The sequence below is a fragment of the Lactuca sativa genome, chromosome 5, assembly GCF_002870075.4.
Source record: "Lactuca sativa cultivar Salinas chromosome 5, Lsat_Salinas_v11, whole genome shotgun sequence".
In the NCBI taxonomy this organism is placed as follows: Eukaryota; Viridiplantae; Streptophyta; class Magnoliopsida; order Asterales; family Asteraceae; genus Lactuca; species Lactuca sativa.
The window spans coordinates 355,224,499-355,296,587 of NC_056627.2; the positions used below are offsets into that span (position 1 = coordinate 355,224,499).

Here is a 72,089-nt window from a genome sequence, read left to right on the forward strand (position 1 = left end):
TTACTACATGTTCACCATGAACATGATTAATTTTTGGGCTATAAATGGATAGTGTTATATGTTTAGTTATGAACGTTTATGAATCTTTATATATTTTCTAATGTTCAATTATGAATGGTAGTTGGCAATGTTTATCTATGAAATAGTAATCAACAAAGTTCACGAATGAACATGATTAATTTCTGGGTTATAAATGGATATCGTTAATACATGTTCAGTTATGAAAATTTATGAATGTTTATATATTTTCCAATGTTCAATTATCAATAGTAGTCGACAATGTTCATCTATGAAATAGTAATCGACAATATTAACTTATGAACAATAATCGTAATAAATTTTTTTGATGTTCAATGCTTGATGTTTTGTTGGTTCATGGAGTTTGATTTTTCTTTTTAATATATAATTGATGCTTGATTTTTTCATAACTATTTTATTGGGATTGATTTTAAATAAATGTTATAATTTAGGACATCATTAATGGTCAACAAATGGTTCTATGGATCTATGAATAAAAATGGTTCTATGTTGAACTCACCTCTCTCTCTCTCTCTCTCTCTATATATATATATATATATATATATATATATATATATATATATATATATATCTTGTTATGGGAATATGTGAATACTATTCTAATAAATATTGAAAATAACCCTAACATCCGAGACAGAATAAAAAAATGGCTCACTTGATATAATTAAACATCCATAAAATATGAATAATCAAATAGATGAACATGTTATTGACTTCAAACTTCAATAAGCAAGTCAATGACCATAGAAAGTCCTAGATGTAACGATTATGTATACTAGACAATGAACTTTGGCTGAATTGCACCTTATGGTTTGATGAATTGAGAAAATTACGAATTTAAGATAGAGAAGGTATGATTGTCACAATTTCTTGGTATCTGATACTATTGGTGTGAGTCTTCAAATTTAGGGGAGGATTGTTGTGTTGGAGCATATAAACGTACACATCAACCGTTGGGATGGATTGATATACATCACGCAAAGAAAACGATTTACCCCTTTATTTTCATGAAAATGGTATAAATAACATAACTTTATTTGATTTATACCCTTGTAATGAACATAAACTAGTTTAGGAACCTTTTAAAATATATTTTTTTGGCCAAACATCATTGGGCTAATACATAACCCTTAAAAAACCAATATACCATTTAATCTTCATGAATTGTGGTAAAGCTTGAATTAGTGGACGAATCTCGTACACTCTCAACCATTGAGCATGTGACTCATAACAATAGTCTACAAAAAATCACTGAGCTTGAAAAATTAGTTGCACTAGACTTAAAACAAAAGGCACGGATAAAGTAGACCGTTAATGGAGCTAAGAACTCCATGTTTTTTTTTCATGACTTCATCAACAGTAAGAAAAGGAAAAATCAAATCAATGGGCTAATGATCAGCGATAGATGGACTACGGATGTCAAGGAGATTAAATTTGAAGCGTTTAATTTCTTTCAATCCAAATTCAAAGAGCAGTAGGTTTCTAGGCTAGAGTTACTCAATCCTCACATCCATTCCATATCCATGATGGAGGCTATCAGAACTGAAGCACCATTCACACTAGACGAGGTCAAGGCTGTTGTTTGGGCTTGTGGTGGAAAAAAGGCATTGAGGCCTGACGGATTCACGTTCAAGTTTATTAAAAATTATTCGGATATAATATGTGATGATGTTATGAGATTCACGAGGCACTTTGAGGATTTTGGCACACTTGGTTGCTTATATAAAATAATCACCAAGATTCTTGCCACAAGAATCAAACTCGTTATCATTGGTAGTGTTATTGATAAGGTACAATCTGCATATATTGAGGGTGGAAACATACTTGACGGACCGTCAGTCATCAATGAGATTAATGCATGGCTAAGAGAATCAAAAAGAAGATATTGCTATTCAAAGTCGACTTTGATAAGGCTTTCGACTCAATAAATTGAGAATATTTGGACTTAATTCTATATCAGATGGGTTTTGGGAACAAATGGAGGTCTTGGATTAAAGGGTGCTTATATTCCTCTTGAACTTCCATTATCGTAATCGGTTCCCCAATAGAAGAATTTGATATAACAAAAGGTGTAAGACAAGGTGACCCACTTTTTCCATTCTTGTTCATAATAGCAATGAAATGACTCAATGTGGCGATGAAACTGACTAACAAAAAAGGTATATTCAAAGGTGTTGAAATTTCAGGTAATGGTCCATCGATTCCTCATCTCTTTTACGCAGATGACGTGTTAGTTTTTGGGGAATGGTCTCAGAATAATCTAAAAAATCTTGCTCGAATTCTTAAGTGCTTCTACGTCTCCTCTGGCTTAAAAGTAATCTTTCATAGGTCCAAAGTCTACGCGATTGGAGCTTCTAGCCTCAAAACAGCTCAATGGGCCAACATTCTTGGGTGTGGGGCGAGATCCCTTCCTTTTACCTACTTAGGTGTCCCGGTTGGTGTTAATATGAACCTCATCTAAAATTAGAGAAGATAAGAGAAAGTTCAATTGGGATGGACATGAAGACAGAAACAAAATCCATAAGGTCTCGTGGGAAAAAGGTCATTGTTTCCAAGGAAAATGGAGGTCTAAGAGTTGGATATATTAGAGCTTTGAATATTGCTCTCACTGTCAAATGGTGGTGGAGATTGAAATCGGAACCATCCTCTTTATGGGGTCGAGTAATCATAGGTATCCATAATTTACACAAGAAAACTTTAGATTACCTTTCTAAAAAGAGTAGTATTGGTGTTCGGAATAATATAGTGGGGGATAAGAAAAAATATTGAGGCATTAGGTCTATGTTTAAATGATATCTTCAAGATTATCGTTAAATCGGGTGATTTGGCATGATACATGGCTTGATTTTATTTATGGGAAACTTAAAAGGAAGTACCGTTCGTTGTATGATCTTGAAAAATAAAAAAAAAATGCACGGTGAGTGCACATTTCAATAAACAGTGACTTCTTGGGTTCTTGGAAATCTTGTTCAACTGCTGTTGGACTTTCCAGTGAGGTGAACCGATTAAATTAAGACATCACCCCTTTCCGTCTCCACCAAGGCCCAAATCAGTTATGCTGCAAAATTGCATCTGATGGTAGATACATGGTTGAAGTACCAAGGAAGAAAATTGATCAGAGTCAATTTTATACCTCTTCCCAACTACAGATAACATGGAATAAACTGATCTCGATCAAGGTAATCACTTTTGTTTGGAGAGTAACCCTCAATCGCATTCCTTCTGCCATTGCTCTATCTCATAGCGTGTTCATATCAACTCATGTTACTATGGTTCATGTATTGACGGGATGGAAAATGTTGACCATATTCTTGCATGTTGTCCTTACTCGAGTTTTGTGAGGGAGAAGATCTTCAATTGGTATGGTATTGATCAAGTTTCGGTGCATAACATGGAGAGCTAATTGGTTTTGTAGCCTCATGGGGACAATGCCCAAAGAAAAAAAAGAGGTTCATTGTAATCTGTTATTGGATGCTTCGGTCTTTATGAAAGTGCAGAAATAATCGTTTGTTTCAAAGGATTTTCACTAATCCTTCTAAAGCGGCCGACAACATCAAGTCATTGGTGTATCTATGGATTAAATGTAGGTGTAAAGAGGTAATTTGTAACCGGAAATAATGGACTTCCTTCCCCCATTTCATCTATTATACTTTAACCACTTAAAACTGCATTGTTCATTGCCTTGTTCTAACTGCTAAACCTTTGACTTCTTCAAAGTTAAAAGTACACATCAACCAAAGAAAACTGTTTACCCCTTTATTTTCATGAAAATGATATAAATAACATAACTTTATTTGGTTTATACCCTTATAATGAACATAAACTAGTTTAGGAACCTTTATATATATATATATATATATATATATATATATATATATATATATATATATATATATATATATATATATATATATATATATTGGCTAAACTTCATTGGTTAATATATAACCCTAAAAAAGCCAATGTACCATTTTATCTTCATGAAATTGTAATTAGTGAAACGAATATTTTAAAAATAATAATAATACTAATAATAAGTATTCTTTATTCTTGAAAATACAATTAAAAAATCTCACTCCAGTACACTGCATATTTTTGGGGTCTGTTATGAATTATTTTAAAAAAATATTTAGTTACCCGTTAAAGAAAAAAGAGAAAGTAAAAAAAAGAAAAGGGAAAAGGGGTCGTCAGGCCTGAACCTGGTCTCCCATGGTTACCCATTCAGATCATGCTAATAAATAGCCCCCAAAATCCGAAGCCCACACACTACAAAAAAACACACACTCAGAAAAAGAGGGGTGTATGGTGCGTGGAATCGGCGGTTTTGCACATATCTCGACACCACTTCTGTTCGTCTTCTTCGCATTTCCAATTTATATGTTTTGTACCTTTCCTTCTGTATCAATCCATCCCAACGGCTAGTTCCGACTGTAAACTTTGTACCCGAGGATCGTGAAGTAGTTTAGTGATTTGTTTTGCATCTGATTTCGGTTGCCAATTCTGTAGTAGTGATTTTGTTTTGCGTTTGATTTCGTCTGCGTTCAATGGAGCACCAAAAGAATCACAAGTACGTGCTAGTCCTCCTTTTTTGCTGATTTATTTGAGTTTGTTTTAGGAAAATGTAGGTGGATTGATCCAATTTTTTGTGGTGTTTTGGGGAATTTTTAGGACATACTGTTTGCTTGATTTGTTGCATTTTCTGAATTTTACATCGCATCCTATTAGTTTCCGCGTGTTGATATGGTTCAATTTTTGCTGGATTTATACAAGTTTTGTAGTTGTTTCAAAATCGTTGAGATGCAATTGAGGTGAATAAAATGTTTATAGATATAGATCGTGTTTTCTAATTAAAGTCGGCGTTAATGATGATATTTTGGTCAACTTCAAATCGGCTGGAGTAATTTCAATAATCTAATTCATGATCCGCCGAGTCTTCTACAGAATTTGTTTGCTAATCAAGTGACTAAAATGTGTTTAGTGATAGATAGATCATGATTCTGGGCAGTTTTTAATGAATGATATTTGTGCTTTAAATTCAGATTTATGTGCCTTTATGATAGATCCAGCACTAAATGTGTGCATATGCTATGTATACATCAAGTTATTAATTGCTATTTGAAGTCTTCAATTTTCTACCAACAGTTCATGATATGCTACCTTGTAAATTGTCTTCAATCTTAATTTTTCCTTCTCCTATTCTTCAAATAAAAAGCTCACACAGTTTAATATTTTATATGAATTTTAGTGATGAAATGTGGGACTGGAAATGCGAAGAATACGGTTTGCAACTAGGTAAGAGCAAGACTTGTGATTTTTTATCCTATTTTCTTAACATTATAGATCAAATTTGTTGGCCACACAATTGATATTTATTTGGTTAAAATGGATTTGAAGCAGATGTACCTAATGGACTCTGGAACAATGTAACTGAGAATGATGAAGATCTTTCTTATGTGTTTGATGAAACAACCCCAGTGAAGTCCTGTGGTGATTTACCCTATCAAGTTACTGAAAATGGTAATTATGTATTTGTGTTAAAGGGGATTTATAATTTAACCAAATAGATATGATTCTTGGTATCTGATACACGTATGCTTAAACAGGAACTGTAAACAAGGGAGTGGAGTATTGTAGGGAAGCTTCTTCCCAAGCAAAAAGACGCCGAATGCTGCATTTTGATGATGAAGTTTTGGATTCAGATGTTCTTCCACTTTGTGATGAGGATTTCTCTTCCAACTTTTTAAAGTCCAAGGTGCTTTTTCTTTCTTTTTGACTTAATGAGAACATGACTTAAATTAATCTATTAAACTATATATGAACCTTTTGAATTCTAAGTCTTAAACTTTTTTATAAACATCATTTTCTTATAATGTTTAGGAGAGGGAAGACTCCTTGGATGATGCCTTTTCTGATATGGCACAATGGGTGTCTGGATTTGCAGGTTTGACTCTTATACCAGTTAGGAAAATGAAATAACCCTTTTGCAGAAATAATATAAATTGTTTTTTTTTTTTTTTAATTTTTGGTTTATGTTCTCAGATGATATGTCTGCATCTGCATCTGGTTATGATGGTTTGGAACAATCTTCAGATGGATGGTTGGCTGATTGTCTAGTAACTGACTCTATGTATGTAATTTTTTTTTTAATTTTATGATATAATTTCATGTCTTTATATACAAAAAAAAGATTGGCTTAAATTCAATCCAATGTTTAGGACTTTATCTGGGACATCAAATATCCAGATGAATCTTACAGGTAACATTCACATTCAAATTATCGTTCACTTGATTTGATTCTCTTTCATGTTTTTTCTAAATATTTTCTGTTTAATTTTAATTGTTGTGTTTAGATTCGGATAATTCACAACCCGAGATTGGAAGTAATAACATGGTTCAAGAACGCACTCCTACTCGTCACAATGTCATTTTCAAAGGTTTGTTTTGTAAATAAATTTTTTATATCTTAATGTTAATTAATTAATTAATTAATTGAATGTTATTGTAATAGGGAAAAAGTCATTGATTAAGACACCTACACAGATGAATTCATCGGTTGTTCTTCCATTTGCATTTGTAAAACCATGTGGAGGTGTTGAAGGAGCAGTTACTCTTAAAGACATAAACCAAAAGATCTTGACTCCACCTCCATCAAAATCCAAGAAAATGTTTGAAGAAGATCATGTAATATCATATCCTACTTCCGCTTTCTCAGGGAAACCCATTGTTGGAAAAACTAAAATCCGAACTGAAGGTGGGAAAGGAAGCATTACAATTATGAGAACAAAAGGATGACTTCTATTTTATGTTTGTTTTGTAGAGCTTAAGTTAATTAATTAAAAAAAGAAAGAAAGAAAGATGATTTGTCATCTATTAAGTTGTTTTAGGTGGTGGATTCCTGAATTGAGTGGAATCTATTGGGATCTTTTTGTCTAGAAGATCCTTCTACCCTATATTTTTTTTTTTCTCTTTAGAACAACTTTTGACAATGCTAATTTGGTCGGTTAATCTCGTTTTAAGTTTATGTCATGTTTAATCTTGTTTCCATGTTTTGTGTTTTGTACGAGGTGGAAATTTTGATATATTTACCTAGAAATGAGTATATGTGGGTAATTTTATCTCTAAAAGCTCATATGATTAAACTAAAAGAAGTAAAACGGGTATAAATTCTAAACCTAACGTATTGAATTGTATATAACGTACATTGATTTTATAAAAACCATTATAATTAAAAAATAAATAAAAATTGGTCAGATATAATTTTCTTTCTGATTTCACCATGAAAACACTGATTTTTTTTAAGGACAAAATATATTTAATCTGAAAAGTAATATTTTGTTTGTTTTTTTAAGCTCAGTAGTTAAACTAGAAAAAAATAAAAACAAAACAAACTAATTTATTGGTTAAAAAAAATTCCAAACGGGGCTTGGACTTTTTGTAATTACATTTGTAAATTAATTATTTTAGAAATTTAAATTGACCAAACAGAACAAAAAAGACAAAGTTAGTGTGTCAAGTTGATCTCTTTTGAAGGGTACTAACAAAGTAACAATTGACATGTTTTACTTTTTACCTACATGAGTTTATTTAAAAAAAAAATTAAATATAAAATTTTAACAATTTGAAAACTTTAAATTTATAAGAAAAATAAGAAATTTTTTGAATTATTAAAATTAATGAGACTTTAATGCATTAGATACATTACATATATAAACCATTTTCTAATAAATACCTTACATATATATTACCTTATATATTAAATGTGGATTTTAATTTAATAAAATCAAAAATACAATAAAATGACAAGTGAAAAATAGAAAAATTTAAAATTTCTAGAAAATGTCATGTGTCCAAATGAATAAGAAGAGGACATGTGGCAAAGTCATTTTCATTTATTAGGGTAGATTCACTTCTTTTTCTTTCTCACCTTTCGTCTGAGTCTAGTGTTGATCAGTAACATGTTTTGCGTAGTTTTTTCAAGTAACTTCTCTACTTAATATGATTAAAAAACTATATTATTAACAGTAATAGTTTGTTTTTTTAATAAAAATGATTTAGAGGATGGTTGGGATGGGATTTGGTGTTATATTCTTTTGATTTCCTAAAAGAGAGTGAATAAAGTTATAATAAGGATTCTTGCTTTGATTTAGTTTGGCTGTTGACCAGTGATCAGCTTTAGTTAGGATAAAAAAAGAAAGAAAGTGGAAGAGGCTTGATTTAGTCCATGTGAAATTCCCATGCCTCTCTTTGCTTTTATAGTTTTATATGCCATGTGAAGTTGAGGTTCATATAATATATCTCTCAGTTTAGGCTGACAATTATATGGAGATATGGGCTTTTGATAAAGCCTAAAATCAACCCCTAGCAAAAAGATGTTCCCATTGTTTTACTTTTATATAATTTCAGTTTTCACTGTGATTAATATTTGCCAAAAACCGGACCCGACCTCTGAAAGGTTGAAGTAAAAAGCATGTTTCCACATCAGCAAACTATTCCGGCAAAAGTTGTAAACAAACTGAACGTTTGAAGGATGAGCTCGATGATGAAGAAGCCATGTTGAAGGAAGAGTTGGCTGATAAGGAAATCATGTTGAAGGAGAAGCTGGACAGAGGCACAACTACTATGTAGCACGAGCTACCCTTCAAAATTTTCCGTAAAAAAAAATTCGAAAATCCGTCACGAATCCGTTCACAATCCATCACAAATTCTGATAATTGTGAATTTAGTATAAGTTTATCAGTTTATTGACGATTTTGTGACCGAAACTTCCTTCGAAAATGAGTTTTTTTTTTTTTTTTTTCTCTAGTAGTGAAACCTCTACAAATTTTGTGCAACCTCGGTTTTTCGTTATGGATCCGCTAACACTAGAGTTGGATGATGAAAAAATGGGACATGAAGGTTAAATGTTTGAAAATTGGGTAGCAAAGAGGAGCTCGACATGTATACTTATAATATACTTATAAATAATAAACAAAAAATAACATTAAATGTAAACGCAAAGGTGGTAGGAGAACCTACCAAAATGCCATCTCTTCACTACATTTAAAGCATGAGAAGCCACCTAAATGTCTGCTCTTGAATGCTTCTCTTGAATGTTTCTCGTGAATGTATTTAACTCTCAAACCATCATAAACTAAAAAGCCACCAAAATGTATACTCAATATTTTTGGTATACTCAATATCATGCAAACGACTTCTTTATTTTTAGACAATAATGAGATATTGATCTTCTATTTAATTTATAAAGAATTATGAATAGTAAAGGTATTCATAAGAACCAATCCCATAGAAAAATCAGATTAAAAAACACTCCTCATGCTAGACAATGAGGACTTCATCATTCTCTAATAAATATCAATTTGTTCTTAGAATCAAGCAAGATTTGGGGATGTATAATCAAATAAGAAAATAAGTTTTGAGTACATGAGAAGAAATAAGTTCATTGACCGAACAAAAGAAAGGAATGGTCGGACAACTTGGTGCCTTTCCTTAGTGTGCCAAAATGTGCTTAACACAACTCTACCTAAGTGACTGACAGGAAAATGTGTATAAATCCTATTCGCTTTATTGAAAGTGGTGGAGGTTCTTGAAGCAATGATCGAGAACAAGATGACACTCATTGAGAACCTCAAGGATAGGTGAACATATGTTTGTAGGTTAAGTATATGTTCTTTGTATATGTTTGAACTTTATGAATATGTTTACTTTTCGTTATTTTAGTATATACATGTTATGCATGTTGTGTGTGTGTGTGAGAGTGAGAGAGGAGGAGGAGGGGGGGGGGGGGGGGTGGGGGAGATACATATAATCTTTAGAATAAATTATACGATTCGTTCCTGGTACAGGTGTCAAAATACATGTTTAGTGCTTATTTTCAAAAATTAACTTGAATCGTCATTCGTTTATTTTTAACCTGCACGTTTCATACCTATTGACATGAAATGACTATTTCGCGCTTAATATTTTTTTTTCATTTTATTTATTTGTATATCATTTTTTGATTAAAAAAATAAAATAAATATCCCTACCCTTCCCCCATCCATTTTCTACCTTCGTCTCCTTTTTTCTCACCTACTCCTGACACCGACGCAAACCCATCACCGTTACATTCACTAACTCCGCCATCATCACTATCATCTCCAGCCCTTAAAATCCGCAACAAGATTCGACCATAGCCATCGTATTCTCCACAGGTTACCCACCTTACGGAGGTCCATCGAAACAAAATCAATCTGGACATCCACGATGGTGATCTTTCCAAATTCGTCAAGATCATACCTGTTGCGATCGCTTTCTTTATAGAGCTTCAACAAACGAATATACCCGACTGACCATAACTCTATTTGATTTGTCAAATCACTTGACAAAAAATTGAGTTTTGAGATTTCGATTGTACCGATCCCTAATTCCTTCCTAATATCATGTGATGAGCCATCAAAGTTTTTTAATGAGAGAGGGACGTCCATGATGGTGAGTTTTCAAGATTGGTCAATGTCATACTTGCTTAAAGACTGAACTAATACAACATACTTGCTTAAAGACCGAACTAATACAACTGTGTATTTCAAGAAAAATCCATCGAAGCAAAACCAAACCTAATTAACTTGAAACTCAAAATCAAAATCGATTTAGGAAGGACGAAGAAGAGGGAACGAGGGAAGGGATATAAGTAGCTCAATGAAAAATTTGGGAATGACAGTTGCCGGAGAATAAACCTTCACTTGTTTCCTCTAGTCTTCTCTTTCCCTCTCATTAGAAACATAAATTTGTGACGATGTTTTCTTGGTGATGTTGGAAGGGTGTTCATCGCATGCATTAAGGAGGCGGGAGCTGATATAAACACCTAAAACCTTCCTCCTTTCCATCTACATGAACGTCAAAACATCGTTGATTTGAACATCAACGTCATGGATCCAACAACAACCATCATTAACTTTTGGCAACCCACACAACTCGATCTCATACACATATGGAGTCATTGGAATACTGGAGGGTGAGATATTGATGGCATCGTCGGAATACTGAAGGGCAAGGGTTTGATGAATTCACAGAATACTGGAGGCTAAGGGTTTGATGGGTCGCCAAAATACCATAGTATAAGGGTGATGGGTTGTAACAATCAACTTTTGAGGTATTAAATTAATTTAATTTCTTGCATTTTAGTCGGGCTATGATTGGTAAATTGACATCTTGGATTGGATTGGACCTTCATGATTATTGGGTCGAGATGTAAGCTGCCCATAAGCTGTGTGCGGGGCGTAACCTGTCGTACGCGGGGCGTAGTGCCTTTAGTATGTGCGGGTTGTGAGAGGCGTACGCGCAGCGTACGCGACCAGGTGGCAAAAACCCTAATTTTAGGGTTTGAGACGTATTTAAACCCTATTATAGCCTCCCATCTGGCCTCCTCACATATCATTCACTCCCAGAAAACCCTAGTTCATCCCTCACTCCTTGTTTGTGTGTGGTTGAACTTTTAGACTCATTTTTGTGAAGAAAAGTTTGGAAGAAGAAGAAGAGAAGTGGAAGAAGGAGAACTTGAGTATCTTGAGCTCAAGGATCTGAGATCATTTCTTCATTTGGCATCCAAAAGAGGTATAAAGCACTGAACTTTCTTCCTCATATGCTAGATCTAGAGTTAGTGAAGTTTTGGGCATTTTTAGGTCCAAAGGTTGGACCTTGATCATGAAGATTCGTTTTTGAGCTTGAGATTGCCACCCTTTAGGCTCAAAGAACCTTCTTAGCAATAAAGTTTCGACCTTGGAGGTTTGCATGAGGCCATGCAAGAGATCTAGCCATTTCTATGGAGTTAGGACATTACTTTTTGAAGTTTGAGCCTTTTTGAGTCATCCAAGCCATCAAGTAAGCAACTTTATGGCTTAGGACAGAGAATAAGATGTGGATCTGAATTTGTAGCTTTTGAATCGACGGATTAAGCACTTAATAGGAAGTTGGCTTAACAGGGTTGTACGCTGGGCGTACGAGGAGGTACGCATGGCGTACAAGCCAGCAGCCAGTACGCTCAGCGTACCAAGAGGTACGCCCCGCGTACACTTCAAGTTTGGGTTTCGAGCATTTGGGCCTCGGTGTGGGCTGTGCTTTGGACTTAGAGTCTTTGGGCCTTAGGGGCCATCAGAAGTTGGTGATTATGGGCCAAGTATGGGTATTGGGCCCAGGGTAAGGCCTAATAAAGAGATTTGGGCCCAATGTAGAAAATTGGGCCATTAGTGGGCCATTGGAGGACTAAGAAGGAATTAAGGGTTTGGGCCATGTTTGTAACCTACACCATAGCAGGGGTAAAATGGTCATTTTACCCATAGAAAAATCCCTACTCTGATTAAGTATCTTATATGTCCATGATAGCCGGGAAGCAGCCGGAGCAGCAGTCAGGGATTCCTTATTCAGGCGTTCAACAGTCAGCATTACGAGGTGAGTTTCCTTCCAGTAGGAACGGGTCTACGGCCATAATGTCAGCCTGTTTAGTTAGCAGTAGTTTCGGACCTCGGTCCGAGGCAGTAGTTAGATTGCTTGATGTCTTTGTGATTCAAGCATGTTTTGTGTCATGTGTTCCGGACTTTAGTCCGATGCAGTATGCAGTTTATGTGTTCATGCTAGTTGATATGTCTATGCTATGTTATGATTCAGTCAGTTCCGGACTTCGGTCCGATTCAGTTAGTTCCGAACCGAAGTCCGATGAAGGGGACAAGGTCCCAGTCAGTTCCGGACTTCGGTCTAATGTAGTCAGGTCCGGACTTTGCTCCGATGCAGTTCCCAGACTTCGGTCCGATGCAGAGGGCAAGACCCTGGTTAGTTTCCGGACTGCGGTCTGATGCAGTTTCCGGACTTCGGTCCGATGCAGTGGGTAAGGCCCAGTATGTACTTTATATGTTATTGTATGGTATGTGGTAGTTTAGGGGAGCTCACTAAGTTTTGTGCTTACAGTTTCAGTTTTGGTTTCAGGTACTTCTGCCAGTAAGGGGAAGAGTTCGAGATGATGGCATGGCACACACCACAGTTTCAGTTTAGCCTGGGAATTTACTCTGATATTTTGATATGATTGATACAGTCCTTGTTTTGAATACTGTTACTATGACTTCGGGTTACTCGCTCCATGGTTTTATTATATATAACGTTTGATGTTGTGATTTTTAGTAATATTAAAACAAAAAAATTTGGGTCGTTACATGGGTCGTCGAAATACTGGAGTGTGAGGGTGAGGTTTTGGTTATTCATAATGAGAGAATAAATGAATAAGGAGAGGGACCATTTTTTTCTAAATAAAATTAAAAATAAAATAAATCAAAAATAACTGGAAAATAAATAAATAAGGGCATTATGGTAATTTCAGATCTGACATGGACTAAATTAGCAACAAACCCACATATCATGGAGGACGATTCGTATAATTTACAAAACACACTTTATCATTGTTAACCGGTTTAAGCAAAACACATTTTATACTATATTATAAAGCATATTAGTGATATCTTGAATTTTAAGAAGTATAAGTTACAAAGTTTTTTGTACATATCAATTATGCATAAATAATTCATTAATACTTGCCAAAAGTTTGAAGATTTTAATTAAGGAAAATAATTAATAAATTGAATTTGGAGCAAAATAAAAATATTATATTCATGTATATAAATTAATTTACATTTTTTAAACTAAACACTAATAATAATTAATTTACATCAATAGTATAAATATGCAATGTAAACATAAGGTCTAAACATAATTATTTTATTTAAAAGTGGTAATTTTTTATTACATCATAACTAATAATAAAATCTAATAGTTTCATTATAAGAGACTATTCACCAAAAAATATTATATATCGTCGCCGCTTTGCGCGGACACACATCTAATTAATCATTTACCATTTTATTCTAAAAAATCAAAATACATGAGTTTTAGTATGCTAATAAGACTGATGGGAGTGGCACACGGTTTGGAACCGCACTATAGCCACGTGGACCACAAACACCGCCCCTTGGGTGCGGTTTTGGCCGCACTACGGGTCGAGAGGACCACGACTCGTGATTGGCTGTTGATTCCTTTGACTGTTGAACGGTCCTCTTTGCGCATTAATTTTTTTTTCCTTTTTTTCCTATATATACACATACATTTCATTTTTTTTTCAAACAATACAAACCCTTCTCTCTCAAAAATGTCATCTTCTTCATCTTCTGAAGAATTTCAAGTTATTTTTTATGCCGTTGTTGCGTGTGCTCAAATGGCGGAACAAACATACGATGCTTTATGCAATAACGCAGCTGCAAGTTCTCAACGGAGAACACGAAGATATATTTTCAGAAATCGTGAACAAGCCAACCAACGTTTGGCATAAGACTATTTTCAAGAGAATGCCACTTATCAGGGGTATTATTTTCGTAGGCGCTTCAGAATGTTCAAAGGTTTATATGAACGTATAGTTGAAGATGTAACGAGGGAGTGCAATTTTTTCAACAAGGCTACGATGCTAGAGGTACACCCGGTTTCACTCCCTTACAAAAATGCACGGCCGCACTTCGTCAGTTAGCATTCTGCCTGATGCCTTAGACGAAAGTTTTAGGATGTCTGTTAGGACCGCACAAGACAGTCTCCACTATTTTTGCAAAACTGTGATTCAGTTTTATGGTCCTAAATATTTACGTAAGCCTACACGTAATGACATCTTACAATTGCAAGCTCATCATGCTAATATGCATGGGTTTCCTGGAATGCTAGGAAGCTTAGATTGTCTCCATTGGGCATGAGAAAATTGCCCTACATCATATCATGGGCAATTTACCCAAGGTGATCATGGTCACCCAACGGTCATACTTGAAGCAGTTGCATCACAAGATCTGTGGATTTGCCATGCATTTTCTGGTTCTCCTAGTTCGATTAACGACATCAACGTTCTTAATCGTTCACCTATATTTAACAACATATACGATGGATCTGCACCAGATTCTTATTTTGAAGTGCGTGGAACGTCATATAAGTATGGTTATTATCTGGTCGATGGAAGCTATCCTGAGTATGTTGTGCTTGTTAAATCGTTTACGTGTCCACATGGTTCTAGACAAAAAAAAAAAAAAAATTCAAGAGAGCTCAAGAAAGAGCTAGGAAGGATGTTGAGCGTGCTTTTGGAGCTCTGGAGAAACGGTGGTTCATATTGAAAAAACCAGCAGTTAATTTAGGCGAGGAAAAGCTTCAAGAAATCATGTATACATGTATCATATTGCATAACATGACGATTGAAGACGAAAGAAGAACGATATGTGCGTTTGATGAGGAAGAAACCATACCAGAGACACAACCAATAGAAATTGGTGGCGAAGAGTATATGAACAGGAGAGTAGAGATACGTTGCACTGAAACATTTCACAAGCTTCGCAATGACTTGGTGGAACACATTTACGGGGTTCAAAACATTAACCTTAATTTGGATCCACCGGATGACTCCGAAGACGAGTTCTCGGATAACGACTTTATTTGTTTGCTTTAGTTATTTTATTTGTGTTTTTTTTAAGTTTCTAGGATTATTTTAATGTCATGTGTGTGTGTTTCTTTTTTTTTTTTTTTTTTTTTTTTTTTTTTTTTGCAATGGAATGTAATGTTTTTTGATTTTCAATGTAATGTTTTTTTAATTTTCAAGTGATGAAAAATTATGTTTTTTTATTAAAAAAGAAGTTTTAATTAAAATAGCTAAAAAAAATAAAAAATAAAATAAAAGTGTGGCACCACTCCCTTGGTTGTAGATGTAAAATTGTAAAAGTCGAATATAGTGTTTTGTATAGTTTCGCATTTTATGTTATTTTACTAAGTCATCTTTGTGCGAAGTGAAATGTCTACACTTAGTATATTTTTTGTACACTCATGTTCCCTATAAATAGGGACTGAGGTTAGAAGTAGAGAGAGACTTTTTCGCAACTGATATCTCTTTTCTGCTTATTTTGTAATCAGTTTTTTATCAATATGAGATCTGATTAATATTTACTCTTCGTGTTCTAAATCTTCAATTACTCAAATCAAACTTTGCTTTCTCAAATCTCGATAACAATTCTCATCAATTGGTATCAGAGCAAGATTCAAACTGCTTCAATCTGATTTTCGTGTTAGAATCATTTGCTTTTTGAGTTGCAACTTTACTCAAAATTTTCCGCGCATTTTGGTTTTGAAAATCACATTTGATCTTCAGATTTGAATTGATTCTATCTTTGAATTGTTAAGTCGAGTAATCGATTAATGATTTGTGATCAATTCAATTGATCAAATTCTCTATTTCATCAAGTTTTTCAAGCTTTCTGAAAGTTTATGTGTTCATCAATGGCGAACTTCAACATGAATACAATGACTTCCGTCTCTCACTTGCTTGGTTCCTCAACCAAAATTCCGATGTTAATTCCAGAATACTATGATCAGTGGGCTGATAGAATGGAAGATTACTTAAATGGAATTGATGAAGAACTTTGGAATTGTATCAATGGAACAGTGCAAGCTCCAGCTAATGTTCAACCAATTGGACCATCTACTGCATCTGCTGAAGTTGCTGATCAACAAAAACGGCTGAAGAATAATGAAAAGAGGGTCATGAGGGAACTAAGATGTGCTCTACCTCCTGTGGTTTACAATTACATCCGTAGTTGTAAAACAGCCAAGGAGATTTGGAACACTCTAAAAGAGAAGTATCAAGGTAGCGAAAAGACGAAGATCAACTCTGTGAAGCAATGTCTAGTTGAACTGAAGGAATTCAGACAAAAGGATGCAGAAACTCTTGAAAATTACTATGATCGTCTGAGTGAGCTTATGTTTCGCTGCAATAGGTATGGAATCACTAGGTCTCTCATGGAGTTCAATTTAACTTTCATTATGGGTCTTCGCAAGGAATGGCGAAGTGTAAGCATGATGATTAAGAATCAACAGAGTTTTGATACAACTAAATTGAATGATCTCTACAATCAACTGAAAACACATGAATGTGAGGTTTCAGAAATGTATGAAGAATCAAAACAGAGTATTGGAGGTCCTTTGGCTCTTGTTTCAAAAGATGGTTCAGATGAAGAAGGATTTTTGATGAACTTTGATGATGAAGCTATGGCATTCTATTCAAACAACAGAGTTAAGAAGTTTTTCAAAAAGCCTTTTAATCCAAAAGGAAAGGCTAGTGATGTGAAGAATGCAGTCATAAGAACTGGAGGGGAGGAGAGGAAGAAATTGGAGAAAGCTGATGAGAAACAAAAAGATGCGAAAGAAGAGAAGAAGTTGAAAGGTGATTCAGGAATTTACTGTCATTACTACAATGGTGCGAATCACTTCGCAGTTGATTGCATGTTGCGAAAGAAAGAAGAGAAGAAAGAAAAAGTTAAAGATGAAGCATACTACTCTGAAAAGATTGAAGAGATACGTGCTAAGACCAAAGGAGTGTCTTTGGTTGTGAAGGGTGAATCTGCTGATGAAGAGAGTGGAACGTATCAGATCTGGTCTTCAGGATCTGATGACGAGGAAATGAGGCATCCCACACATGGAGCAATGTTCGCAAGTTTTGAAGATTGCGAAGAGGACATTTCAGGGAGATGCTTCGTATCTAAATCCACGGACAAATCACCTATGACAACCAAGGTACATGCAATACTTGAATCTTTTAATATTCCTTTATCTGCTTATGATGCTGAAATTGTTTCATTTGATGATACTGTGGCTTATTTTGATTCTGTTATTGTGTCTGCTAGTACTGAAGCTCAAAAATTAAATTTGCAACTAGGTGAGACACGGAAAGAATTAGAAATAAAGAGGAGCAGAGTAGAAAAACTTGAAATACAGATCAAAAATATAGATTGTGATAGGAATAATCTTACAAATGATGTTAGGTTGTTGCTAGCACAAAGGAATATATATATTGTAATTCTGCCAAACGATTGTATGCAAAATTAACTGCTTTACATCATTCTTCTGACATTAGCAAAGAACAACATAGGAAACTTTTACCTTTTCTTGAGTATGAACGTGAAAAAGTTGATGTTGTTTCTTATGATTGCGAAAGTACAATTGCTCAATTTGACAAAATACCTGATGATAGATATCCATACGGTATTGTCAAAATTGATGAATTTCTAAATGCTGATGAGTTGGTTAACATTGTCAATGAAAGTTTGACAAAGAGTGAACAAGTGAAAATTTTAAAGAAAACAGAAAATTTAACTCTTGCCTCACAATTCAATTATGCTGATATTGATGAAAAATCAGATAATGTGAGTGAAATCAGTGAGATAGAAGAGGAAGAAGAGGTTGATTGTTCTCAATTGTCAATCATTAATATCACATCTAAGATCAAAGGTAAAGAAATAATAGTTGATTCGATAGTAGAGGATGAAATTGATAAACCTTCAACTTCGCAACATTGTAAGTTTGATAATGTGGAAGTTGAAAGCTGCAAATCTGATGATACTGATGAGAACAAAGAAGAAAAGAAAGATTCAAATGAAACACCTCAACGAGTTGTGGTTGATCAAGTGTTTGAGAATACAAAAGAATTTAACAAAATTTTAAATGACAAAGGCGCATATTATTTGGAAACCAACACTGTGGTATATCCAAATTTTGTATGCACTGATAAAACTATTTTTCCAAATCAAGTTTTTGTCACTACTGGAAATGCTGAGAAAGTTCATCCTGAATTCAACAAAATGATTGGAAAAGATAATCTAAAGTCAACCACAGAAGGTTTTTTCGCAAATCAAAACACAGAAGCAAACAATTTAACTCAAAATTCTTATGTGTTTCAAAAACAAAAATCATTACAAAAATGGGTGGTTAAAGGTGAAAAACCAAACAAAATTTTTTAAAAAGTTGAAAAATCAAAGGCTGATGTGAAATTAAATTCTCAAGAATTCAAATTGATGGTTGGAAATTATTCAACAGAAAATAATGTTTCAAAAAGAAAAGCAAGAAAAGCAATTTTCTGACAAGTTGTGTCTAATGACAAACCAAGAGCTGAAAAAGAACAAATTTCAAAAACAACATCATCAAAATTTCAAAGCAAAAATAAACAAACAGATTCGAGTTTTCATAAACCAATAAATTCTGTTGACAAAATTCCATATGTTCGTAAATATGACAACAATCGAAAATTTGAGAATTCGCAAAAATTTGCAAATAATCAAAAGTTTCAAAATGTTGGCAAATTCACGAATACTTCATCAAGTTTGAAAAATTCAACTCAAGCAAAAGTGAAATTTTCACCAAAACAACCAAATTTTCCAAATCCTTCAGTCTCAAAACCGACCAAAGTTTCATATACAAAAGGAAAATCTGATGTAAGTACGATCAATCGTTGGTTTGAAGGGAAAGGAAGAAAATATCAAAGTGGGAAGTTTTCAGAGCAACAAATCAAGAATGCATTTGACAAGTTCGCAAATAACTCTTCCACTGCTAGTTCATCATCTCATAATTCGCAAGTTCCGGTTCAAAAATGGAAACCAATTATCAAAAATGCGAATGTTGTGAAGGATAAGATTACAATCAATGGAAATCCAAAACTATTGAATGACTATATCTCAATATCTAGATCTGATGATGTTGATATAATGGATTCTGTCACAAACAAAGTGAAAACATGGTTTTTAAATTCCAAGAATTTGTTTCATTCCACTAATGATGGACCCAACAAGTCTTGGGTTCCTAAATTCTTTCAATAAATGCAGGTGATGTGTGACGAGCAATATGATACGAAATGGTATATTGATAGTGGTTACTCTCGTCATATGACTGGAAGAAAGGAAAACTTGCGAGATTATAGAAGCTTGGAAAATGTTGGAGTAGTCAAATTTGGAAATAATCACAAGTGTCAAGTGAAAGGCTATGGGAAAGTCACAAATGGAAAATTCACTGTGAACAGAGTTGCTTATGTTGAAGGACTTCAACATAATTTGATAAGCGTGTGACAACTTGTTGTTGGTACTGGAAATCAAGTTGTATTTAATGAAGGAGGAAGTATCATTTCAAATGCGAAGTCAAATGAAATACTTCTCAAATCCAAAAGATATGGTGATATGTTTACACTGGACATCAAACCAATTGTGGGAAAACCTGCTGTGTGTTTACTATCAAAAGCATCTAATAATCTCAGCTGGCTTTGGCATAGAAGATTGTCACACTTGAACTTTCGAAATATTAATAAACTTGTCACTGAAGATTTAGTTCGAGGGTTACCAGTACTAAAATTTGACAATGATTCTTTGTGTGCAGCTTGCGAACAAGGAAAACAACATCGAAAAGGTCATCCGATTGTGATAGATTCAAAAATCGTAGAACCATTGGAACTTCTTCACATTGACTTATGTGGACCGTCGACTGTTGCAACAATCAATAAAAAGCGGTATATTTTAGTTGTTGTAGATGATTTCTCTCGATTCACATGGGTGTTTTTTCTCAGGTTGAAATCTGAAGTTGCTCAGACGATGATTGATTTTATCAAAAATATTGAACTTAGTCTGAAGAAGAATGTACGAAAAATTAAAAGTGATAATGGTTATGAGTTTAAAAATCAAACTCTTGATATTATTCTCACAAGCAAAGGCATTTCGCATAATTTCTCATCACCATATACTCCACAACAAAATGGTGTTGTTGAAAGAAGAAATCGATCTCTATGCGAAGCAGCCAGAACCATGTTAACATATGCGAATCTACCTCAATATCTTTGGGCAGAAGCAGTGTCTACTGCATGTTTTACTCAGAATTGATCATCCATTCATCGAAGATTCAATGTTACTCCATATGAAATAATCAATAATCGGAAACCTAATGTAAAATTCTTTCATGTTTTTGGTTGCAGGTGCTTTATCATGAATCTCAAAGATAATTTGTCCAAGTTCCAAGCTAAAGCTGATGAAGGCATATTCTTAGGATATTCACAGAATTCAGTTGCATACAGAGTGCTTAATAAAAGAACAAGAAAAGTTGAAGAAACTTTCAATTTAACGTTTGATGATTACTATCTTAAACAAATGGATAGTAAATTTGAAAATAAATCAATACTTGTGGATTCAAATACTCAAATTGATAATTCTGAAATCAATGATTTTGATTATGACTTAATTTTCGGAATTCCTGACAGGGCAATTGATGCAGAAAATAATGGTCCTGATAATCAAACATCAGAATCCTCAAAACATACTGATGATTCGACAATAACTACAACATGAATAACTTGTGAAAGTACGCCTGATATTCGTATGGAGGAGGAACATACAAGTAGTCATGAAGATAGTCAGCCAACTTTCGAGGGGGAGAATGAAATTAGGAATCATCAAGTTGAGGGGGAGCATTCGCAGAATCAACAGGAACATCATTTTGAGGGGGAGCATCAAGATGAAGATCATGTTGAGGGGAAGCATGATGAAACAGAGACAATTAATCTTGATGAAAATGATGAGTTTCATGAACTAAATGATAACTTTTCTGTTGCAGGATCTGAAAATGAAGGTATGTATGAAGATGCACCATTAGAATTTGATCCTAATTTTCCACCACTTGAGAAATGGACAAGAAATCATCCAAAAGAGCAGGTAATTGGTAATCCACAAGATGGTGTTGACTAGAGCTCAAATTCGTGCGAAAAATGAGGTACTAAATGCGAACCAAGAACTATGTATGTTCAATGTTTTTATTTCGAAAATAGAGCCAAAGACAGTAAAGGATGCTATGGAACACTCAGATTGGGTTGTTGCTATGCAATCTGAACTGACTGAATTTGAACGAAACAAGGTTTGGAGATTAGTTTCTAAACCTTCTGATGTTTCAATTGTCGGATTAAAATGGATTTTTAAAAACAAAACCGACAAAGATGGCAATATTATTCGAAATAAAGCTAGACTAGTGGTCAAAGGTTATTCGCAACAAGAAGGGATAGACTATGAAGAAACATTTGCACCTGTTGCAAGACTTGAAGCAGTTCGCATATTTTTAGCCTATGCAGCTCACAAAGACTTTGATGTTTATCAAATGGATGTTAAATGTGCATTCTTAAATGGAGAACTAGAAGAAACAGTGTATGTTGAACAACCACCAGGATTTATAAGCAATGAACATCCTAATCATGTTTACATCCTAGATAAGGTTGTATACGGATTAAAACAAGCACCAAGAGCCTGGTACGCAACACTTACAAATTTCTTGAAACAATCTAAATTTAAACAAGGATCAGTTGACCCCAAATTATTTCGCAAGAAAGTTGGGTGTCATCTAATGGTTGTTCAAATTTATGTTGATGATATTATCTTTGGCTCAACTGATCCAGCATTGTCAATTGAATTTGAAAATCTAATGAAAAGTCAGTTTGAAATGAGCATGATGGGAAAAATTAATAATTTTCTTGGCTTAAACATAAGACAGAACAGGGATGGAATCTTAATCAATCAAGAAAAATATACGAAGAATTTGCTTGAAAAGTTTGGAATGTCTAATAGCACGAAACTCAGAGTACCAATGGCAGTAGGAACAAGACTAACTCCTTCGTTAGATGCTCCTGCTGTTGATTTAACACTTTATCAAAGCATGATAGGGTCTTTATTGTACTTAACTGCAAGTAGACCTGATATTATGTTTTCGGTTTGCAATTGTGCTAGATATCAAGCTAATCCCAGAGAACCTCATTTGACTGCAGTGAAAAATATTTTTCGCTATCTTAAGGGAACAGTTTCTTTAGGACTTTGGTATCCTACGAAAATAGGGTTTTTCATTCAAGCTTTTTCAGCATCTGATCTAGGAGGATGTACTTTGGATAAGAAAAGTACGAGTGGTGGATGTCAACTATTGGATGGGAAGTTGGTGAGTTGGCAATCAAAGAAACAAACTTGTGTGGCTATATCAACCGTTGAGGCAGAATACATTGCTGCTGCCAAGGTTCTAAATGGCGTGAGGCGTGGCGTGGCGGTAAGGCCAAGCCTCAAGCTTAACGAGCCATGGCGAGCCACAGCGTTTTTCAAGGCGTGATGTAAGGCGGCGATTTTGTATTAATTTAAAATTATATTACCACATAAATATAAATTTATATTAAATATAACTACTTATTAGAAGTGTTAGATCAATAACTAATAATAAAAAGTTAACAAAAACCACAATACTTGTATCTCCGATTTGAAAAGACATAACGAAGAGAAAAAAAACTGTGTCTCAAACGAAAAAACACGCGCCATAACACGCCATAACGCGCCATGGCGCGCCATATCACGCCTTGCCACGCGTTACGCCTAACAGCAACGTTATGAAGCTTTTCATAACGGCGAAGCTACGCCTCATGCCATGGCGCGCCTTTTAGAACACTGGCTGCTGTTGCTTGCACTTCGCAAATTATTTGGATTCAGAGTCAACTTCGTGACTATGCAATAAACATGAAAAAGATTCCTTTGTATTGTGATTCACAAAGTGAAATTCGCATTTGTCATAATCCAGTACAACATTCAAAGACAAAACACATTGCTCTTCGATATCATTTTATCAAAGATCATGTGGAAGATGGGAATATTGAAATTCATTTTGTTAAAACAACTGAACAACTTGCTGATATTTTTACAAAACCACTTGATGAAAAATCATTTGTTAGAATTTTAGCAGGTTTGGGGATGATTAATGCGAATTCAATTTCAAACACTCATGCCTAAAAGTCTGGTTCAGCAGTTATGAGTCAAATTTGTTCAGAGGTTACTGTTCATTCAGAGGCTTCGTATGACTTCGCATCCACATCTTTTCGCATCTGCGATCATAACAACTAAGGTAAGCTTTACGATTAATTTTGAATTTTTTTTAACTTTTGAAAAATCAAAAATCCAAAAAGATTTTATTTTGTTATGTTCTTAATTTTGAAAAAATCAAAAATCCAAAAAGATTTTATTTTGTTAGGTTCTTAATTTTGAAAAATTAAAAATCCAAAAAGATTTTATTTTGTTATGTTCTTAATTTTGAAAAATTAAAAATCCAAAAAGATTTTATTTTGTTATGTTTTTAATTTTGAAAAATTCAAAAATCACAAAAATATTTTTGTTTTCTTTGTTCTTTAACCTTTGTGTGCTGAGAATTTAGTACAGGGCTAAAATGCGAAGATGTCATACTTTTGTGCTTCGACGGGAAGGTATCAAATTTCTTTTAAAAACTAGTTAGGATGTCCCTAGAAGCATGCTGTTGTATGTAGACCAAAAGCCTCAACAAGACTCTATGTGTGAAAAGAAAGCCTTAATGAAATTATCACATGAATATTTCTTCCCAAAAAGGCTTATATTCGCATAAGTCAACAGAGCTACCTTACTCTTCTCAAATGAGTTAAGAGTTTTCTATTTTGTCCATTATAACAGAGGTACACTTCAATTCTTATCCAATCTTTTTATACCAAACAATTCTTACACTCCAAATTTTTGAATAGATTTGTCCTTGAGGTCTTTGATCAAACCAATCAAAACCTAGACAAATCACAAGTCTGTGTTTATGATCTAACATCATGAGTCCGTGATAGAAGTGAAATCCAAAAATCATAAACCTTAAGGAATTGACGGGGAACTTTGTTCCAGATTTTTACGAAACCTTTGTTTCAGTATCAAAAATTTCAAAACTTCAAATCATATTCAATTCGCATGTGTGGTCTTGATCAAATATTCACAACCAACAATATTTGTTACCCAACAAGATCCAGAACAAATTTTTTTTTTAATATGATTGCTGTGTAAGTTTCATTCGCAAATCCTAGTCATGATAAATATTTTCACAAGCCAACTTGTCACTGACTACACTGGTCAAACAAGTAATTTCATTTACAATTTCTCACCTTATGTTAAGGCTGATATGTAATGAAATTTAAAACCAACCAAAATGTCTTTCAAAAGAAGCCCTTCGATACTTCTCTACAAGTATTCGATTGTAATTCACGGGAAACTACACAAGTTGTTGATTATCTCTCTTGATGATTAACGAAGCAACATTTGCCTGGGGTTTAACTGCATTCATGTCAAATTCAATTTTTGACATCACAAAATTCCAATTTTTTTGTTTCTCATCTTATTCTGTTGACACAATGCACACACGAAATCCTTGAGGTTCTGAGTAAAACCAACTCAGACTGATGATTTCGCAAATCTGGCATATGAATTCACTTTATATCTCAAAAGTGAAAGAGCCTTGCCTCCATGCGAAGGGTTTTAACGGTTCAGATTCTATAACGGGAAACTTGACAGGCTGTGTATTCAAGATGGTTGGTATTCTATCCGGTTTTCAAGGAGATGTGACAGTTACTTTTTGATGCATGGTTATCTTTTGCAGTCGTGATCCGATTTTCAAGGTGCCACATCGGATAACATTAAATGCATCCCGCTTTAATTTCAAATCAATTTGAGTAACCTATAAAAGGGGGATCAAGAACACTATATACGGTTACGCAAACAGAACTCTTACAAACCTCCAAAGCTTCAATCTTGATCAAACTTCATCTTTTTCAAACCCTAAAAATGGCAGCCACTCAATCCAACACTGATGAAGTTCTTTCTCAATCCCTGATGAAAATCCAAAGCACAAACTATCAAGTTGATTGTAACACCCAAGATTTTGAAAGCCAAGAAAGTAAAGGAAACCTTAAATTTAGGAGGGACTCGGCGAGTCGGAGCGGGATCCGGGTCGGGGAGTAAGTGACCAACTCGGCGAGTCTGGTCTGTGCGAGGAAAACCCTAAATCCGGGGCTTGGAGCCTATTTAAACGTCTCAATCTTCTTCCTAGGGCTCCTTTACTGTCTCTCACACCCAGAACGCCGCACCCTAAGCCCCCATTGTGATGATTCATGCTTTTGGCCATTTTTGAGTGATTTAGAAGAAGAAGAAGAAGTGGGAATCTTTGAAGCATCAAGGAGTGGCTATGGATCTGAAGTTTGGGGAGCATTTCAGAGCATTGGAAGGTATCAATTCGTTTCCCTCCTTTAGATCTTCTTTGGTTATGAGTTTTGGGGCTTTTAAACCATGCCTAAGATCAATTTCAAGCTTGAGGTCCAGATCCGAGGTTGCTACCTCAGATCCATGCTTGTGTTGGTTTAGAATCCCGTAAAGTATCAGCCATTGGGTGGATTTTGGAGCCTCTTGGTCTTAAACCCTAGTTATTGGTGCATTTGGCCTAGATCTCCCTCTCTACACGTAAAGTTTGCAACTTAACGTGGGGAATAGGCTTGGGAAGGGTAGATCTACAGTTTGGAGTTCATGCATGACTCGGAAGTCCTCTGCATGTAAGTGGATCTTATTGGACTCGGCGAGTCCTTCGAGTGGACTCGGCGAGTAGCTTGAAGATGAGGAGGAACTCGACGAGTGGGATGAACAGCTCGTCGAGTCGGATGAAGATAGGCATGAACTCGGCGAGTTGGATGAAGATTGTCGTGTGCTCGGCGAGTCTGTCCTTGGACTCGGCGAGTCAGGTCGCGTGGTCCCAAACCCTTCGAGTTAAGTCTCGAGTCAGCGAGTCGAGCCAGGACTCAGTGAGTTGGACAGGACAGGATTCGGGAATCAGTAGACTCGGCGAGTCAGGGGCTGACTCGGCGAGTAGAGTCGTGAGTGGAAGGACTCTGGACTTATGAACTCGGCGAGTCAGTAGGGTGACTCTACGAGTAGGGTTGACCTGGAAGGTTGACTTTGACCAGGACGTTGACTTTGACCAGAGTTGACTTGGTTGACCTTTGAAGGTCAGTTAGACTAAGTGTTAAGTTGATATTGGTAGCTCGGGGAGCTAGTGGAGCAGCAGTTCGGAGTCAGTGGTCAGGTAGTGGTCAAAGGGTTTAGCAGCAGCAGTTCAGCAGTATCAGGTGAGTTTCCCTTTGTATGAATGGGTCTACGACCACAATGCCGGCCCATGTAGTTATGAGTAGAAGACCTGGGGGTTAGCCCTAGGCACAGTATGCTAGTATGATATTCGGACGAGGTCCAATGATAAAGGGCGGGTGCCCAAGAAGCGGTTTACGTGATAGTTTATACTTGTTGTCTGTGTGATACTTGTATGTGCCTGGTAGGGAGGTGAGTGTGGGCGAGGTCCCGTATCTCACCAATAACAGAGTGTGGATGGTGTTCCACATCTCAGTAGCAGCAGAGCAGGGGCGAGGCCCAAGTTAGGAAAGGAGTGAGGGTGGGCTGGGCCCGTATCTCACTATCAGCAGGAGTATGGACGAGGTTCCATGACTCATCAGTAGCAGGACACGGGCGGGGCCCAGAGATAGGCGAGGCCTTAGAGCAAGAGTTGTTAGTATATGTTTAGTTTATGTAATGTTATGTGATATGTTTATGTGATATTATATGTTAGTGGGCAAGACCCTGTGACAGGCGAGGCCTAAGTGAAACAGATCTGTATCCGAGTGGGGCTCGAAGCCAGGCGGGGCCTGGAGCGGCGGGGCCGTTGTAGCGGGCGAGGCCCGAAGTAGAGGGCGAGGCCCAGGATAGCGGGCGTGGCCTAGTACGTGAAGTATGTGGTTTAGCATGGTATGTGGTAAGGTGGGGAACTCACTAAACTTCGTGCTTACGGTTTTCAGTTTTGTTTTCAGGTACTTCCGGTAGCGGAGGGAGGAGCTCGGGGTGATCGCATGGCACACACCATAGATTAGTCAGCCTGGGAATGTTTACTCTGATAATGAACATGTGTTTTGAAAACTTATACTCAGATTATGTTTTGGAATGATGTCTTTGCTTAAAGTAATGTTTTATTAAATGAAATTTTTGGTCTTGAATTTTAGGACGTTACATTGATCCAAATGTATCTTCTTATCCTGAAGGCTTGAAGATGCTTATCATTGCCCTGAAACGATCCCCTCTGTCAACTGCCATGTTTAGTTCCTTCTCCGTTCCGATGACATGGTTATCCTTGGCAGCTTCAACGGCATCATACAATCATACAGCGGATGTGATAACATTCAACTTAATCAACAACAAACAGGTCAAACTGTCCAAGAAGATGTTTGTTGAGTTCTTGCAGATTCCAAACAACCCTGCATTTGTCAAACTTGTAAACTCTCAAATCATTCACATATTCAACGAGATGGGTCATCAACCAGAACTTGAGAAGATCAGCGACTTTCGAAAGTCTGGGTTGTCGTGCATATGGAATTTCTTATTTGGAATTTTTCCCAGATGTCTTACAGGAAGATCAGTTGGACTGGATAGAGGACGAATGGAAGTATATGCCATGGTTATGGGCATATACTATGATATAAATGTTGATTATGCAACCCAATTATGGAAGGAATTTGTTAAAAGTCTTGAAAACACAAATTCGGAAAAGGGGATCTCGTGTGCAAGATATTGGAGCTTGATTCTGGAGAAGGTCTATGAAAGGGAAGCAATTCCAGTAATGAAGGATGTTGAAGTTGCAGAATTTTCTTTGTATCAGTTTCCAAAGGCAGTAGAAGATGATGAAGCAAATGCGATGCTTCGCAAGGTATCTCAAACTCACAAAGGTTTGGTGAGATATTTGCGAACAATTGATCAATTAGAGCAGACTGGAGTATTATTGGATGTTGCTGCTCCGTCAAAGAAGAAGAAGCTCATAAAGAAGGATGCGAAGGGTTCATCTTCACAACAAGTTCAAGATGAAGATATTCAGATTGAAGAAACTTCATCGAAATCAAAGAAAGAAATAATACCTTCTAATTCTGGGGTATTGAAGAAAATTCACAAGGCTGAGGTGAGCAGTAAAGGTGTTACTTTTCTCAGTATTCCAGCTCCAGTTTCTCCAGGAAAGAAAAGACAAAGAGCTGAAGATGTTGCCAAGAACATGCAACGTACTCTCGTTAAAAGAAGGAAGATGGTGATTCGCAATGAATCATCTGATGAAGAAATAGTACCAGAAACTCCACCAGTGCCATCTACGGTAAATGTTTCATTACCTATCATCCATACTTCGCAAATCTCTACCACCTTACCAATCACCAAACCACTCGAAATAGTCACTACCAAATCAATTTCTGAGGAGGTACCTATTTCTGATACGGTTGTCAACGTATCTGATACGGGGGCACCTATCCTGAGTGTTGCAACCACAATCCCAATCTCCTTACCTATTTCCTTACCAATTGTTTCAATTCCAGTTACAACTTTATCCACCACTTCATCAGTTTTTGATCATGCTCTTCAAAACCCATTTACAACCCTTTTTCCATCTCAATCACCCGAAAATCCTCAACCTTCGCAACCTTTATCTGAAGACATTCATTTTGATTCAGAGGAAGAGGATATTCCTGATCATATGCTTATGACAGGAAAACAATTTAAAATCCTGAATCAGAAATTGAATCCTATTATTCAGTCGCAAGCTGATTCCGGCAGGATGTCTTTTATTTCAGCTATGTAGGTTGATGTAATGATCAAAGGTGCTGAGAAGCGTATTATGGAAAAGGTTGATCAATCCGACAAGAATAATGAGCTTCGCATTCAAGCACAAGGGAGCAATTTTTCTTCAGTGGTCAAGGATTTGAAAGCTGCTGCAAAAGAACGTCATGTTCTTTTTGTACAAGATGTGAAGAAAGTTCGGGAAGATGTCAATTATAAGCTTCACGAGTTGAAATCTGAACTTGCGAAGGAGCTTCAGGATATTCATACTCAACATGCTGAAGTTCAAAAGCAGATTGCGGAGGTTTCTTCAAGAGTACAAAAGTTTGTTGATGTTCCTATTCTTGAAGCCCATAATGAAGAAACAAAGGAGAAGCTTGATCAGCTAACCAAGTTGGTGTCTGAGCTTAAAATGGTGGTTTCACAATCTTCAACTACACAAATTCTCACTCCTGAGTTCTTGTCTCTAAAGATTAATACTTTAGAACAAGCAATTCAGAAAGCTCTTGCTCCACTCGCCAATTTTACTTCTTTACTACCAAGGAGTGCCCCACCTGCTTTCACAGGGGTGCAAGGGGAGAGAAAAGTTTAAGTAAAGAAGAAGATGCGAAGACAGTTGGGAAAGTTATATCTACTCAGCTTATAACTACTCTTCCCATACTTACGAAGCCAATTTCCTCAACCACAGTAACCACAAAAACGATTGCCAAATGAATCGTTATTGGAGAAAAAGAAGGAGGTTCAAGTTCAAAACCTCAAACAGATATGGTGGGAAAAGGAAAAGGGATTTTATATGAAAAATCAAAGGAGGAGAAGAAAGTTGAGGCTAAAGCAGAGTTGGAAAGGATGAGGCAAGTACAAAGCATCATGAGGCAGAGGGCAAGTTTTCCTCCCACGATGAACAAAGGAGATCCTGCGAAGCTTTACTCTTACGAAACTATAGAGTCAAAAGTTGTCGGAAGGGAAATGTACGAATTCGAGAAGAAGCCAAAAAGAAGTTATGATATTGCGAATTCAGACAATTGTCAGCTGGATTTTCCAATCAATGAAATGCTATTCATCACTGCTCGGTACAAGATTAGTGAGAAGTTTGATAATCCTGATGATTATATACACATGAAAATCAGATTTCATGCTGTCTTGGGGAAGAATCCAGATGAAGTTTGGTTTTTAATGAAGATCAAAAAGGTGCTGACAATCAAGAAAGATGTATTGTTTGAAGATATGCTTCAAAATTTTCGTTATTTTTTTATCCGAGCAGACAACAAGCAGTATGACTTCACGGTAGCTGATTTTCCTTTGATGAACTGCAATGATTTAATTCAAGTGGCTCTGATTTTGAAGCATATGGAAGAAAATAATCTCAAAGGCTTTGAGACTGAAGTGTTCAAGATAGGTTTCGCACATGTGAAGACATTCATCGACAACTACTTCGATTGGGAAGAGAAGTGAACGTTCCTTGGGAAGAAACTTTATCTCAATCAGCATTATCGAAATATGTTGCTGGGGAAATATGACTGAAACCGTTCGGCATGGTGTTTTCTGGAAGAGATACAAAAGGGAAACCTAAGAAGTTCTTGTTTAAAGTCTCAGAGATTGAAACATATAATTCTTCGCAATATACGCACTTTATTGTAACAATTGCAAGAAGAACAATGAAGGAGACAAGAAAGATCTCAAGAAGGTGATCTCCTGGTATGGAGAAGTGCGAAAGACAATCCACTCAACTGTTCAAAAGCCTATGGGATGAATAGCTTCGACTGTTTACAAAGGAGGAGAATGTAGATGTAAAATTGTAAAAGTCGAATATAGTGTTTTGTATAGTTTCGCATTTTATGTTATTTTACTAAGTCATCTTTGTGCGAAGTGAAATGTCTAGACTTAGTATATTTTTTGTACACTCATGTTCCCTATAAATAGGGACTGAGGTTAGAAGTAGAGAGAGACTTTTTCGCAACTGATATCTCTTTTCTGCTTATTTTGTAATCAGTTTTTTTTATCAATATGAGATCTGATTAATATTTACTCTTCGTGTTCTAAATCTTCAATTACTCAAATCAAACTTTGCTTTCTCAAATCTCAATAACAATTCTCATCATTGGTGTGGCAAGAAACCACACTTGTATGGTAAAAAATAATGTGACGGTAGAAAGAATGCGGTTTCGATGACACCACTCCCCCAGCCTAAGAAAGAAAGAAAAAGAATATTATGATATATATGGATGGATATTCCAAAGTGCATGAGCTTCGATTATGAATGTTACGAGAGAGACAGAAAAAAAAATGTTTATGTAAGCAAAAAAGTCAAAAGACAAAGATTTTTTTTTTTTTTGATATTTTGTAAAAGTTATTAAGTTAAATGTATTTTTTTTTAATAAACAGAAGGTTAGATATTCTTAACGACACATAATATCAAAGTCAATATTTCATTTTTATTTGAAAATAAAACCGAACAAACTATATGTAATAATAATAATACTTTTTGAACATTTTAATAAATTTATGTAATAATGATATTTTTTTGAACATATGTAATAATAATATTTTTTGAACATTTTAATAAAGATACGTAATAATGATATTTTTTATAACAATTTTTGAAATAAAAGTCAATATTTCCTTCTATTATATGTAATAATGATTTTTTTTTTAATATTTTAATAAATTTATGGTATAATGTGTAAAAATAAAATTTAATAATATATTTTGAACAAAATAAAAAATTCGTTATTCTTACTCTTTTACATTTGACCGAAATTCACCAAAATAAATCTTTCATCATGTTTTCTTAAATTTATTAATACCTTTAAAGCTTTAAACATTGCAAATTGTTGGCAATACAAATGATACAATTGATTTACTGTAGCCATTGTTATTTATGCAGGTGGACTCCCAATATTTTTTTGGTTTCTTTTCGATTATGTCAACGAAATATTTCATAGACAAAATTCAAACTAGTTATCTTAAACACAAGTAATTATTAGTCAATTAAAATGGATATATCGTATAATACGATTTTCTTTTTCGAACAAAAACAATTGTTTTTACTTAAGTCCAAAAAGAAAACAAAATAGTCAACGATGCTGCCCAAATTTGAAATATGTTTTCCACCAACAAAAAAAATCCTTTTTATTAACCTAATGGAAATACCAAAAAATAGTAAATAAAAAAAACTTGAAATCATAGATAAAATAAAGGGAAAATGACACGAATACCTTATAATGTTTTTAAAGTTGGTCGATTCAGTCCCTAAAATTATTTTGTTGTTTTATAGGGACATAAGATCGGAAGCAACTTATCTTTTAGTCACCAAAACCTATTTAAACAAGTTTCAATGGACACACCATTTCTTTTTGCAACATCAATAATGACTTGGATTAAAATAGATGAAATGACATCAATGACTACACACGGGTAACAAGTTGACAATGGTGGCATTATGTCTCTCTCAGGTAAGAAGCTGATGTGCTCAAATTAAATGGAAATCGATTTTAAGAAATTCAAAATGTGATTTTGACTTTTAAATGAAAAAATGCTTTTAAGTGCCAGATGAAAATGACTAATTTAAGTTAAAGGGACTGAAAAAATATGTCAAAGGGATTTCGAGAAAATGAGTCATGTTTTACTAAAATCTAACAAAATGTTAAACTATTTCAACCCTAAGTAGAGAGGGTTTTGTGAAAAATATTTGATGCAAATGAAAAAAAATACAAAAAAGTGTTCTAAACTACCGATCAGTAATATCAAATAATAAATACTAGTTTACATAAGCTTCAATATATTAGAGCATACGGGTGTGAGTCGTGTTGCTTTTTGTTGTGGCTTAGTTGACAGCCCATAACGTCATTATAACATCAAAAACACCGCCCCCCGTTCTTGTTGCATCTTGTTGCGGTGCTTCTTGTTGCCTCTATGACAAGAAGAAACGTGATCACCTATTGGCTGCCAAATTATCTATCTCTATCTCTCTCCTATTAACATGGTGTTATAACACCATAAACACCACCCCTCATCTTGTTGCTTCTTGTTATAACACCACTTCAAGTTGCCCATACCGTATGCTCTTATAGCATTATTTTGTGTATTCGTGATACTAATATTATTAAAACTAGAAGCATGAATGACCCATCCCAAATGATGATTTGCTTTAAATTTTGACGCGCATAATCTCATAAAAATATGATTACTTACGTACAATGAACAAGAACACCAGCCTCATAACATTCCCATTAGCGACAGAAAAAAAAAATAAGATACTCTAATAAATAATGTAGAAGAAAAGATTAATAGATATCAAGAATTTCCAACATATAATTACTGCAGGTTGGACAGTTACCTATGGAGACATGAAGCTCCTTTGTACAGTTCTTGCAAAATGTATGTCCACAGGGACCAAATGCTGTGTTCTTATGCTTTCCTTTGCAACTGCCGCAGATATTGTGGTCTCCGATCTCTTCTTCTTCTTCTTCTTCTTCTTCTTCTTCTTCTTTCTTTTCTTCCTCTGGTTCTGGCTCTTCGTGATGTTCTTCAACGTGTTCATCTGGACCTGCATTGTAATGAGACCCGTGATCTGAGAGCAATGACATCAACGACATCTGTTGTTCAGGCTCTGTCTCGCCGCCGTCCGGGGGGTTATTATCGCTTTCCTCCTCCGGATCGGTTTCCAGTGGGAGTAACCGGCCGCTGCGTTGCCTGTCCGGCATATACCCTAACTGCCGAGTTGCCTCGCCGTCCAATTCGTCGACGTTCGGGTCGCTTGGATATCTTGAAGAGCCACGTCGGATCATCATACGGTTAGTACTACTGTTGGTGTTGATCGGGAGGTCAGAGGCGGGGATAGGGACGGTGGAGGTCCACGCTCTACCGGCGCGTTTGAGGCGGAGCGTGTCTCGAAACGCCTTCCAATTCTTCTTCGATCCGGAAGCTTTATTGTCTCGAAGCATATCCACAATATTCCGATTTTGTATCCGATCTGAAGCTGTTTCTTTGTCTTCCATGGCTACACCAGCTAATTATAGCCTTCGTCTCTCCGGCGACAATTTGGCTCGATCTCAAATAAATTCGAAACGCGGCCACAATTCACTGTTTTAGCACCGTTTTTTTTATCAATGTCACAATTGGATCATTATGAACTCAAACAATTGAATAAGTCGATGTCAATATGGATGAGAAACATGCAAGATCACAGCGAGAGAGAGATCGGAAACATTGTTTAATAGGATTGAAAGGAACAAAAGAGACGATTGATTGTGAAAGAGAAAAGGTTAAATCAAAACAGAAATGAAGTAGAGGCCATGAAAGATGGTGTGGAGCGAGTCTCATGGTGGATGAGTGTTTTCTTTTTTTGAATTATTGATAAAATATTTATTTTGTTTTAATCGCCAAAAAGTCTTACAAAATTTGACGATTTTTTTTTCCATTATTAACGAATGACATGATTTAATATATGTCATCCTTTAACAGGTAAAATAGGTGAAAAACAAGTTAAAAATTTTGGGTCGGTAGGGATAAATGTGCATATTTACATAATATACATAATTTATATTTATTCACAATATTATATTATTATTATGGTAACAAGATTTTTAGATAATATTCACGGTATGATATTGTTCTGGCCTTGTGTTAAGATGTTTTGGAGATTCCAAAACTTTTTTTATGGTCGTCAGATTAAAAAAAAGAATTCAGTTTTTGATAGTATAGTTTTAATTTTTTTTTTCTTGATAATCGAGCTTCTAACTTCGATGTATTTTGGAATGTTTGGCTCATAAATCCATTGTAATTAGTGATGGTAACCATGTGTTTTATGTTGATAGGAAATATGTACAATATTTTTTTGGAAGAGAAGTATGTACAATGTTATGCTACATAGCACACCATTTCTCTATCTATAGGCATGCACTTACATATGGAATTCCATTTATTTGGTTATTGTAGTGTTCTATTTTCATTTTTTCTTAGGTCCGATTGATACGCATATTTTCAGGTCCAAACAGATCTTTCTGGCTGAATGGACCGGAAAAATTGTTTGATTTGCACAAAAGAAGGGGTCTTTCCCGGTAAGATATGTCTTTTCCAGAAAGCTCAAAATCATATCTTTCTGGCTGAATGGGCTGGAAAGACATTTATACACCAAACCCCGCATCTTTCTTTCTTTATTGGATTATTAATTTTTTAAAATAACTTTTTTTAAATTTATTTTTTATTGAATTATTTTTTTTTTCATCTTTTGACCCAGTCAATCAGATTTACAATCAAACAGTATGGTTTTTTTTCCAATCAGAAAACTTTTCCAAACAACACTTTACCAGACAGAAACTATCAAACGGGACCTTACTAGAACATTGTATTTTGAAAAATATTCTCAATTATTCACAAAATTAGCTGGAAATAAAGTTGATGGTTCTTGAAAGCCGGTATAACTGAAAATATCGAATTTGGAACTAGTACCGAAATCGCTTTACAATTTATCCTTGCTATTGTTTAAAAATAATGTCATGTCATGTTTAAAAATTTATTAATCCTATAATTTCAACACCATTAAGCATGAATCAATTCCATACCTTTGTCTTAAACAGGGGACATTACTATAATTTTAAATTATATATGGACCATTTCTATAATTTCACTATTAGAAGGGGTTCTATAATTTAATTTTATCTCATAGAGAGACAATTTCAGCCATTTTGCCGTACTTAAGAAATATACACATTTTCGATCACTTGTTCATACAAAAAAAGTGAATACTTCGCCATTATAAATAACCTTAGAAATATTGGCATAAATGTCGTTAACAAATACATTGAGATTTTTAATTCGTAACCATGTCGTTAACAAACGCCTTGAGATCTTCCTCACTTGATCCACTTTCTTGACAAATTTCTTGAACTTTCTTCACTCGCTCCATCATCCCTAACCTCTCGACACTCTTCGAATCCATAAACTTCCTCACAACTTCTGCTATCTTATCTCTCTCTATACCCCTCACTTCCTTCCTAATATTCCATCCAATCTTCCAATTTTCAACAATGGCTTTACTATTAAGTGGTTGATCAAGCAATATAGGAAAAGTTAACATCGGCACACCTGAAAACATACTCTCTTTCACCGAGTTCCACCCACAATGACTCCAAAACCCTCCAATCGAAGAATGTAACAAAACCCTTAATTGGTCACACCAATCCACCATCATCCCCTTTTCACCACACATTTCTTTCAAACGCGACGTTTCTCCTCTCGCAACCCACAAAAAATAAACACCGCTTTGTGCTAAACCGGCTGCGATTTCATCCATTTCAGCACTCGACACTGGTAAATAACTACCAAAAGAAACATACATGACGGATCCTAGAGGCTTAGAGTCTAACCAGTTTATGAGGCCATAGCCATATGATTCAAGATTGGGTTCGATTTGAGAGTAAGGTATGTTTAATCCACATGTGTAGATGGGTATTTGTATTTTGGAACGCAGGGCATCGATGACTTTGGATTCTAACTCGTAAATGGTGGATAATAAGACGTAATTTGCTTTTTTTGTTACCTCTAGAGGATTCGGGATCAAACCCTTGAACATTTCGCCGTATTTGGCGTGAAATACCATCGGCATATCTGCTATCGTCAATGAAGGTATTCCGGGAATGTAATCAATGTGTTCGTGTCCTCTCTCTGTACATTCAGATTTGATTTCTCACATGAGTATCTCTGTTAATTTCCATGAAATTTAGCTAAAGCATCTAAACTTGAAAATGATTTGAGTTCCGACATAGAAACAACTAGCAATTCAGATGGAACTGGAAGTGAGAAATCGCACCTGACTCATCGACGTAAAGGTGATTGTGGGATTCAAGAAGATCGATATGGTGCATCAGGGAAAACATGGAGGCGGACATCGGCCAATATGCTGCTACCGGAATGTTCCTCCTGTTAGCGACTTCAAACGGCCAGAACATAGTCACATCCGCAATGATGAGTGTCACCGGAAGCTTCATCTGATCAAGCACCTCCTCAAAAGGAGGTTGCATTTTGGTTCTAACAGCAGTGAGGAAGGTGATCATGTTGGAGCCACGATTGAGCTCTGAAGGGAGGACGTTAGGGATAGTAGCGAATAGAATGTTATTGTTAGCTTGCTTCCGGTCTGGATGGATAATTCCCAGCCACTCCTCTGTGACGACGATGGTGAAGACGGTGGTGCGATTAGGTTGGTTCAATCGAGAAGATAGCAAGTGACAGAAGTTCAAGAGAGGGTTTATGTGGCCTCTTCCTGGATATGGCATCACCACCACCTGATTCATGATGATCGAAAATCAAGCTTGTAGATCTAAAGATTTCGGAGAGAAAGCAGGACAAGGCTACCGGCAATTTCACAGTCGACTGCTTTATGCAAGAACCCACTGCATCCATTGTCTATAAAGTGTTGAAATAATTTTGAATATTGTATTTATTTAATATTATATTGATATTTTTGTCTTTTGAATTTTTATTTAAAATTATCATTTAAGCTGCAAAAAATCTTTGTGGTATTCCCTTCTTTCTATCTAAAAATAATTTATTTTATTCTTAAAAGAATAATTTTTTGTAAGAGTTTCATTGACATTTTGGTTTCGTACTACATATAAAATGACTATTTAGCCGTTAAATAAAAATTTGACTATTTTTAATAAGGTTAATGCTATAAAATGAAAACAAATAACACAAGATTTGTTTTAAACCACTAAACTTTATTTTATGTATTTTTTTACCTCGTTTATGTATTTTGTTACATCATTTAGAGGGTGTTTGGATAAGAAAAAAAAATAAAGTATCTCCACCGTTATAAGCTAAGTTTAAGTGTTTTAATATAAAACAATAAAAATCAGTTTATTACGGTGGGGATAAGCTAAATAAACTAATTTTAATAAGCATCACTCTGCTTATAGTTTGTTGTTTATTTCTAATCCAAACATTTTTACATAGGGATGTTATTCGGGTCGGAACCGAACCGAACCGAACCGACCTGAACCCGAATAAACCGAATAAGGGTAATTGTATGAACCGAAAACCGAACCAAATAAGCAATACGGGTTCGGTTCGGTTCGGGTATTATTCAGTTCGGTTCGGTTCGGTTCCGACCCGAATAACCCAAATAACATGTAGAAGATGATTAAGGAGCCAAATAACCCGAATAAACCGAATAACATCTACAAATAACATTTACAATGTGATTATAAATATTGTATTTTGTATGACTTGAATGGAGTTTGATCATAGTAGAAACTAGAAAACAACGATGATGAGACGATTATTTTTTCCAGACGCAAGGGCCGACTTTTTTTCTTATTGTGAATGGACTTTGAAGTTTGAACTTTGAACCGGTGATGATCGATCAATGAGTCCAGGTTATCGTAAGTCGCAAGGGCAGTAGCCGCAACTGTTGATCAAAGAGTAATGTCGCAAGGATGAGAAAACCTCAATCGATCAAAGAGTAATGTCGTCGACTCGTCGATTTGGTGTAATACGGATGATCGAATTCGATTGTGTTGATTTTTTTGGTGTATTACGTGGGTTTTGTTGGGTAACAATCGATAGAAAAGAAGATCGAATAGGCAGTCATGTTAGGAAAAAAATGTGACTTTTCATATTCGGTTCGGTCCTTTTGGACCGAATAAGCCCTTATTCGGGTAACCCGGACCGAATAACCCGAAAATCGAATAAGCCTTATATAGATACCCGAAAACCGAATCGAATTGCTTATTCGGGTCAAATTCGGTTCGGTCCGGTTCGGTTTTCGGTTCGGTTCGGGTTTTCGGGCCAAATTCTCATCCCTATTTTTACAAAAACTGTTTTCTCTCAGCGCTATAAGTTAATACACACAAAACTTCAAAAATGGTCCCTGTGGTTTCCGAAAATATCAAGTTTAGTCCCTAAGTTCAAAAAACCTCACAGATGGTCCCTATGGTTTCAAAACTTTTAACAAATGGTCCTTCCGCCTAACTCCGTCAGTTTTCTACCGTTAAGTGATGGACATTTTCGTCATTTCAATACACAGGGACCATTTATGAGGTTTTCTCTATTTAAAAAAAAAACAAGAAAAAAAATATAATTATTTAATTAAAAGGCCTCTCTCTCTCTCTCTCCTGTATAAAAAAAACACACACATCACAATTCTTCAAGAACAGTGTCTTGATCGAGGCTATGGAGGGAATCAATCAGAGGCACTCTCAGTGACGCCGAACCTTTTGCCAATTCCATTCCGATGTCGCCGGCCAAACCAAATACAAAAAACGCAGATGTCGTGCCTTCAAAAGCGTGTGCTGGGTCGATTGCAACAAAAGCAGCAATCTGAGCAGTGACTGAACATCCGCTCGCCGTTATCTTTTGCATCATCGGAACTCCGTTATGCGAACCGAAAACTCTTTGACCATCTGTAACAAAGTCAACCAATCCTAAAATTGCAACTATATTGTCGCTCGATTTCACGGATTCCACAGCATCACTGGATTCATGCAACATGTCCTCTTCGATTCAACCTATTAAACACGAACTAGAATTTCAGATAAAACACATTGTATCAAAGTATCATGTCGTCTCAGGCTAATTTGGTTTTCAATAAGGTCGCATACATTCATCAAAGAGTAATTCTGATTCTGTATCCTCTTTTAATTTTTCTTCTAGCATTATTATTTGATTTTTGGAAGCAATTGACGATTGATTTTGCTATAATCTCCATTCAATTCAACATAACTCATCATCGAATTTTCCCCAAAATTACTCAAAATATGTGTTTGCAGTTCGTAAATTAGTGTATTTCAGATCCAAGCTCAAATTCACACAAACCTGTATTGTTCCGATTTGCAGAAAAAAAAACACCATCAACAAAAATGGCGTATGAAAGAGGCGACAGGGTAGAAATTACGAACAAATAAGAGGGTAGAATTTCAGAACCCTTCTAAACGACGACGGTTTTGCTCCTTTGAGAGAGATCGTCACCGCCGATCAAATTCGGCCGCTTCCGCCCGAGGTTATGGCGACTGAGTTTTCTTTGTTGGATATAGTTGATGCTTATGACAAGGATGAGAGAGATAGAGAGAGAACCCTTGGTTGGGTGGGGCCCCTTTATATTAAATAAGTATATATATATATATATATATATATATATATATATATATATATATATATATATATTTCTTTTTTTTTAAATGAGGCAAAACCTCATAAATGGTCCCTGTAGTAGTTGAATGACTGAAATGCCCTTCACTTAACGGCCAAAAGTTAACGGAGTTAACGAAAAGGACCATTTGTTAAAAGTTTTGAAACCACAGGGACGATTCGTGAGGTTTTTTTGAACTTAGGGATTAAACTTGATATTTTCGAAAACCACAGGGACCATTTTTGAAGTTTTGTCATATATATACATATATATATATATATATATATATATATATATATATATATATATATATATATATATATATATATATATATATATATATATATATAAAATTGGCCACTGAACTTTTTTATGTATTTCCATTACACCATGTTACACCTAAATGAAAAACTATGTTATATTGAATGTCACATTTGAAGACACGTAAAATTCAATAATAGTTACTCGATTGAAATCTATTTCAATGATTATAATCCAAAAGAACGGTTTAGTAACTTATCGAATTTAATTAAAAGACCTCACACCCTCTTTACTACTCACTTCCATCATCTTTATTTTTCGACGACTCCTTTAATCTCACCCGACTAGAAATTGGTTCCCACCAACCATCGTTGATACCACCACACCTCACCATTAGTGCCCTCACCCACTTTTCTTCTCACCTACACAACCTGAAAAAACATTTTACAAAACAACGAGTAAGCACAAAGGTTGATGAGTTTCCCAATACACCACATATTTCATCACATATCATTTGCATATAAATTGCATGCGTACAATCTCATCGTGACGCCCCCATCCTTTTGGATTTGTAGGCTCACGGTCCAATATTATTTCGTCATCACGACATCGAGTCCGTAGGTTATCATCGTCATCCCTTCGTACCTATAGCCTCACCACCCAATACCATTTCGACGTTTCACCATCATCCCATCAGAGTTGCAGGATCATGGTCCAATGTCGTTCCACTATCATCCTGTCACACCCCAAAACCAGAACGGTGGAAACGTTCGGGGGTGGATGACGTCATGTCAAGTATCACGAGATATGTATATGGTAAGCAAGTAATGAACAACCATTTCATTTAGAAAGAAAGTGTTTACAGTGTATGTGTTCACAAAACATAGAAGTCATAAACAAATAACAAAACAAGACTTGAAGCTATTATGCTCCATCTTCTGAAGTACCAGCACGAGCACCTGTCTAATAGTCTCCTGAGAATACAAGTTATTTGAAAGAGTTGATCAACAATTAAACTGGTGAGTTCATAAGATTTTAGTGATGTGAGTAAACTGTAAAGTGTTGTTGAAAATGTATATGCACATGTGATGTAAGTTGTAAGTTCTGTTTTGAAATGATCGCCTGTTCCTCTAGAAAATCCTATATTTCCTACTTTAATGGATGTTAAGTAAAATGACACTACAAGCCTTTTTATGCATACTAAGTGGGTACAAGTTATATATACTTGGAGTAAATAAACAATCGATTGTGTGCATCTGCCCTAAACTCACAACCCAACGGGGAACAGCAAGTAAGGCGGATAACACACATTCCATTGGTTGTTAGATCGTTGTCATATATAACCTTGGTGTATTCACTTGTTACTCATGGAGTTATCTGTAATGGTTCCTTTATATCTAATGGAGATTTCCTTTTAAGAAAACCTATATTTCTTATAATAAAATATTGACTATGGTGATTACTTTTATAATAGATTTGTTTATACTGCTATATATAATTTGATATCGGGTAGATAGTAGATTGGGTGACCTCGGTGTAAGCCCGCATCCAACGGGAACATGACGTACAGCGAAGAGCACACATCCTATTAGCTGTCGGATATTAGTTTTATATATAACATGGTGTATAAACTAAGGTGTTGCAGAGTTAACTCACTTAATGTCATACCCCAAAACCGGAACGGCGGAAACGTTCTGGGCTGGATGACGTCATGTCAAGTATCACAACACATGCATATAGTAATCAAAGTACAACAAAACATTGCATTAATAGTAATAATTTTACGTGGTTACGTTACATAGTATCAAAGTAATACAAGCAACATATATAAAGTGCAGCAAGGTACTCAAGCCATCTTCATCAGCAGCTCCGGGGATGTACCTGTCTAATTGCTGACCTGAGATTACAAGTTATTTGAAAAGCGAGTATCAGCATTTTTTTACAAATGCTGGTGAGTTCATAAGTATTTAGTGTCATTTAGTCAAATAACTTTAATAAGTAGTAGTTTAAGTGTTTTCAGTGCTTCAGTGTTCTTTCCAGAAAATCCTATATTTTCTTTAAATAAAGCAGCCTTCTACTAAGACTGTTTCAGTGCATTGTGGTAAGAGGTAGTTTTCCCTTAATTGCTATTGTTATCAAAATACTGAATTTGATTATTAAAGAAGGCAGGAGACATCAGGGAATAACATATGCCTCAGTAGTGAGGACTGCTGACTAAGGCAAAGAATCATAGACTCCAGGTGGGTATCGAACTGACGACACGCCTGGTTCAGTCTAACAAAGGGGAGACATAGACCCCAGAAGGTACCAAATGAAAGGTACATCTGGTAAGGTCTAAAACAGTGAATATAGACCGAAGACGATACCAAATGAAAGGTATCTCTCACAAGGTCAAAACAAAGACTATAGACCCCAGACAGTATCAAATGAAAGATACAGCTAGCAAGGTCGAAACAGAGACTATAGACCCCAAACAGTATCAAATGAAAGATACGTCTAGCAGGGTCAAAACAGTGACTATAGACCCCAGACAATATCAAATGAAAGATACATTTAGCAGGGTCAAAACAGTGTGACTCTGAAAAGTGACATCAGCATACAGTGTAAATTGCTGACGAAATACCGTTACCTTAAAGCCATGAATTATAAGGTCACCCAGGATACTCGTAACCATACTGACTAGAGTTCCATACGCCCTACAAGCATCTATATAATGTGACATTTGTCACCCCTTGGCTTGGTGAGCCGTGGACTGTAGCTAGCAGTCAGGGTGCGGGGGTGTCAATCCCGTATAGATCTATACACACAATGTCCGCTCTCCCTACAGGAGACTCTGGTTACCAACTAGACGACGGAGAAGGCCGTGTCCTGAAGATGCATCCCAAATAGTGGGTTTCTAATGAAAGTGATATACTAGAAGTAGAGACTTCCAAACAGTGGGTAGTGTGTTTCTAAGTAAGTGTAGAATAGAGGTAGAGACTCTTAACTGACTCGACTAGAGAATTTCCTGTATGTCCATACTCATATACATAGTATATAACTAATGAACCAAACGACCTTCGGACGGCTACCCGATCCCACCAGACCACATCTCAACGAAGAAAAGGAAATAGGGCAGACGAGCCTTCCTAAGTCTTTCAATCATTACTTATATATACCCATATAAGTACAGACATACATCTAACTAAGACTGAGTGCGTTTCAAGTAGAAGTGATCCTTGTGAAGTAGAAGTGTCTATTAAGTGAAGTAGAAGCGGTCGCAAGTGAAGTAGAAGTGTCGAACAAGTATAAGCGTATCATGAAGTAGAGGCGACAATAAGTGAAGCAAAAGCGTATCAAGTATAAGTGAAGTAGAGTCGTTATCAAGTATAAGTGAAGAAGAATCGCATCGCTAAGTAAGAGCGTGAATAAGTATAAGCGTCATCAGGTATAAGCAAAAGCATTACAGAGTAGGAGTATAAAATAAGTATAAGCGAAGCGGCAATAATTAACAATTAAAAGTATTCATGAAAACCTTTGAAAACTTTATTACTCAGGAAAATCGCATTTGTATTCTTTGATAAAATCGGTGTGAAAACCTTTAGAAATCTTTGGGAATCTTTTATAAATCGGTTTGAAAATGAATCTTTGATAAGCCATAAAAGTAAGAACTTGAATAGTTTAAAAACCCTTTTTGAAAGCCATTTACAGTGTCCTACTCGGTAAAACAGTGTACAGAGGTAGAATCTTGTGCATGCGGGTTATCAATCACATGTGATTGATATGATAACTGGCATGTTTAACTTGTAATCCCCCCCCCCCTATTAAACATTTAAAAGCATTTAAAAGGTTCATTCAGGGGTATGAACTCACCTGGTGTAAGTAGGTCCGACGAAGGTGTCGTTTGGGCGTTCGGGATCACGCAAGGACTTGAACACACACAAGGACCTATTTTAACATATGATAACATATGTTCACATACAATTAGCATATAATATACTAATAAAACAATTATACACAGTCAAAGGAGCGAAAAACACTTTTGGTTGAGTGTTTGGGGTCCCGGGTAGCGTTTAAGGGTGCTAAGGGTCTCCTATCAGTTGTGGAACTTTGCTAAACTCAAATATCAAGTGTGTAAATGGGTTTAATGCATCAACATGGACCAAAAAAGGAGTTTACGGCCCAACCTAAGGGAGTTTACGGTAGTAAACTCCCAAGGTCCTATTCTTGGGTGTTTGATGCTTCTAGCTTGTTCATTGAATTATTCTAAGCATTTTTCCTAAAGGGCATGAGTGGATTTGAGGCTTCTAAGGGCACTAACTTAGATTTTACGGCCTAGGAACTCTCCCAAGGGAGTTTACGGCTGTAAACTCTCACCCTTAGTGTTTTGTGGAGTTTAAAGTCCCTAATGCCTTTCTAGAATTTTCTTATGAAGTTTGATGCTATTTTGGGTGATTAAAACCAACATTTGAGGGGGTTTTGGGGAGTTTACGGCCTAGATAAATGCTTGGGCCGTAAACTCCAAGAAATCCCTCATTTTCTTGAGTTTAAGCCCTTAAATCCCCTCCTAGTATTTTATGGTAAGTGTATAAGGCCATTTGGGGGACAAAACAATTATTTTGGGCATGATTAAGGGTGTTTACGGCCTTGACCCTTGTCTGGGCCGTAAACTCCTTTTAATAAATCATTTTGAAGTGTTTCAAGGGTCTAAACTCAAGAGGATAAGTCCCTAAATTATGCAATAAGCCCTAGGATGAGTTTGGGAGTGTTTTTGGGACATTTTGACATGATTTTGAGGAGTTTACGGCCTAAGCTTGTGCTTGGGCCGTAAACTCTTGTTTGAGTCCTAAAACCATGCATTTTAGTGTTTAAACACTCCTAGGCTAATACCTTAATTTATTTCCAAGCCTTTAAGGACATTTGGGGGTCGTTTTGGCCATCTTTTGGGGGTTTACGGCCTAAGGAGGCACTTAGGCCGTAAACTCCTTTTTCATATCTCAATCTTGTGATTTTTAGGCTATAATGACAATAAGGTACACATAGAACAAGTTAGGGTTGATAGTCTTACGTTTAGGAGTCGGAAATCGCGATTTTTGAGTCGAAAACGAGCCTAGAGAGAGAGTATAAAGAGAGAGTGTAAAAAGTCTCCAATAGACTCCACTCACCTTATATAGGTTTCACAGTCGGGGCTCAGTGGAATTTTACCCGATCCTGCCGTTAAACGGGGCTTTTGGTCGCACCCGATTTAGTGGTCGTAATAATAAAACTTGACATTTTCCAACTTAATGGAAATGTGTGTCATGTGTTTTTATTTCCTTTTATCACGAATTAACGGCATGTTAAAGGTAATCACATGGAAATGTTTATTAAACTAACGCCCTCTAATTAACGGAACTTTTATACAGTGGAATATTCCGTTAACGGTAACGGGGAAATGTAACGGGACAACTTGGGTTGTCACACTTAAAGTCCTTAAAACTGTACTAGCTTAATAAAATGGATTAAGCCCTTAAATGGGGAATCGCTAGTTTTGTATACCAAAAGTACTGACTTTGAAACGAAAGTTTTGTACTAGAAAAATTGTGCATTGGTCCCTGTGTCCTATGACCTTATCCATAAATGGTACCCTTATGATGACTTAATGTATACTAAGCATAAATATATATAGGTTCGGGTAGATAATAGATTGGGTGACCTCGGTGTAAACCCACATCCAACGGGAACAAGACGTACAGTGAAGAACACACATCCTATTAGCTGTCGAAATCTACTTAGCATATATGTATCCTATAGTGTATACATTAAGGAATCATAAAGTTAGCATCATGGTCCTAACTTTTAAAAGTAGCCTTCTACCACGACTCGACTGTTTTGAAAATAGTCTTCTACCAAGACTCTACTGTTTAAAAGTAGTCTTCTACCAAGACTCGATTGTTCCTTTGTCATATGTAAAGTATATTCTCCCTAGTTTATAACTATCTCGAATAGAAAATAGATTAACCTTCAAATGTTACCGACACTTTATGAAAGCAACATTCAGACAAAGCAAGCAACATTCAGACAAAAAGGGAACAATCTCACGCAAATCCATTCTTATAGAGAGAAACTAAACTAGCATACAGTGCTAAACTCATACTATCAGGCATAACCTAACAGGCTATCCTACTGCTGTCTACTCAATTCTAGCATGCAGTTTTCATACACTGAAGCACATAAGACAGGCACATAAGGCATCACTCCTAGATCCTTAGTCATATTCTAGCATGATGTTCTACTAAAACTGATAAACATAACATAAGCTTGTATGGGTACTTTGGGGAATACTTACTTGAGCTCGGCTGGTCGCGCACATCACACACTTTGTTCTTTCTTACAACCCTTTACTTAGCCTTTTAGAAAACATTTTCTCTTTCTAAAATCTCTTAATCCCTCGATTTGAGATCAAACACCCTAGAAGGTGTGTCTGAATCCCTCAACCCAGGGCTCTGATACCAATTTGTAACATCCCAAAATACGAGCCACAAATTTCATTTTTAAAACATGTATTTAGCAAAACATTAGGAATAAAACGTTCAACGATCATATCATTTCACAAAGATATTGCATGTCTGGAAAACATTTTTATAAAACATAAAGTGTCAGAGTACAAATCCCCAGGAAGATCTCATAATGCGGAATACAAAGCATGTGTGTGATGTACCGCTACCGCGCCGGCTCCTTCCCCTTCGAAGAAGAGGTACCTGAAACCAAAACTGAAAACTGTAAGCACGAAACTTAGTGAGTTCCCCCACTGTACCACATACCATATAATCACATAACATACATATACTGTCAGGCATATCTGGGTGCCCGGCCTACCCCTTCGGTCCTCACGACCGGATACTGTCAGGCATATCTGGGTGCCCGGCCTACCCCTTCGGTCCTTACGACCGAATACTGCCAGACATATCTGGGTGCCCGACCTACCCCTTCGGTCCTTACGACCGGATATTGGGGACTATTTCACCCCTACTGCTACCACATAACACATATCACATATCATTATATCATACTAACACATAAACATAACACAGGTAGTAGCAACCCTAGATGAATATCACAGAGACCATCATCTATCATACAACTCCTACTGGTGGGCCGACATTGTGGCCGTAGACCCACCGCTACTGTAAGGTAACTCACCTCAAAGTAGCGGTTGATCTGAGTGGGAACTGACTGTCTACTGCTGTTGCCGCTCCGAAAATCCTCTGGCTAAAATTCCCACAAAACCCTAGGGTGCAAACCCTTGAAATTTAGAGTTCCATCAGACAGCGGGGACTCGCCGAGTCGCCAACTTAAACGTGTTCCGGATCCCGTCTCTACTCGGCGAGTCGGATCTACAACTCGCCGAGTCCAAGGCTAAAAATGAAAAACACTAAGATAAATTTTACGTACCAGGAACCAGGTGCTACAAATCTCCCCCACTTATTTTAGACTTCGTCCTCGGATTCTGCCGCTCGATCCTGAAACAGCTCGGGGTAATGCTCCATCATTTCTTCCACCGACTCCCAAGTCCATTCCGAACCCTTGCGGTGCTGCCATTGCACCTTCACTAATTCCACCCTCTTGTTCCTTAGATCCTTCGACTTTCGGTCGAGGATTGCGACGGGGCACTCAATGTAATTCAGGCTGTCATCAACCTGTATATCCTCTAACGGCATTACCGTTGAATCATCCACGAGGCACTTCTGCAGCTGGCAGACATGGAAGGTGTTGTGGATCTGACTGAGCTCGATTGGCAGATCCAACCTATATGCCACCCTGCCCACCCTGAACAGACCAATGTATCTCGGGCCCAACTTGCCCCTCTTCCTGAATCGAATGACGCCTTTCCAAGGCGACACTTTCAGGAGAACCATATCCCCGACCTGGAATTCCAGGTCTGATCGACGCTTGTCGGCGTAACTTTTCTGCCGACTCTGCGCTGTCTGAAGCCTGCTTCGAACTTGTTGGATCCTCTCGGTCGTCTTGAGCACCACCTCGGTGCTCCCCATGACCCTCTGGCCAACTTCACCCCAACATATCGGGGTCCTGCACCTCCGTCCATACAACATCTCGAATGGGGGACGGTCAATACTCGCGTGGTAGCTGTTGTTGTACGAGAACTCAGCCAAGGGAAGATAGGTATCCCAGCTACCACCGAAGTCTAGCATGCATGCCCGCAACATATCCTCCAAAGTCTGGATGGTCCGCTCACTCTGACCATCCGTCTGGGGGTGAAAGGTGGTGCTAAAATGCAGACGAGTGCCCAACTCATCATGAAACCTCTTCCAAAACCTGGAAGTCAACCACACATCTCGATCTGATATCACTGACACTGGCACCCCGTGCCGCGCCACTATCTCCCTGATATAGATATCGGCCAACTTTTCGGCTGAGATACTCTCCAGAATCGGAATAAAATGGGAGCTCTTGGTCAACCGATCCACGATGACCCAGATCGAATATACTCCTCGTGCCGTCCGTGGAAGCTTTGTGATAAAATCCATCATAATATCCTCCCATTTCCACAACGGGATATCCAATGGATGCACCTTGTCGTGCGGTCTCTGATGCTCGGCCTTGTCCTTCCTGCAGGTCAAACACCGCTCAACGTACCACGCCACATCCCGCTTCATGCAGGGCCACCAATAGTCTAGGCGAAGATCCCAATACATCTTCGTCGCCCCTGGATAAATAGAGAATCGAGATTTGTGCGCCTCCTCCATCAAGATCTGGCGCACGCCTCTGTGATACGGCACCCACACCTTACGGTGTAGTGTCAATAACCCTCGGCTATCATAATCGAAAGAGGTGACTTGTCCCACTATACGCTCACTCTTCCGATGTTCCTCCTTCATAGCCTCCTGCTGAGCTTCCCGAATCTGATCTAACAGGGGAGTCACCACAGTCATCCTCATGCAAATATCCCTGATCGGTGCCGCCTTGTGGCTAAGCACATCGGCCATCACATTGGTCTTCCCCGGGTGATAAAGGATCTCGCAATCATAATCCTTCACCACGTCCAGCCACCGGCGCTGCCTCATGTTCAGATTCGGCTGATCCATGAGGTACCTCAAACTCTTGTGGTTCGTGAAAATGGTACATCGAACCCCGTATAGGTAATGCCGCCATATCTTGAGGGCGAAGACCGCCGCCCCCAACTTTAAATCGTGCGTCGGGTAGTTCGCCTCGCGAGGCTTCAACTGCCTCGAGGCATAAGCAATGACATGTCCCCTCTGCATCAATACTGCGCCTAAGCCCGAGATAGACGCATAACAATACACCACAAAATCCTCTATGCCCTCGGGCAGGGCTAAGATTGGCGCCTCACACAATCTCTGCCTTAGAATCTCGAACGCTGCCTGCTGCTTAGGCCCCCATCGAAAGACCACGGCTTTCCTAGTCAACCGTGTCAGGGGTACGACTATCTTGGAGAAATCTTGAATGAATCTCCGATAATATCCTGCTAATCCTAGGAAACTCCGAATCTCGGATGGAGACTTCGGAACCTCCCATCTCATCACGGCCTCCACCTTGGTCGGGTCTACTGAAATTCCGTTCTGGTTGACGAGGTGCCCAAGAAACTACACCTCGCGCAACCAAAACTCACATTTAGAGAACGTGGCGTACAAGCTCTCCCTCCTCAAGGTCTCTAAAACCTCTCTCAGATGCTCCTCGTGCTCCTCCCGCATCTTGGAATAAACCAAGATGTTATCAATGAAAACTATCACTGACCGATCCAACATTGGTCTACACACACGGTTCATGAGGTCCATGAACGCGGCAGGAGCATTAGAGAGCCCAAACGGAATCACCACGAACTCATAATGGCCATAGCGCGTCCGAAACGCAGTCTTCTGTACATCCTCCTCTCTGACCCTCATCTGATGATAACCTGAATGCAAATCGATATTGGAGAACCAAGATGCTCCCTGTAACTGATCAAAGAGGACATCAATCCTCGGGAGTGGGTAACGGTTCTTCACCGTTACCTTATTCAGCTCCCGGTAATCTATGCACATCTGATGCGACCTGTCCTTCTTCTTCACAAACAGGATCGGGGATCCCCAGGGTGAACTGCTCGGTTAAATAAATCCCTTGTCTAGCAGCTCCTGCAGCTGCGTAGACAACTCCTGCATCTCGGGAGGAGCCAACCGATAGGGTGCCTTGGCTATCGGAGCCGCACCAGGAACTAGGTTGATCCTGAACTCTACCTGACGCTCCGAAGGTATTCCAGGAAGCTCCTCCGGGAAAACATCAGTGTAGTCTCGCACCGCTGGAACCTCGCTCACCATCGCTTTACCCGTCTCCCGGGTATCCAGAACATACGCGACATATCCCGCGCAACCCTGCTGAAGGTAGCGCCTAGCTCTCGCTGCTGAACATACTGCAGGTCCACGCTGCGGCCTCTCGCCGTGAATCACCAACTCTCCCCCACTCGGGGTCCTGATCCGCACTAGCTGTTGTGCGCAATCTATCACCGCCCCATTAGGGCTCAACCAATCCATGCCTATAATTACCTTGTTCCCCCGCAACGGGATGGGAACCAAATCCACCAAATAGCGCTCCTCAAATAACCTCAGAACACAATCCCTGAACACTGCTGATGCTCGTACCGATCGATCGTCGACAATCTCTACCTCTAAAGGGCAATCCAACATGCCCGAAGACTCAGTAAATCTCTTGCTAAGCGCAAGGGAAACAAATGACCCGGTGGCACCCGAGTCAAACAACACCTGAACTGGGATATCGTTCACATGGAACGATCCTAACGCATGAACACAATGCACATATCAATAACACAACATCAAAAAAAATAGAGGGAAAGAAACATACCCGTCACCACATCAGGTGCGGCGCGTGCCTCCTCTGTAGTCAGCTGAAACGCCCGACTCCTCACCACTGGAGCCTCTGCCTTTCCCTGCCGGCCATCTGTAATCCGCAGGGTAGCTGGAGCTGGTGCCTTAACCGGCGCTGATGCTGTCAACTGGGGGAAATTGGCCTTCTTGTGGCCCCACTGGTTGCAATGGAAACACAGAAACTCAGACGTCTGCATCACAGGTGCAGGGGCGGTACAATCCCGGCTGAAGTGCCCTGACTTGCCGCACTTGTAGCAGCCTGGCGATCCTATCTTGCACGCTCCCTCGTGCGCCCTGCCGCATTTCTTACAGCAGTCCGACCCCTGTTGGCCTTTCAGCCCCACACCCAATCCCTTGGGCTTCTTTCCCGAAGCCCCCATAACATGCCCCTCTTCCGCCTTCCTCTTCTGGATGTGCTCCAGATCTATCTCCCTCTCCCTTGCCCTAGCAATCTTAGAGTCTAGGGTAGGGCAAGCTGAAAAACTAACGTGCTCTCGAATATCAGCTCATAACATGTCATGATAGCGGGTCCTCCTCATGTCCTCATCACCCGCGTACTGGGGCACCAGCAACGCCCTCTCCCGGAACTTGGCGGTGATCTTCGCCACAGTCTCTGTCGTCTGTCTCATATCCAAAAACTCCCTGGCCAGCTGCTGAAGCTCGACAGCCGGCGCGAACTCTGCCCTGAACCTGGTCGCGAAGTCCGACCAAGTCATAGCCTCAACAGCTGAGGCTCCTAACGAGTCACCCACAGACTCCCACCAATCCCTAGCTCGATCTCGTAAACACCCCGCTGCGAACCTCACTTTCGACCCCTCAGGGCAGAAGCTAATCATCTGTGCAGACTCAATGTCTGCAATCAATCGTCTGACAGCTATGGGGTCCTATGCCCCGTGAAAATCCGGCGCACCACTGCCCCGAAAGTCCTTGAAGAACAGTGTGCGGGATTCTGACTGGCCAGATGCCATGTCGCTCCTGAATGCCCAGAGGCGATCCTCCATCAACTCCAATATCCCTTCCTTGATCGACCCGAATATAATGGGGGTCGACTCAAGGATGCCTCTAGTGATCTCTGACGTGATGAACTCGCGTAGCCCCTCATCTACTGGCTCATAAACTGATCCCGAACTCGATCCCTCTCTTGTACTGCCAACTGCTGGCCTCGAGCGTAGTACCACGATTCTGAAATACACAAATAATAACCGTTAGTGATACTGATACCTCTGGAGGAATCACACCTACTGCAAGTTTCCTGGTCTTATCTTGGCCTTCCTCGGTCCGGGTACGGATCCTCTGCTTTCAATAGTACGGGCCCATACTACCTTCCACATCTATCCGTACCTTTTCCAAGGACTGCCTTGACTCCACCAGGTCCCTATCACTACCACTGATCACCGCTATACTCATCCTAGGCTTGCCCCAGGAAAATCTCTAACTCCACTCGACCCGGTCCTCAGCTGCTGAAGGCCTCCTTGTAATGCCAGTTAGCCATTACCTGAATACCATCACATGTGATGAGGCTCAGATAATCCTTCAAGTAACAGATTCGTCCCTATAATGGTTAGACTCAAACGAGAGCTGCGCAATAGGGCCAAATCCAATACTCTAAGATTATTCAACCCTGATCACATGTGACGTGACATATTCACCTAATGGCTAACTCCCATCACTCAGAGTCCCACAAAGCACAAAGCAAGCAACATTCAGACAAAAAGTGAACAATCTCACGCAAATACATTCTCATAGAGAGAAACTAAACTAGCATACAGTGCTAAACTCATACTATCAGGCATAACCTAACAGGCTATCCTACTGCTGTCTACTCAATTCTAGCATGCAGTTTTCATACACTGAAGCACATAAGGCATCACTCCTAGATCCTTAGTCCTATTCTAGCATGTTGTTCTACTGAAACTGATAAACATAACATAAGCTTGTATGGGTACTTTGGGGAATACTTACTTGAGCTTGGCTGGTCGCGCACATCACACACTTTGTTCTTTCTTACAACCCTTTACTTAGCCTTTTATAAAACATTTTCTCTTTCTAAAATCTCTTAATCCCTCGATTTGAGATCAAACACCCTAGAAGGTGTGTCCGAATCCCTCAAACCAGGGCTCTGATACCAATTTGTAACATCCCAAAATACGAGCCACAAATTTCATTTTTAAAACATGTATTTAGCAAAACATTAGGAATAAAACGTTCAACGATCATATCATTTCACAAAGATATTGCATGTCTGGAAAACATTTTTATAAAACATAAAGTGTCAGAGTACAAATCCCCAGGAAGATCTCATAATGCGGAATACAAAGCATGTGTGTTATGTACCGCTACCGCGCCGACTCCTTCCCCTTCGAAGAAGAGGTACCTGAAACCAAAACTGAAAACTGTAAGCACGAAACTTAGTGAGTTCCCCCACTGTACCACATACCATATAATCACATAACATACATATACTGTCAAGCATATATGGGTGCCCGACCTACCCCTTCGGTCCTTACGACCGGATACTGCCAGGCATATCTGGGTGCCCGGCCTACCCCTTCGGTCCTTACGACCGAATACTGCCAGGCATATCTGGGTGCCCGACCTACCCCTTCGGTCCTTACGACCGGATATTGGGGACTATTTCACCCCTACTGCTACCACATAACACATATCACATATCATTATATCATACTAACACATAAACATAACACAGGTAGTAGCAACCCTAGATGAATATCACAGAGACCATCATCTATCATACAACTCCTACTGGTGGGCCGACATTGTGGCCGTAGACCCACCGCTACTGTAAGGTAACTCACCTCAAAGTAGCGGTTGATCTGCGTGGGAACTGACTGTCTGCTGCTGCTGCCACTCCGGAAATCCTCTGGCTAAAATTCCCACAAAACCCTTAGTCAAATACTGTTAACCGACCTAAGGGTAAAATGACCATTTACCCCTTACCAATAAAGAGTCAAGTCAAAGTCAGCTGCCAGTTGGCCCGACTCGTCGAGTTGACTTGCCAACTCGCCGAGTCCCTATCCCTTTGTCCGACCATAAACCCGTCTCTACTCGTCGAGTTGAGCATTGACTCGACGAGTTCTCCTTCTAAACTAAAGGCCAATAGTCCTTCATCCTACTCGCCGAGTTGTATGAACAACTCGCCGAGTTCTTCTTCATCCGAAGAACACTCTATGCTGAGACTCGCCGAGTTGTATGAACAACTCGTCGAGTCTGTTCTTGAGGCAAGAAGATTGCCTTAAACTCGCCGATTCATGGCATTGACTCGTCGAGTTACTTTATGAGTGAGTCTGGCTTCCGACCCATTGAGTCACACCCCCATGACTCACTACTCCAACCCGCAACACGAAAAAAGGGGAAAACTCAGGGACTCGCGACTCGATTCGCCGAGTCGGGTGAACGACTCGTCAAGTCTGCCACATGCAAATACTATACACGCGATTCTGCTTGAATCTAGCTCATGCCGTTCATAGATCTGGGTTTCTAGGGCCTGATTAACACGTAAAGTTTCCAACTTTACGTGTAAATAAACACCCATGAGGGTTTTAGGGCGCAAAATGCACCAAAAGAGTAGATCTAGGGCTTTCATGCAATATGGCTCCATAAAGCCAGTAGATCCAAGCTCCTGGTGCCCAGTCATGCCTAGATCTAGAGGCTAAACAACTTATTACGAACCCTAAAACACAAACAAGCTTGGGAAAAGGCTCAAGAAGGACTTTCATGGAGCTACAAGGGACAATAAGCATGAAAACAGAGGGAAACTGAGTTATACCTCAAGGAAATCACTGAGATAACACAAATATGCCTGACCTCCTTCTTCTCTTCTTGATCTACTCTCCTTCCCTCTCCAAATCTTCAAGAAAACACACAAAATGCTTCAAACTCACAAGGAACAATGCTTAAACGAAATATAAGGCTCTGAGGGTGAAGGGGGCGAGCTTAGGGGCAGATAAGAGGGTTTAAATAGGGTGCAAACCCTTGAAATTTAGGGTTTCATCAGACAGCGGGGACTCGCCGAGTCCAGAATATGGACTCGCCGAGTCGCCAACTTAAACGTGTTCCGGATCCCATCTCTACTCGGTGAGTCGGACCTACAACTCGCCGAGTCCAAGGCTAAAAATGAAAAACACTAAGATAAATTTTACGTACCAGGAACCAGGTGCTACATTACGAAAGTAAACTCAAATGGTTTATGGTCAAATGAAGTTTTCAAGTCCTAAACGCTTCTAGGTAAAGGTCTAGGCTAGTTTCTAAGCTTAAGGAATGAGTTTGGGGCATCAAAACATGTCTAAGAGTTGTTTACGGTTTTGGGAGATCCCCAAACCGTAAACACATATATATGGGACATTTTTGTGGTTTTCATGTGCTAAACACATCCAAGGAAGGTTCCATGTTTGCTTCTAGGGTTTGGCAAGAGTTTAAGGCACTTTGGCACACTTTTAGCAACCTTAATAGGCTTTACGGTCCAAGGAGATTCTTGGACCGTAAGCACCTTATCCTTGTGGTATTTGGGTGTTTTCTTGAGGCTCTTATGGTTTAAACATGTTAAGGGTTGTTTCTATGCTTGTTTCAAAGGTCTAAAGGGACAAAGGGCACATTTTAGCCCCATTTTTAGTGTTCACGGTCCAAGAAGATTCTTGGGCCGTGAACTCCTTGTTCTTGAGGTATTTTGTGATGGGTTTTAGGCATAAGAACAATCCTATGTGCTCATACAAACCCTAATGCTTGGATCTAGGTTTCTCTATTGTACATGCTTTGAATCCAAGACTAATAAACATAGATCTAACATATTAGAAACTGAATTAGGGTTTATAGAATTACCTTTGATTGTTATATAGCAATAACAATCAATTCCTTGCTTGGATTGGCTTCAAAAGCTTAGTGCCTCAAGTGCTGCACCTCTAATGGAGTCACAAACACCTTATGCAACTTGGATGAAGAGGAGAAGAAGAGAGGCTGCCCAAAAACGACTAGAAACCCTAGAGAATCAGTTGTCCACGTTTTTGGAGCCTAAGGGGTCCTTTATATACTTGTGTGGGCTGCCAGGGTTTCAGTCAAAACCCTAATGGACAGCTTAAACTCTAAGCAGCCCATGGAACCTTCTGGATAAGGCCATGGACGAAAATATGATGGGCTTCCATCATAATTTCGTTCACCCCTTATTCCTTTAGCATTCCTTAGCCCAATAACTCAATTATCCAATAATTGCAGTCCAGTCCCCTAAGTTTAATTAATCTCTTTTAGCCACAAAATTAATTAACAATTAATTCTTGACTAATATTAATTAAACAATATGATTTCTCCTTTAATATATTATTCTCATAATATATTAATAAATCATATTTAAACCTTTCTCTCCTTAAATCATCCTACATATTGCTATGGTGAAGGCAACCCAAAAGGACCATGCTCATAATCGGGTCAAGTACATACCAAAATAGTTATGGACTTAGACACTAATCCAACAGTCTCCCACTTGGATAAGTCTAATAACTATTTTCCGTATGACTTCAGAACCTGATCAGCAATCGTAGCTTTCAAAAGCCGCTGTCAACTCTGATCTTATCAAATAGCGTGTCCTCTAGATAAGGGATTATATATTCCTCCATTCTCAAGATATCGTATAGACAAAAGACATGAATTTTTAATCATCCTCTCTATACTGTTTCCCGACTTCCGATTTATGACGACTGACAACAGACTATGATTGAACACATCAACTTAGTCCCGGCTTGGCCAAGCGCTTAGGTGTCATCACTAAATCATCGAGAGGCCCACAGATATCGCTTTTATCCCACTTTGGGTAAAAGGAATAGATAAACTTTGACTCAAATGCTCGCTTGCATTTACTGATCGAATCACACACAACAATAAGTTTTATAACACCAAGTTACTGGTGCGTTTACTTATTATCAATGTGTAACCGACCAACAAATAACAACTCACACGTCTCGGTTTCAAGAATATACAATATTATCATCTCACTAATCACTCGTGATAAAACCATGAAGTGATCCAAGTGAGCGTGGGTTTAATCCAATACTCTAATCTTATCAAAGCACTCATGAACTCTGCAGCAAACTTGTGCCATGTCTAAACACTTCAGACAATCTACAGACAGATTCATGACAGTCTTTCTTCATACCTACTCCCAACGTATGACCGACTGTGGATGTTTGAACAACCTAGTTATTCTGGAAGTCAAAACATGCAAATTGAAACATAACAATAATACTTAATCCTATACGGCCTCAAACTTGTGAGAGTAAATAAAACACTTCTATTTAATCACCATATTGATTACTCATTATTATCGTTTACTATTTCATAAAATCAACTTATTACTTAAATTACAACAATAGTTGTCCCATGCATAAAGCATGCACACTATGTTTCCTATGGTCGTTACTTTGTGAAATAGATTAATTGAAAAACCTTTTCAATGATGCTCATTTCACAATTCCCAATCCTTATCATTAGTGTAAGAACACAAGGTTCTTGCCACTACTAGAATATGCTAGATTCTAACATTTTACGCAACGATCCTTTCGTAAAGTCATAGCACAAAAGTCACCAAGACTTGACCAATGAAAGTACAAAGTACTCTACCGGGAATTGTTACAAGACAATTCTATAGACGTGAAGTTTCACATTCAAAGTACATTCCTTTGAACATCCTTCTTGCATAAAAGTTTCTAATCTAGACATAGATTCTTAATGTGCAACTCCCAATATGGAAACATTTCCACATTTGCCATATGACAACTCATTCTTAATAGAATCTTATCTATTCATAATAATCTCGATATGGTCCATTCAATACCATACTTCCAACTACTCACAAGCGACCAATCCTCAGTGAACTTTGGATCGTCCTTTGATAGTCGTTTAATTATTTTAGTCAAAACCAATCCTAGTCCTTTTTCCCTCTTAATGCACTAGACATTTGGAAAATTTTAGAATGGTAAAATATTATAGCATTTGCAATCGATCCTATACCCGAAGCGTATGGGACACGATGCATAATGTCTTACATAAAGATATGATACTTTACCAATCTTTTGCAATAGTATTTTATGTGTCATGTTCTCACAATTCGAACTATGAAGAGGGATGCCGTAATCATAATCGAATTTTAAGAACACACAATGTATCCTTTGACTGGAAATATTAAAATTTCTCAATATAAGCTTTAGATTTTGAAACGAAGTATAATATTCTCTCCCTTAATTATAGCAAAAAACAATTTTTCAACCCATGCAACTTTGCAAATTGAATCTTTGTTTTTCTATAATTAATATTGCTAACTTGCAATACTCGCCATAATAATCATACAAGCATAACACTTATGCTCCCACTATCATGATGATTATCATATAAGCATAACATTTATGCTCCCACTAGCTCTGACATGTATTCAGAAAACAAATGAACTTCCAGAAAACAATGCCTATTGAATTTCTGAAATTCATATTTCTAATACCAGATGCTTCGATGAGCCTTTATCTAAGCTTCTTAAACTTATACACCTTTGCCTTAGATAGCTCATATGTGTGTTTAAACAATTCAGAGCTTATGTTACTAAGTTCCAAATGTTGAAACTAATTGCCAAATCTCACAATTCGAACTATGGAAAGGGATGTCGTAACCATAATCGAATTTGAGATTACAATTTTTCACAATCGCTATCCTCTTAAAATCCATCTTAGTGAAAGCATTTCCTCACAGTCATTTTCATGAAGGAGGAAATCTTATGACACTTAGATTTTATGGTGTATGAGTTCCTATCCATGTGAATTTGCCAAAAACAAGGTTTGTGACAAATCCAAATTCATATGGACTGAACTTTCTTAATCTTGATTTCTTGCCTTATGGTAACACGAGTGCCCACCATGTCTTCCAAGTAGTTTAGTTACTTGTCCTTTTATATCAATGTACTTTCCATCGACTAAGGCGTTAGTATGCATTCAAATGAGAACTTATAGAACTCATATACACAATTAACTCAATTGGAATGGCACAGAAACAAAATAATGTCAGCACGATAGGTTGTAAACCTCAAGTCGTGTGCTAGTGATGATCGATAAGGTTTATTCTTGATTTGTTCTTGAAACCTTTCAAGACCATTAAGACTCCCACTGACTCCTTGACATATAAGAAGAAACATTTCTTGACAAACAAATATTCAAGAGTTAGTGAAGCATTTATCAAGACAAAACACTTAATGCATTGGTCTTAGTTGGTCTTTGTCTTATCCAAGACATCACAACTTACCAATTTCAAATGTGTAGAATAAGAAAACTTTTCCAAATTCCACATTTGATGAGTGTTATAAACCTACTTAAGACTTGTCATTCAATGTCACAATCTTGGATTATGACTCCAAGACTTGATATTGGAACGAAGTATGATTGGCTCTTTGATTTAACCATTTCTACAATTCTTGATTCCTCTTCTTAGATATGCAAATGCACTAAGACTCACTTAGAGGATCAATTGAGATATGGTTCTTAATCATTAAGACTTCATCATAAAACACAATAAAAGGTACTCTCCCTTCTTCTTAGAATGGAGAAACTTTTATCTTTCTGCCTTCTTGATTCTTCTTATTCGTTCTGCTATTGATTGAAACTATTTCAGTTAACTCAGAATTATACTCAATCTTATAAGTATAACCATATTTACTAAACTTTAGTAAATCATGACGAATATCTTTGTCACTCTTGTGGTAGACTTGATCAACGTACGACCTAGTGTACTCGATCTCCTAGTCCTTCAATTGACACTTTGCCAAAGAATTAGTCTAAGTTTCCTAAATGTGAAAGTTTTTCATTCATCATACCATGCACATTGCATGATTCCAAGTTTCTGTCCAATTGAAACTTGGGCGATGAGAAACTCTCCCTATTTGGTAAACTTTTGACATTTCCACAAATAACATAATTAAGAATCAAATCCATTATTGCTAATAATAGAAACATTCAAACATTAATTCTTTCATACATGCCATTGCAAGGATAAATAAATAAGATAAAGTCAAAATTCATTTTATTGCGGAAAAAAAAATTTGTCCTTACAATGCAATTCAATTGAAAAACTATGTTATTACATATTTCTTAACAATCTATTCTAACTCCAAGTAGTAGCTCAAGAATCCATTCATCAAGTAATGCGATCGAAATCCATTTCTTCATGATTAGATTCAGCTCACTTCTTCCCTCAAGCTTCCTCTCTTTTCTTTGATCCTACAAAACATCAAAATGTAATCTTATCACATCATGTATTAAGAATCTAGAATAGGAACTCAAAAGAGTTAGATAATGGATTTTACCTGAAGCAGAGCCATACGTCTTGACTCTCCCATCTCTTAGATCTCTCAGGTAGTTAGGGCAACTTCGTCTCCAATGCCCCTTCTCGTGGCAATAAAAGCAAATGGACTCCTTTGGCACAGCACATCGGACAATCACAGACTTAGTTCTTTCTGCACTTCCAATGTTGCCAGTGTCCATTGAAGTTTGGGAGTTTGATTCACCAGACAAGTTTGCTTGACCAGCACGCCAAATCATTGCTGATTCAGCAGCTATAAGCAAATAGGTGAGATCAATGAGGGTCACGTCTTGATCCATCATATAGTACTCTCTAACGAACTCACTATATGATTCAGGAAGTGACTGAAGAACCCAGTCAGCAGCCAACTCGCTTGAAATCTCGACACCCAACATGCTTAACCTATCAATGTGTGACTTCATCTCTAAGACGTGTGCACACACAGGTTTCCCATCTTCGTGTTTACTTGCCAAAAGGGCTTGAGCGAGCTTGAACTTTTCAAGCCTTTGAACTTGTGGGTCAGGGAGAATGATTGGAGGAGGTGGAGGAAGTGAAGCATGACTCTCATTTCCTTGATCGTATCTCGGAACGTCATCTTCATTTGGAAAGCTTGTTCCAAAGGATTTAGGAAGACCATTGTAAGATGTAGACATCTACAAAATAGGAGAAAATTCAAGTTAAGTTGATTTGAATTCTTGATGCAACACCCAAATGAAACATCAAGCTAGGATCCAACACAATACTCTACAACCTAGAAGAGGGATGCCGTAATCTAGTTGCAGAATATTTGAAGGTAGGTAAATGACGATTTACCAATTTCCACCATGAAAAACGAAAAGGAAGATTAAGTTTTAAATGAATTGAAACTCCTAGATCTTTTGAGATTCATTGAACTTTTCAATGGCATGTTTAATCTCGATTATGCCCTACTATTTGTGACTGGGATGCCGAGGATCACAAACAAGGTGTGAATAACCATACGAATCACGTGGTGCACCCAATGCTACAATCACCTAATCAATGTGCCGGTTAACCACACACGCTCCATTGATCTATGACAAACATCGAGTCACCCTTCGCTACCAATGTCATCCCTAAATTAGTGTGCCGGTTAACCACACACGCTCCACTAACGTTTGACAGGGGTACGAAGTGCAATTCTATGGATTAGCATACAATTTCACATTTTTCCTAAAGTAACTATGATTTGGGAATTTGAAAAAAGTATTTAGTTACTTTGTACTTCATTATACTTATAATGGAAGGTTTCTGTCCTATCCTACCCGTTCGGCTAACGACCCTCCACTAGTCAAGAGTGCGGTGGGTAAGAGTGGATACCCATTCAATCGCCATTTTATAGGCAATTTCCTTAAACACCCCTTATAGACAAGCTTCGTGAATGAGGCCTACTAACGGTAAGACTGACTGTTTACTCATACATATATAATATTAGACTTTAAATGTTATATATAGTATAGGGTGTATTTTACACTTTTAAAATACCAGGTGGTTTAATTTAGAAAAATTATACTTTTAATTTAATTAAATGTAAACCAAACCTTTATGGGTTTATTGAATCACTTTTAATTATACACTTTAATTAATTAATAAAACCATAAGGGTGTGATTTGAACTTTTTCAAATTACTAGGGTTTTAGAATTTAATATTTCAAAATTAAACTTTTAGTCAAATTTTAAATTCCAAAACTTGAGGGCAGGTTTTGAAACATTTCAAAACATAAGGGATCAAATGACAAATAATTCAAATTAAACAATTAATTTGGAGATTATCTATATTTGACTTAATCTCATTTTATTTTTTAAATGTATGGAAAGGATAATACAAGATCTTCAATTATCCAGTTTAAACAATTAAATTGATAATCACAAAGATAGCAATATCCAAATCCCTAAAATCTTGGGATCTTATCTTGGGGGGCAAGGGATTTTCGAAATCCCTAGGGTTTCCTAACCCTAATTACGAAATTTGGAGGCTAGGCAAAAAAAATTTAAGAACCCTATCAAAAATCGCCAACTAGGGTTTTGCAACCCTAATTTGCGAAAAACACCATGCCTTAGGGTTTACATGCCATAAACCCTAATTTGTCAAATTCATAAAACATATAAGCATCAAATACAACTGAAACCAATCAAGGCTCTGATACCACTGATGGGTTTTAGGCATAAGAACAATCCTATGTGCTCATACAAACCCTAATGCTTGGATCTAGGTTTCTCTATTGTACATGCTTTGAATCCAAGACTAATAAACATAGATCTAACATATTAGAAACTGAATTAGGGTTTATAGAATTACCTTTGATTGTTATATAGCAATAACAATCAATTCCTTGCTTGGATTGGCTTCAAAAGCTTAGTGCCTCAAGTGCTGCACCTCTAATGGAGTCACAAACACCTTATGCAACTTGGATGAAGAGGAGAAGAAGAGAGGCTGCCCAAAAACGACTAGAAACCCTAGAGAATCAGTTGTCCACGTTTTTGGAGCCTAAGGGGTCCTTTATATACTTGTGTGGGCTGCCAGGGTTTCAGTCAAAACCCTAATGGACAGCTTAAACTCTAAGCAGCCCATGGAACCTTCTGGATAAGGCCATGGACGAAAATATGATGGGCTTCCATCATAATTTCGTTCACCCCTTATTCCTTTAGCATTCCTTAGCCCAATAACTCAATTATCCAATAATTGCAGTCCAGTCCCCTAAGTTTAATTAATCTCTTTTAGCCACAAAATTAATTAACAATTAATTCTTGACTAATATTAATTAAACAATATGATTTCTCCTTTAATATATTATTCTCATAATATATTAATAAATCATATTTAAACCTTTCTCTCCTTAAATCATCCTACATATTGCTATGGTGAAGGCAACCCAAAAGGACCATGCTCATAATCGGGTCAAGTACATACCAAAATAGTTATGGACTTAGACACTAATCCAACATTTTGATGATTTCATGGAGTTTAACACTTGATCACCCAAATTTGGTTACATAGTGTAACACCCGGATACCCATGTATCCTATTTTGTTCTTTTATTTTTGGGAATTGTGAGGAGACTCAGCGAGTTGGCGTCTAAACTCGTCGAGTGTGGTTGTGGATTCGTATACGAGTTCACAGCTGGACTCAGCAAGTTCATGAGTGGACTCGGCGAGTCCACGCTGTTTAATGAAACCCTAATTTCCAGGGTTTGAGACCTATTTAAAGGCCCTTAGGGCCGTCATTTGCGGCCACCAACCCCAGAAAGAAACCCTAAGAGATCTAGAGTGTTTGTGAGGAAGGATAGGCCATTCTTAATCCTTTTGTGGGTGTTTTTGCAAGAAGGAGGTGACCAAGGCAAGAGGAGGCTGAAGGAGGTGCGATTTTGGGTGACTTTTGAGTTCATAGAGATTGTATTGAGGTATTTTTCTCGGACCTTCTTCAGTTTTGGAGTTGATTGTTAGTGTTAGGGTTTTCTAACCCTTTTAGAGGTTGAATAAGTGGAGCATTTGGTCCCTTCTCGAGTTTATGTCTTGGATCTGGACCCAAAGAGGTCCAGAGACCTTAAACCTTGGAGCTTTATGAGTCATTTTGGGAGCCATGAGCTTGGGATGTCATTTTTGGGGCTAAATCACCAAGTTAGACCATTTTGATGTTGTATGAGTGTCAAGGTCTGAACTTTACGTGATTATCATGCTTGGGAAGGCCAGATCTATGAATGTATGGGGCAGATTTGACCTCAGGAGGCCTGTGGAGTTTGTGCATGGCATGAACTTGCCGATTCCGAAGAACAGACTCGGCGAGTAGGATGAGGGTTTCCCGTAAATCACTCAGTGAGTGGACTTGTCGAGTTGGAGAATAACTCGGTGAGTCAGGGGGACTGGAGTTCAAGGCGGAACTTGCCAAGTTGTTCTTGAGAGTCGATGAGTTGAGTCGGGGTGGCCCCGCGATTCATGCCAGGTGGAACTCGTCGAGTCAGGGGAAGTACTCGACGTGCCAAGAGAGGGACTAAGAGAGTCAGTGGACACGTGTAGACTCGCCGAGTCGCCCTAGTGCACTCGACGAGTCGGGTCAAAGTTTGACCGTTGACTTTTAGGGTTGAGTGCAGTCGTATTTATGAGAGTATTACTTTATGTGATTAGGCGGAGGCTAGATCACATTTCTTCCGAGTCAGATATTTACCGAGACACCGAGGTGAGTCTTCTCACTATACGTTACCTAGAGTGGTATTATGTGTTGACCAGAGGGTCTTATGTGTTACGTATGAGTTTATGTGCTATGTGATATATGTATGTTGTATGATGTTATAGACCAGACCGGAGGGTCCAACGAGCGATGACCGGACCAGAGGGTCCAACGAGCTACGAGACTGGAGGGTTCCGCTGAGACACATCGACCGGAGGGTCGTATTATAGCCTCGAGTGGCGTATGTGTTGTATGCGGTATTTTGGGAAAATCACTAAGCATTTATGCTTACAGTTGGTGTGTTATGTGTTTCAGGTACCAATGATGAGCGCGGGAAGGCGTCGGCATGATTCGTACACACACATTGGAGTTTATATATATTTTGATCTTGGGGTTTTGTACTGATACAATGTTGATACAATGTTTTTAAAATGAATGTGAATGATATTTTATGGTTTTCAAAATAGAAAAATTGTTTCAAATTTTTATGGTGTTACAAGTTGGTATCAGAGCCTTGGTTTGAGGGATTCAGATGCATCTTCGGGCGTATCTGAACTCAAACTGAGGATTTGAGGAAAATTTTGATAATGAAGTAAAATTTTAGAAAAGAGTAAAAAGAGTTTTGAGGTAAACAGAGCAGAGTCGTGTGTACGATCAGCCAGCGCCCGAACGGTGAATCCCCAAAAGTACCCTTACATTATGTGTTATGAGATATGTTATGTTACATTATGCATGCTAGAGTAGGCTAGGTATACATATTAGGACTAGAGTGGCCTGATTTGTGATGCCTTAGCCTAGGGGATTTCTGCTGCTGAGATGCTTTGAGAGCGAGTATATAGCAGTTAGGAGCTCATGAGAGTAGAGTACTCGTAATCCAGGATTCAAGGAGGAGGACTTGGAGTGAATGTTGATGCGGTGTGGTCAGTAGTATTGGGCCCGTACTACTGAAGACACCGGATCAATGGGCATTCCAAGTAAGAATCTTTTGGACAACGGAGGACGAGCAGGGTTGCATCATCGGGTATGAGTATGTTCGATCGGGTCTCTGATAATTATTGTTGTATTTCAGAGGCATCATGGTTGGGACTCGACACACACCTGAGAGCAGTGGTGTCAGCGACGACGAGATCCGTCGATTGATTCACGAGGAGGTGGCTGCTGCCATCCGGACTGAGATTCCTGAGATGTTTGGTGACATCAAGACCACATTGATTGAGACTTTTGATGAGCGGTATGAAGCGCTGACTGAGGCTGTTGCAGCTGCAGCTACTGCTGCTGTTGCTGCTGCCATACCTCAGGGAGGTGACTCGTTGTTGTTTCGGGAGTTCAGCAACACGAAGCCACCAGAGTTCGATGGGACGCAGGACCCGATTGCCGCTATAAGATGGATATCTGAAATCGAGGGATGTTTCTATACGTGTTCTTGTCCAGAGCACTTGAGGGTTCGGTTCGCCCTGAACCAGCTCCGCTTGGGAGCGAAGGATTGGTGGAAGTTCGTGACGGCGAACTTCACTTTGGCTGAGATTTCCGAGGTAACCTGGGAGAGGTTCACCGTTATGTTCAGAGAGGAGTATGTTCCTCCGGTGGAGAGGGAACGATTGATTTAGGATTTCTTGACCCTTAAACAGGGTACTGATTCTGTGGCAGTGATCACCAGGAAGTTTCATGATAGGGCGATGTTTTGCCCTGAGCAAGTGTCATCTGAGCAGGCTCGTATGAGCCGTTATATAAGTGTGTCAAGGAGAGACATTTGGGAGTTTGTGGCGAACTCGACTTACCAGACATTTGCTGAGCTTCGGGCAAATGCTCGGAAGAGGGAGATTGAGTTGGAGACTCAGGCCAGGGAGGAGGCCGAGTCACAGAGGGCGGATCGGCGACCGGCTCAGTCTCAGCCGACAGCCAAGCGGGCTAGACCCGCTGATTCGAGTTCTGGGGGCGCGAAGGGCCGCACTTGTGGGAAGTGCGGTAAGAGTCATGAGGGGTCGTGCAGGGCTGGAGTATGCTACAAGTGTGGGAAGGAGGGGCATATCGCGAGGGATTGCCCCAAGGGATTTTCGGTTTGCTTTCATTGCAACCAGACCGACCATCGGAAGGCTGAGTGCCCTCAGCTTCTTCAGGGGTCAGCGCAGGGATCTGCGCCTGCTGCTAGGGCTACCGAGGTTCGGCTAGTGAAGGCCGAGGCCCCGAAGGCTCGTGGGAGAGCATTTCAGTTGACTGCGGAGGAGGTCCACGCGGCGCCCGATGTTGTGACTGGTATGTATTCTCTTTTCATCTTTTTTTTAGTTGAGTTTTTATGCTTATATGATGATGTGCGTAGGTACTTTTCTTGTGACCTTTCAGGGTTGGATTTGGGTGCCGTATGCAGGCGGGGCGTGCACCACTTTGATGGAGGAGGCGCACCGATCGAGATTCTCGATCCATCCTGGGGCCACTAAGATGTATCGATCTGAAGAAAGATTATTGGTGGCCCTGTATGAAGAGGGATGTTACATGGTTTGTTGAGAGGTGCTTGGCCTATCGCAGGGTTAAGGATGAGCACCAGCGTCCGCACGACAAGTTGCACCCACTTGAGGTTCCCCAATAGAAATGGGAACATATTTCCATGTACTTTATCACCAAATTGCCAAGGACCACGAGGGGGTGTCGATGCGATTTGGGTGATTGTCGACCGACTGACGAAGAGCGCTCACTTCCTTGCTATCAGTGAGAGCTCTTCTGCAGAGAGATTGGCAGAGTTGTATGTAAGGGAGGTGGTATCGCGACATGGAGTACCGATCTCGATTGTGTCAGATCGAGATGTACGTTTCACTTCCAGGTTCTGGAAGAAGTTCCATGAGGAGTTGGGTACGAGACTGCATTTCAGTACCGCTTAACACCCGTAAACGGACGGACAGAGTGAGCGGACGATTCAAACGCTCGAGGACATGCTTAGGGCATGTGTGTTGGAATTTGGAGGAAGTTGGGACACGTATCTGCCATTGGCTGAGTTTTCTTATAACAACAGCCACCATTCGAGTATTGGTATGCCTCCCTTCGAGTTGTTGTATGGGAGGAGATGTCGGACTCCCATTTGCTGGGGAGAGGTAGGGCAGCGCGTGATGGGCAGCACTGAGATAGTGCTTCAGACGACCGAGCAGATACAGCAGGTTAGACAGAGGTTGTTGACGGCTCAAAGTCGCCAGAAGAGTTATGCGGATAGGTGACGATCCGAGCTTGAGTTCCAGGTGGGAGACTTCGTACTCTTGAAAGTGTCTCCTTGGAAAGGAGTGATTCGATTCAGGAAGAGGGGCAAGTTGGGGCCCCGATATATTGGGCCATTCAGGGTGACTGCGAGGGTGGGCATGGTAGCATATCGGTTGGAGCTACCTGTGAAGTTAAGCCAGATTCATGATACCTTCCTCGTGTCTCGGTTGACGAAGTGTATAGCCGACGAGTCGACGGTGGTGCCGCTGGAGGATATTCAGGTGGATGCGATCTTGATTTATGTTGAGAGACCAATCACGATCCGGGATTGGAAGATCAAGGTTCTGAGAAACAAGGAGGGGTCCCTGGTTCAGGTCCAGTGGCAACATCGGAGAGGGTCCGAGCTGACTTGGGAGCTGGAGTTGGAGATGCGGGAGCAGCATCCAGATTTGTTTGTGGAGCAAGACTTCGAGGGCGAAGTCTGATTCTAGTGGAGGAGAATTGTAACATCCGGATTTCCAGGTATTATGTTTGGTCATTTATTATTTTGAGTAAAAGAGAGGGACTCGATGAGTTGAGGCGTAGACTCGTCGAGTAGGATCACGTGTACTGACTGGATTAATGAACGGACTCGACGAGTCGGAAAAAGGTGGACTCGACGAGTCCGCGCTGTGGATTGAAACCCTAATTCTCGGGGTCTGTGCCCTATTTAGAGGCCTTTATGGCCTCCATTTGCGGCCACTTCACCCCTGAGAAACCCTAGAGAGTAGAGAGATCGTTTGTGGTGCAAGAGGAAGGCTAATTCACCATTTCTTGTGTGTTTTAGCAAGAAGGAAGGAGGTAGAACAAGCTAAGCGGGTTGAGGAGCTTGGATCCACTTCTATTTGATCAAAGGAAGCTGTTGGAGGTAACAATCTATTCCATTCTCGTGTTTATAATGATTCTAGTGAAATCTAGGGTTTTCTTTATGCCTCTTTTAGTTGAATCTGGAGTATGTGAGGTCCCAAGGCGAGTTGGTTCATAGATATGGACCTTAAGAGGTCCAGAGAGTCCTTACCACTCTGCTTTATGCCATACCTTTTGAGTTATGAGCCTAGGAGGCCATTTTAGAGTTTATTTCACCAAAAGAAGCTTTAGGTGTGTTGCATGTGTTCCAAGATTCGACCTTTATGTGATTATCGTGCTTGGGAAGGTCAAATCTATAGATTAAAGAAGCAAATCTAACCTTAGAAGGTCATTTGAGTATGAACATGGAAGCAACTCGCCGAGTTCATAAGTGGACTCGACGAGTCGAGTCGGGGTTGGCCCGCGATTCGTGACAGGAGGAACCCGTCGAGTGGAAGGATGAGTCGACGAGCCAATAGAGGCTAGAAGGATTCAGAGGACCCGCATGGACTCGCCGAGTCGCCTATGTGCACTCGACGAGTCGGGTCAAAGTTTGACCGTTGACTTTCATTGACCTTAGGGTTCTGGTCAAGACTGATTCAAGAGAGTTCAAAGAGGGGTAGAATAGCCTTATACCAAATCTTTAGAGATGAGACTATGAGAGAGTATTGATCGGGGATGTTATTTGAATGATAGGAGGAGGCTAGGTCGGGACGTTGAGCACGAGAGTTTATCCGACTTCGTTGAGGTGAGTCTTCTCACTATACTGTATATGGAAGGGTACCTATGTGTGACCGGAAGGTCTTGTATGCTATGAGATGTATGTGCTATATGTTGCTATGTGATGTGTATGTGTTATGTATGTTATGTATGATAAGGACCGGAAGGTCAAGATGTTATGGACCGGAAGGTCAAGATGACATGGACCGGAAGGTCAGGAGGTTACGGACCCGTGGATTAGTCGACTCGCAAAGTGTGTCTGAACCTTGACTCTATCGGAGGGAAAAAAATAGTGCCAAATCATTACTGATGTGGACTTACTTAGCAAAAAGAACGTCGTTTTATGTAGGAGGCAAGACTGTGACGGTCCAATATCGCTCCCTTATAAAAACCAAGCTCCAGTGTCCTAAAATGACAAAAACCAAAAGATTGTTACCCTAATTCTACAAAAATCCTCATATGCCTTATACCCTAATGGTCAACAATGCAGTCATCTACAAAGTATAAACTATAGTATTTTTTAATATTTATTTTTTCGAAGTGGTCGCCTCTATATAAGTTGTGTCTTTTTTTTTTTGTTTTTTACGAGTTTCACATGATAGATGGTTATAATGTGAGCTATAATCATTATTATTATTTTTTCGACATAAATCTTTTGAGATTTTTAGATGCTTTTAGCTATTAGTTTTTACGGGAAAAACTAAAAAAAAAATCGTTCGACATTATGATGTTATAACTTTTAGACTATGTTTGACGTACTGACTGAAAAGCTAGCTAATAGTTGAAAAACTAACTATTAGCTGAAGAGCTAGCTACCAGCTGATTAAAAATGACGTTTGGTAAAAACTACCTGATAAACTAGCTGAAAGATATAAAATGACATAAAATGTCATTTAGAAGAATATGATGTTTATAATTAATTAAGGGCGTATTTGAATTTTTTTAGAAAAGCTCATGAAAAGTTAGTCAAAGTAGTTTTTTAAAAAATTAGCTTTTAAGTTACTTTTTGGTTTGCCAAATATGACAAAATAAAATAAAAATAAAAATATAAGCTAGCTGTGGTGAACCAAACATAACATTATTCTAAACAAAAAAAACTCATAATTTAAAAATTACTTTAAATAGCTATTAAACCTTTTTAATTTTAAATATGATTAATTACTTTTACAAACACTCATCTACGATTAATTAAATACTATGAGCTTATAGTATTTAGTTTCTAAAACTCACCGAAAAAAGTGATATATGAATTTGGAAGATTAGGAAAAGGAGATTGAGTAACCATCTTGAAAAGCAATTCCGCAAAAGTCAAAGAATCACGAACCGAATCAATCAACATTGAAAGATGAAAAACAATGAAAATAACCCGGCCCAAATCGTTTGCATTTGCAGAGGTCCAGCCCACTATTCACAGAGAGGACGAAGTAGTTTTTACAAATCTTAGAGAGAGAAAGCTTAAGAGAGAGAAGATCGAGCTCGAAGAAGAACCAGAGCAAACATTTTAAACATTTGTATACACAAATCTACATACCGAAGAAACGCATGTATATTAGGCATGTATTATCTTGTGAGTGATTAGGGTTTCCAATTTCAAAAAAGGGTGAGTTCAATCATATGATATCGTGTCCTGTATTTCTAGGGCAAAAAATTCCTTTGATTTTTAAAAATTGGTGCAACTTATATCGAAGGAAAAGCGTAATAGGAGGGATAAAAGTTTTGTAAGCTTGAAATTGTTGCAGAGCTCCTGGGAATTCAGGTATTTCTCGCAGAAACCCTAGAATTGGACGTAATGTTATGTGCTGTGTAAACCCTAGACACGGGACTATATGGGATTTTCTTTTAGGGTTTATTGTAGGGCAGTGAGTTTGAGATTATGCAATTGCAGTGCCATATTGGTGCAATTTGATTGAATGCATGCCTTAAACTTGATCAAATGCCAAGTGACTGAACTAGGGTTGTTCTGTTTTATCATTTTTATTTCGAGCATGGTGTGTTTTATAATGCTATTTGTCATTAAAGCCTCTCAAATGAGATTATGAATGTTTATAATAGATAGCTATTGCACATGGTCATGGAGTGTAGTGAACAATGGGGTTGCATTGGTTGGGGTTTGCAGATCACTCATATAAGTTGTGTTCATTTGAGTTTATTTAGGTCGTGGTTCACTATGACTAGTT

At 38.3% G+C, this 72,089-nt stretch overlaps 6 protein-coding genes across 9 annotated transcripts in view; 3 read left to right on the forward strand and 3 right to left on the reverse strand.

Annotated features, from left to right (window-relative positions):
- The first annotated feature begins 4,219 nt into the window (after positions 1-4,219).
- On the forward strand, positions 4,220-7,083 carry LOC111903521 (protein XRI1). 2 transcript variants are annotated; one of them, XM_023899293.3, is made up of 9 exons: positions 4,220-4,606; positions 5,285-5,331; positions 5,434-5,556; positions 5,643-5,791; positions 5,917-5,980; positions 6,079-6,166; positions 6,255-6,295; positions 6,390-6,473; positions 6,548-7,083. In XM_023899293.3, the coding sequence occupies exons 1-9, from the start codon at positions 4,584-4,586 to the stop codon at positions 6,829-6,831; spliced, it is 903 nt and encodes a 300-aa protein (XP_023755061.1). In that variant the 5' UTR covers positions 4,220-4,583; the 3' UTR covers positions 6,832-7,083. The 2 variants fall into 2 exon arrangements, with proteins under 2 accessions (XP_023755061.1, XP_023755062.1); XM_023899294.2 differs by having other exon boundaries at positions 4,223-4,606; positions 5,437-5,556.
- A 7,120-nt stretch (positions 7,084-14,203) lies between these two features.
- Positions 14,204-15,529, forward strand: LOC111903558 (uncharacterized). Its single transcript, XM_052763922.1, has 3 exons — positions 14,204-14,315; positions 14,833-15,002; positions 15,104-15,529. The coding sequence occupies exons 1-3, from the start codon at positions 14,204-14,206 to the stop codon at positions 15,527-15,529; spliced, it is 708 nt and encodes a 235-aa protein (XP_052619882.1).
- An 18,008-nt stretch (positions 15,530-33,537) lies between these two features.
- On the reverse strand, positions 33,538-34,351 carry LOC111903557 (uncharacterized). Its single transcript, XM_052763923.1, has 2 exons — positions 33,887-34,351; positions 33,538-33,612 (listed from the first exon to the last, which is right to left on the reverse strand). Exons 1-2 carry the CDS (start codon positions 34,349-34,351, stop codon positions 33,538-33,540), a joined length of 540 nt encoding a protein of 179 aa, XP_052619883.1.
- A 1,652-nt stretch (positions 34,352-36,003) lies between these two features.
- On the reverse strand, positions 36,004-37,747 carry LOC111903520 (UDP-glycosyltransferase 87A1). Its single transcript, XM_023899292.3, has 2 exons — positions 37,165-37,747; positions 36,004-37,019 (listed from the first exon to the last, which is right to left on the reverse strand). Exons 1-2 carry the CDS (start codon positions 37,643-37,645, stop codon positions 36,166-36,168), a joined length of 1,335 nt encoding a protein of 444 aa, XP_023755060.1. The 5' UTR covers positions 37,646-37,747; the 3' UTR covers positions 36,004-36,165.
- A 1,741-nt stretch (positions 37,748-39,488) lies between these two features.
- LOC111903556 (hydroxyethylthiazole kinase) lies at positions 39,489-39,842 on the reverse strand. Its single transcript, XM_023899327.1, has one exon. It carries the CDS (start codon positions 39,840-39,842, stop codon positions 39,489-39,491), a length of 354 nt encoding a protein of 117 aa, XP_023755095.1.
- A 31,440-nt stretch (positions 39,843-71,282) lies between these two features.
- Positions 71,283-72,089, forward strand: part of LOC111903519 (chromatin modification-related protein EAF1 B) — a 9,162-nt gene continuing 8,355 nt past the window's right edge. For 2 of the 3 annotated variants that reach the window (XM_023899290.3, XM_023899291.3), the window contains exon 1: positions 71,285-71,668. The gene's annotated coding sequence lies outside the window, so the exon portion shown is untranslated. Of the gene's footprint in view, positions 71,669-72,089 lie in introns of all 3 variants that reach the window. The other variant, XM_023899289.3, reaches the window with a different exon arrangement.

What these genes read in the sequence shown, in the direction of transcription:
- LOC111903521 (XM_023899293.3), top strand. Translation starts at nt 4,584, where the DNA reads ATGGAGCACCAAAAGAATCACAA. An exon ending in GAGCACCAAAAGAATCACAA is followed by an intron (nt 4,607 to 5,284) that starts GTACGTGCTAGT and finishes TATGAATTTTAG; the next exon opens with TGATGAAATGTGGGACTGGA. An exon ending in CTATCAAGTTACTGAAAATG is followed by an intron (nt 5,557 to 5,642) that starts GTAATTATGTAT and finishes ATGCTTAAACAG; the next exon opens with GAACTGTAAACAAGGGAGTG.
- LOC111903558 (XM_052763922.1), top strand. Translation starts at nt 14,204, where the DNA reads ATGTCATCTTCTTCATCTTCTGAAGAATTTCAAGTTATTTTTTATGCC. An exon ending in ATGCAATAACGCAGCTGCAA is followed by an intron (nt 14,316 to 14,832) that starts GTTCTCAACGGA and finishes AATTTACCCAAG; the next exon opens with GTGATCATGGTCACCCAACG. An exon ending in CACCAGATTCTTATTTTGAA is followed by an intron (nt 15,003 to 15,103) that starts GTGCGTGGAACG and finishes ACATGGTTCTAG; the next exon opens with ACAAAAAAAAAAAAAAAATT.
- LOC111903557 (XM_052763923.1), bottom strand. Translation starts at nt 34,351, where the DNA reads ATGGAAGACAAAGAAACAGCTTCAGATCGGATACAAAATCGGAATATT. An exon ending in ATGCAGGTCCAGATGAACAC is followed by an intron (nt 33,613 to 33,886) that starts GTTGAAGAACAT and finishes ATTATTTATTAG; the next exon opens with AGTATCTTATTTTTTTTTTC.
- LOC111903520 (XM_023899292.3), bottom strand. Translation starts at nt 37,645, where the DNA reads ATGAATCAGGTGGTGGTGATGCCATATCCAGGAAGAGGCCACATAAAC. An exon ending in CCTTTACGTCGATGAGTCAG is followed by an intron (nt 37,020 to 37,164) that starts GTGCGATTTCTC and finishes CTGAATGTACAG; the next exon opens with AGAGAGGACACGAACACATT.
- LOC111903556 (XM_023899327.1), bottom strand. Translation starts at nt 39,842, where the DNA reads ATGTTGCATGAATCCAGTGATGCTGTGGAATCCGTGAAATCGAGCGAC.